At 46.8% G+C, this 72,089-nt stretch overlaps 1 protein-coding gene across 1 annotated transcript; it reads left to right on the plus strand.

Moving 5' to 3' along the window:
• The first annotated feature begins 25,101 nt into the window (after positions 1-25,101).
• On the plus strand, positions 25,102-45,098 carry EREG (epiregulin). The gene is made up of 5 exons (XM_053361849.1): positions 25,102-25,386; positions 39,033-39,119; positions 39,841-39,964; positions 40,725-40,874; positions 44,618-45,098. The coding sequence occupies exons 1-5, from the start codon at positions 25,335-25,337 to the stop codon at positions 44,709-44,711; spliced, it is 507 nt and encodes a 168-aa protein (XP_053217824.1). The 5' UTR covers positions 25,102-25,334; the 3' UTR covers positions 44,712-45,098.
• The last annotated feature ends 26,991 nt before the right edge of the window (positions 45,099-72,089 follow it).

The raw sequence follows: 72,089 nt of genomic DNA on the forward strand, positions 1-72,089 counted from the left end.
CTAAAGGTCTCAAATGCCTTGAACTTTTAGTGCCTTGCCAAAGATTACAGAATCAACCTTTTGGGGGGAGAGAAGAGTAGATGGAAGCCTTTTAAAAAATCACCACCATCATCTTGAGCATCATCCTTATGTGAGACACTGTATGGTTATGATTATTGTACCTTTTGTTGCTGTTGTTTAGTCGTTTAGTCGTGTCCGACTCTTCGTGACCCCCTGGACCAGAGCACGCCAGGCACTCCTGTCTTCCACTGCATCCCGCAGTTTGGTCAAACTCATGCTGGTAGCTTCAAGAACACTGTCCAATCATCTTGTCCTCTGCCATACCCTTCTCCTTGTGCCCTCCATCTTTCCCAACACCAGGGAAAGTCTTCTCTTCTCGTGAGGTGGCCAAAGTATTGGAGCCTCAGCTTCAGGATCTGTCCTTCCAGTGAGCAGCCAGGGCTGATTTCCTTCAGAATGAAGAGGTTTGATCTTCTTGCAGTCCATGGGACTCTCAAGAGTCTCCTCCAGCACCATAACTCAAAAGCATCAATTCTTCGGCGATCAGCCTTCTTTATGGTCCAGCTCTCACTTCCATACATCACTACTGGGAAAACCATAGCTTTAGTTTTGGTAAAACCTGGAGTACAGGTAGGTTTCCTTCTGCTTCTGCATCTATTGCCTACACCAATGTGGGGTTTTTGATTCCTGGCCCAGGGCTCTTTAAATCCAGAGAAAACTCTCCCTATTCTTTTCATTAATTTTATTTCAATCCAGTATTCCATAATCCAGTATCAGACCTTATTATGCCAATTCTTTGATATCCTTGGGGTTCCTTCCAATTCTACAATTTGATGATTCTCTGACTCTCTCTTTTGATTTGGCACGCTCCCTCTGTTTTTGTTTGATTAAACTGGAATGCCAAGATTAAGGGGCTTAATGAAACATGAGCTGGGCTCTTCAGGGTTGAGGTGAGTGATGCCTTCCTCTGTTATCTGGTGATTACCCAAGTATGTGTAAAAACAAACCCAAGGATGGAGATTTACCTCTCCGAATGTCCTGGGAGATCATGAGACAAAGCAGATCACTTGTAATTAATGCTTAGTTACAAGTTAAGCTAGTATTGATCCAGATGAAATGTTGGGGTGTTTTAAACTAAAGTATAAAGTACATCTATACTTAAAAAAAAATCTTTTATATTTTATTGCTTCAAGATTATACAAGGTGTGACCGGAAAGTTCAGTGAATGGTCACAGAAATTGGACAGCGAGAAATATTCGAACATACATACCTTGCAGGCCTTCAAAGTAGGCCCCTCTGACACAATGCACCGTTGACAACTTTCGTAGAACTGTTGGAAACTTCTGGAGAAGTCCTCTTTTCGTACTGCTTTCGGTTCCCTCGTCACAGCAGCTTGGACGTGTGAAATGTTGGGAAATCTGTGCTCTTTCAGGGCACATTTCAGTTTTGGGGAAAAAAAGAAATCTGGTGGGGCCAGATCAGGAGAATATGGAGTGTGGGAAAACTCAGGAACCTCAGGAACGATTTCACGTGGAATATGCAATTCTTCCGCCATCATTCGGACAGACGGACGCTGATCCTGCATCAATAATTCACAAACTCTGTTGGCATTTGCCGCTGTTCTACTTGTCGCCAGTCTGCCAGACTGAGGGTCATCTTCGGTGGTTTGCCGCCCTTCACAGAAACGCTTAAACCACTCGTACACTGTCTTTTGAGTTACAGTTTCATCTCCGTACACAATTGTGAGAATTTCGTGGGTTTCCGATGCCGATTGTATGTTTGAATATTTCTCACTGACTAATTTCTGTGACCATTCACCGAACTTTCCGGTCACACCTCGTACAAACACCATACAGTGATACCTCAGGTTACATACGCTTCAGGTTACATACGCTTCAGGTTACAGACTCCACTAACCCAGAAATAGTGCTTCAGGTTAAGAACTTTGCTTCAGGATGAGAACAGAAATCGTGCAGCAGCAGCAGAAGGCCCCATTAGCCAAAGTGGTGCTTCAGGTTAAGAACAGTTTCAGGTTAAGAACGGACCTCCGGAACGAATTAAGTACTTAACCCGAGGTACCACTGTACCTGGGGACGCGGGTGGCACCGTGGGTAAAAGCCTCAGCGCCTAGGGCTTGCCGATCGAAAGGTCGGCGGTTCGAATCCCCGCGGCGGGGTGCGCTCCCGTTGTTCGGTCCCAGCGCCTGCCAACCTAGCAGTTCGAAAGCACTCCTGGGTGCAAGTAGATAAATAGGGACCGCTTACTAGCGGGAAGGTAAACGGCGTTTCCGTGTGCAGCTCTGGCTCGCCAGAGCAGCGATGTCACGCTGGCCACGTGACCTGGAAGTGTCTCCGGACAGCGCTGGCCCCTGGCCTCTTGAGTGAGATGGGCGCACAACCCTAGAGTCTGTCAAGACTGGCCCGTACGGGAAGGGGTACCTTTACCTTTTACCACTGTACCTGAATGAAGCTCGTGGGCCACAGATCTGCCCCAGAGCATTCAGAACCCCTTGGAATCCATAGGTCTCCAAGATGGACCATCTGAATGAAGGGGAGAACTGTTACCATCAATACAAATTTGACCAGTTCATTGGAGGCATTTAAGCAGAGGTTTTAGTTGAAATTCACGTACTGTAGGGGGTTGGACAAGATTACCCTCAGGGTCCCTCCCAGTTCTACAATTCTAGGATGCTATGAGTGGTATAGAGGGATGCGGGTGGCGCTGTGGGTTAAACCATGGAGCCTAGGACTTGCCGATGGTTGGTGGTTCGAATCCCCGCATCTGGGTGAGCTCCCGTTGCTCGGTCCCTGCTCCTGCCAACCTAGCAGTTCAAAAGCACGTCAAAGTCCAAGTAGATAAATAGGTACCGCTCTGGCGGGAAGGTAAACGGCATTTCCGTGTGCTGCTCTGCTTCACCAGAAGTGGCTTAGTACGCTGGCCACATGACCCGGAAGCTGTACGCCGGTTCCCTCGGCCAATAAAGCGAGATGAGCACCACAACCCCAGAGTCGGTCACAACTGGACCTAATGGTCGGGGGTCCCTTTACCTTTACCTTATGAGTGGTATAACAACAACAACAACAACAACAACAACAACGTCAACTTGAATGGAACATGTCAGCTAAGGGTTTTTAAGGGGGGTGCTTGGCAGGAATTCTCTGTCCCTCCAGCTTCCTATGACTGGTACAAATGATCAGTCCAGGGCCATTTTTTTCCAGTCAGAACTCCCCAGAACTCAGTTATGTCACCTCTCAGGTGAGCACCATTGCCATTGTAAGAGAACAAGGGAGGTGTTCATGGTGAGTTCTGGCGCCTCTTTTTCTAGAAAAACAGAACTGCCAGTAACGATCTGCTTGGGCAGCTCATTACAAGGGAGTTTTGCCATTGATCGCTTGTGCCTTAGGATCCGCTGTGATGGATTATTCATTAACAGAGAACTATAAAATACAGGCATTTGTCTTCATCAGTCCGGGTGCCAGCTGGGACAAGAGGGAAGCGCCACATAGACCGCCCATGTGTCTTATTTCGTCACAAAACGGGGAGCGGGGCCTCAACTCACAAAGCCTCTCCTCTTCCCCGAGGCGAGGTGTTGTGAGCAGGAATCACTTCCAGTGCTTGCGTGTGTGTGTGTGTGTGTGTGTGTGTGTGTGTGTGTGTGTGACCGGGCCTCTGAGTCACTGGAGTCCTGTGCCGGCATCACTCACCCTAGCCAGCCAATCCAGCTGGCTGGGGGGAGGGGCATGGCATAGCTGTTTAAAAATGGCTTCCTTGGATCACCCGTCCTCCCTCCCTCTAGGTTTTGCTTCTACACCTGACCTTGCTATGGACTTTGGTTGGTCGCCTTGGTTGTCCAAGGGGCCTGGTAGGAACTTTTTCCATTTGGCAGATTGGCACCAGCCACTTGGTTTTTCACCTAGGTAAAGGGACCCCTGACCCTTAGGTCCAGTCGTGACCAACTCTGGGGTTGCGGCGTTCATCTCACTTTATTGGCCAAGGGAGCCGGCGTACAGCTTCTGTGTCATGTGGCCAGCATGACTAAGCCGCTTGTGGCGAACCAGAGCAGCGCATGGAAATGCCGTTTACCTTCCCGCCAGAGCGGTACCTATTTATCTACTTGCACTTTGAAGTGCTTTTGAACTGCTAGGTTGGCAGGAGCAGGGACCAAGCAACAGGAGCTCACCCCGTCACAGGGATTTGAACCGCCGACCTTCTGATCGGCAAGCGCTAGGCTCTGTGGGTTAACCCATAGCACCACGCGCGTTGGTTTTCCACTTACCTCGTAGCAAATCGTCACAACTTTGTAAGGTTTGGCGGTTAGGCATTGGAAAATGTGTTGTGTGTTGGACAACACCTACCCCTCCCCTTGAAGGGTATTCTGTTAAAGGAATCCGGCGGTCGTGGTTCCTGTCTGATGCCCAGCTGGTGACTAGGGCCCTGGCACGAGGGGAAAGCTTCCAGTTGATTTGCATCAATAAGCTCCCCCTACAGGTTGTTAACCCTTGTGTGACTCCCTGCAGAGCGGGCAGGAGTCAAGTATAGTCTGTTCAGATCCAATGCCTAAGCCAATACCACTCACATTCTGTAACCAATAAAGTTGTGGCCTTTTTTTGCCTATTAACCTAAAATGCTTGTGTCCATGTGTCTTATTTCATCACAAAGAGGGGAGCGGGGCCTCGACTCACAACAGAGAACTATAAAATACAGGCATTTGATTGGTCTGGGTGCCAGTTGGGTCACAAGGGAAGCCCCACATAGACTGCTTTGCAGTAATATAGTCTTGAAGCAACCAATGCATGATTTGCTGTGGCCAAGCAATTCCGAGCCAGGAATTCTTGTAGCTGTTGTACCTGTGGCAGCTGGGAAAAGGTGCTGCAAGCCACGGAAGCCACCTGGGTTTCCGTTGACCAAGTTGGATCCAGCAGCACCCCCAGACTGCCAGGCTGCTATTTCAGAGGAAGTGCAACTGACCAATTTCTCAGGCATGAGCCAGTGTGGTGTAGTGGTTAAGAGTGGTGGACTCGTTATCTGGTGAACCGGGTTCGCTTCCCCGCTCCTCCACATGCAGCTGCTGGGTGACCTTGGGCCAGTCACACTTCTTTGAAGTCTCTCAGCCCCACTCACCTCACAGAGTGTTTGTTGTGGGGAAGGAAGGGAAAGGAGAATGTTAGCTGCTTTGAGACTCCTTAGGGTAGTGATAAAGCGGGATATCAAATCCAAACTCTTCTTCTTCTCTCTTCACCCCCTGCACCTCCATCTTGGCAGGATTCAAGCTCAGCTTAGTTTTCCTCCTCCATCTCACCACTGCATCCAGGCTCTGGCCCATGAACTGCATGGCCTCTCTCAATTCAGATGGCACTTTGCTCCAAAACTCCTAATGACTACTCCCAGCAGTTTCATATAGATATTAAATTGCCCTGGAGATAAGATAATGCCCTGTGGTGAGATGGTGATAATGGTTTTCAGTACACCACAATATGAAAAAATATTCCAATTAATTGTTCCAGTCATGTTAGCTTCAAATGGATACCAGTCTGTAATCAAAGTAAATCAATATTACCAGGCAGCAATCCAATGTTTCCCTAGCAATCATAAACAATAGCAAAGTCTATGAGATAAATTAGTTACAAGGTAAGAGGTCGGTGGCAGTATTTGGGTGAAACCTGCTGCAAGTGTGAAAAATCCCCTCAGGAACAATAGCAGCAATCATTTCATATTTCTCTCTTTTCTTTTACACGATGGGATACCTGACAAAATGTAGGAACCCCTTGCAATTAAGGTAAAGGACCCCTGGACGGTTAAGTCCAGTCAAAGGCGACTATGGGGTTGTGGCGCTCATCTCGCTTTCAGGCCAAGGGAGCCGGCGTTTGTCCACAGACAGTTTTCTAGGTCATGTGGCCAGCAGGACTAAACCACTTTTGGCACAACGGGACACCATAATGGAAACCAGAGCGCATGGAAACGGCGTTTTCCTTCCCGCCACAGTGGTGCCTATTTATCTACTTGCACTAGTGTGCTTTTGAACTGCTAGGTTGGCAGGAGCAGGAACAGAGCAATGGGAGCTCACCCTGTCACGGGGATTCGAACTGCCAACCTTCTGATTGTCAAGCCCAAGAGGCTCAGTGGTTTAGACCACAGCGCTACCTACATCCTTGCAATTAGCAGGGCAGAGAATTGTGGCGGAATTTCCCCTTTAATGGAAGCAAAGCAAGAATCTGCTCCAACACAGCCCAGAAATGACCCCAGTGTTGTTAAAATGTGGGGACATGGGGCTGGGAGAGAATCTCTATGAGAAATGTATGGGCTATTTAATATCCTGCAAACATGAACTGACAAGTGTCCCTGCCTGCAGGCACCCGAACCCATCAGCTACAGTGATGATGTTTATCCAGGCAACATCCTCGGTGAATAATGCGCAGTTTTGTTATGACTGGAGCATGTAGAAACACACACCGCATATGGCCCACCACTGGGCCTCTTGACCTTCCTCAAAATGCAGAGGCGCAAAATGAATCACCAGCTAGTAAACTCCGCTTGGCCATCCTGCGTCAGATTGTTTAGCACGCAGAGTTGCTAGGGCTGCAGCCCGCTCCAAAGCAGGCTTGCTCAGGAAGAAAGTCCCGCTGGGTGCTAGTAAGTGAACAGAGAATTGCAGCCCCGATTAACTGGCATAGATTTTGCTGACCTAAGTGGCTGCATTGCTCAACCCTAGAGATGCATCACAGCATCCTCCATGACAACAGCAGGGAATACACAGCCTTTCAGATGCCTGGGATAGCTCAACAGGCAGAACTTGTGGTTCTTAATTTCAGAGTCATGGATTTGAGTCCCACACTGGGCAAAGGGTTTGTGCATTGCAGAGGGAGGTCACAAACCCATTTATGGTTTCCCCAGAGGCTTGCCACATTGCGAAGAAGGCATTTCGACGAGCCACCACTGAGGGCTGCGGCGAAAAGTGCCCCTTCAGCTGTTCCATTATTGTTTTGTAAGGAACAGTAGCAACGTCTTCAGGCGCAAGGAGAGCCCGGGCGATTTTGAACGTCTCCTCTCTGCAGAAGCTGAAGAATATCGCCCTCTTCTTGGCGTCTTCTTTGTTGGTGACCCCTTTGGCTTCTAGGAGGAAGGTGAAATGGGAGGCGTACGCTTCCTAGTCTCCTGATGCTGGGTTGAACGATGAGAAGCTGCTGTCGGTTGCCATTCTCAGTTTCTTGGTCCCGGAGCTGAAGCCTGGATACACCGTGCGAGGCAGCGGTGCGGCAGGTGGCAGTGCTGCGGTGCTGTGTGTAGTGGTCAGCTCAGCAGGATCCCATCCTCGTCACCAGTGAAATATACTCGGAATTGAGAGTGGATTTCATGCTCTTTATTCAGCTCATATTGGTGAGGAGGAATGGAAGTTCCCCCAGAATGTCTGCCTTATATACATTATTTACACAACGGGCCCCACGTGATTGGCTAATTCCGGGATTCTCCTGTAGGCCAATCAGGTTGCGGATTCCCTTCCACCTGGAGCTGGATTGGGTGGCTCCTGTGGACCAATCAGACTGCTGCCTTTTGGATCCTATTCAACTCAGTACATAACAACTAGGAATCCCTTCCAACTTTACAGTTCTGTTTCTGGACCACCGCTCCCATCATCCCTAACCATTGGCCGCTCTGGCTGGGGCCAATGGGCAATGGAATCTAACAAAATCTGGATGATCCAAGCTCCTTCATCCTTGCTCTATGGCCAAATGAGAAATCCTCCACTCATAGTCCAAAGTGTAACAGTCTAGTTCAGGGGTCTGCAACCCGCGGCTCCGGAGCCGCATGTGGCTCTTTTACACCTTTGCCGCGGCTCCGGGGCAGATACTAGTGAGGGGAGGAGGCGCATTGTGCGCCCCGACACTCCCCACTGTGGCGGGCGCTGTACTGGCTGTGACGTCGCATGGGGGCGGTGCGTGCATTAGTTACGCACCGTCCCGACGTCACCTTCCCGCCCGCTGTCAAATCGGACATTAAGGTAAGAAACAATATATGCAGTGTTATATTTGTTTTAAATGTCGCAATGGTTTTGCGGCTCCCTTTTTTTTCTCTTCGGAAACGGGTCCAAGTGGCTCTTTTTGTCTTAAAGGTTGCAGACTACTGGTCTAGTTGAATGGTCTGGTTTTTGGTTGTCACACACACACACACACACACACACACACACACACACACACACTGTTCATCCTTCTGTGGGTAGGATGGTTATTTCTACGTCGGGTTTTGTTTTGTGCATGAATATTTTTGTACGTTCGGTCCTACCAATGGTTTTGAACACTGCTAAGAGGTTCAGCAGTCACAAAATTAAAAGATGCCTGCTTCTTGGGAGAAAAGCAATGACAAACCTAGACAGCATCTTAAAAAGCAGAGACATCACCTTGCCGACAAAGGTCCGTATGGTTAAAGCTATGGTTTTCCCAGTAGTGATGTATGGAAGTGAGAGCTGGACCATCAAGAAGGCTGATCGCCGAAGAATTGATGCTTTTGAATTATGGTGCTGGAGGAGACTCTTGAGAGTCCCATGGACTGCAAGAAGATCAAACGTATCCATTCTTAAGGAAATCAGCCCTGAGTGTTCACTGGAAGGACAGATCGTGAAGTTGGGGCTCCAATACTTTGGCCACCTCATGAGAAGAGAAGACTCCCTGGAAAAGACCCTGATGTTGGGAAAGATGGAGGGCACAAGGAGAAGGGGACGGCAGAGGATGAGATGGTTGGACAGTGTTCTTGAAGCTACCAGCATGAGTTTGACTAAACTGCGGGAGGCAGTGGAAGGCAGGAGTGCCTGGTGTGCTCTGGTCCACGGGGTCACGAAGAGTCGGACATGACTAAACAACAACAACAAGAGGTTCACAAGAGTTAAGAGGGTTGATGCCCCCTGTCCTTCTTCCAAGACATCCACCAAGACAACCAAGAGATCTTCAGTACCAAATCTGAGTTGGGAATCCAACTAGGCAGAGGTGTACCTAGGCTTGGTTAAGTTGGCCCCCGCCAAGGGCTTGGGGGGGCACAAACATGTGCTCCCTGGGCTCCTTCTCCACTGCTCTGGGCAGCTGGGTGAGGTGCACAGGCTCCTATGGATGCCTCGGTGGAGCTCCTTGCCAAGGGCGAAAGGGAGCCTAAGTACATCTCTAGATCGAGATCAGCATCATCCAAAATTCCTCACCCCAAAAGGGAATATTTGCAACGGGCCAATAGCAGGAGCAATAGTCCATGTCTAGGGAAGGCTCCTACCTTAGGAGTGATTTCTCAAGACTGCTTCCTTCCAGGTGACTGAGATCTCTCTTCCCAATGAGACCACACTCATCCTCTGAACTTCTTGTTTCTCTCCTTGGGCACCTGGTGCAGTTGCATCAGGGTATCCCTGAGTGGCAGTCTTCTCAGGACCAAGACTAGGACCAGTTATAAAGCAAAGTTGTGGAACTGGGCTGAACTTCCAGAGGATGGTCATCATCCCCTCCCATGTCCTTTTGTCTCCTTGATTTCTTTAACGGCTAATTCGAGTATTAGGTTTGCCTGTGTATTTCATAGAATCATAGAATTGGAAGGAAGCCCAGAGGACCTCGCCCCTACAGTGTAAAAACCAGCTCCACCATCAATAGCCCCCACCAACTGAATGCATCGAATTGATGCATTCAAGGTGTAAGATGCAAGGAAATGTTATCTACAGCAGCTTCCATGATCTATGGTGTTCGGAATCCCTGTGATGGTGTGAGCTCCCATTGCTCTGTTCCAGCTCCTGCCAACCTAGCATTTCGAAAGCACACCAGTGCAAGTAGATAAATAGGTACCAGTGTGGCGGGAAGGTAAACAGTGTTTCTGTGCGCTCTGGTTTCCATCACGGTGTCCCGTTGCGCCAGAAGTGGTTTAGTCATGCTGGCCACATGACCCGAAAAGCTGTCTGTGGACAAACGCCGGCTCCCTTGGCCTGAAAGCAAGAAGAGCGGATAGTCGCCTTTGACTGGACTTAACCGTCCAGGGGTCTTTTACCTTTTTTACCTTTAGCATACCATCTCCAGAACTGAAGGTAGACTCCTGAACTTGGGATTTCTCTCTCAACAAATGCAAGAATCACACCTATAGGCCAGCCTTTGCCAACATTACATTTGCTTGTGGTGAGTTTTGTGTATATATTGCAAGCCACGAGGAAGGAAGTATACGCAACAAATCATGAAGCAAGGAGGCTTCCTACACCGGTTCTCAAGAAATTAATTCTGTAGTTTGGGCCCCGCTGACGCGATGCTCTCCAGACATTGCCAGACTACAATTCACATAATCCCTGACCATTGGCTGCACTGTCTGGGTCCGATGAGAGTTGTAGTCAACCAAAATCTGGAGGATGCCATGTTGACCATCGTTGCTATAGTCATCTGTCAGCGCTGCCCAAGGTCCCAGCTCACACAGGACCAACGCTGCTTCGTTCTTTAGTATAAAAGTCTTTATTGAAGTTCAGTTTCACTTCCACACGCGCAGCGTGCAATGCTACGTCTTTAGCCTTAGACTGCCGAAGCTCCATCTGAATCTCCTCCCCCCTGACACCAGTTTAAGATTCTAGCCTTACTCCACCTCTTCCTCTGTTCCTTCCTTCTCTGGGTCCGCCTGCTAGTCGGGGTCTCACCCTTCCTAGACTCCTCTGACGCTGAGTCCCCTGACTCTTCCCCCTCCCTCCTTCGGGCTTTTGGACCTGGCTCCCAATCCGGGTTTTCTGCTGTCCCGCGCTCCTGCACATTTGAACTTGGCGCGCGCGCGCAGCCTCCCACTTTCCTTCTGACCGTTACACTTGTGTCACTGCTCCCTCCTTCGGGGAGGCTAGCTGGACCTGACCTTCCCTCCGTTCCCCCACTTCCCGATGGGGGCGTGGTTACCCCTGACTCATCTTCTCTCCCCGCTGGAGGAGAGGCTGGTCCTGACTCATGTGACTCTTCCCCCCCACTGCGCTCTGGTGGGGGAGCTGGTCCTGATCCTCCGCTGCTCCCTTGGGAGTCCCCGCTGGTCCCTTGTTTCTGGAGCGTCCCCCCTGGGACCCCCCTCGCCCTTACCATAGGCGCCCCCTTCTGGGAATCTTCTGATTCGCTGGAGAAGCTCATGGAATCTCTCGGGTCACTGTCATATTCCCCTACGCTCCCCTCGGATTCCTCTCCTCCGCTCTCTATTTGCTCTCTCCCCTGTGCTTCTGCTCCTGAGCCTCTGACACCATCCATTCCTGTTCAGGAGAGAGGAGAGCATTCTGTGCGCGTGCTGAATAAAGCCCTGTTCCCTCAGATGAACCTACCTGGGTACTGAGAACTTTGTTGGAGGCCCTCCTTTCAGTCCTGCCACCCTCCCAGTCATGCTTGTTTGGGGATACAGGACAGGGCCTTCTCAGTGGCTTTTCCCAAACTCTGGAGCTCCCTCCCTAGAGTAGCGAGACTGGCTGCTTCCTTCTGCAGACAGGTAAAGACCTTCCTGTTCCAACAGGTTTCTGGGAACTGACTGCTTTTATTGAAAAGGCTGCTGCCTTGCTGCTGCTGCTATTGTAATTATCTATATGTTTTAACAGACACACACAAATGTATCTATCATCCATCTATCTATCATCTATCTATCTATCTATCTATCTATCTATCATCTATCTATCTATCATCTATCTATCTATCTATCATCTATCTATCTCATCATCTATCATCTATATCTATTTATCATCTATCTATCTATATATTGTGTGTATGTGTGTGTGTGAGTATGTGTATTTACTCTTCATATACCAGTATTTATATATACATTTCACTGATTTTACAGTCATTTTGACATTTTAAAACTTGACCTCCTTCCCCCTCTTTCTGCGGTTCCTTAAATTTACTTTTAATATCTTCTGCATATCCAAATTAACTTAACTTACTCATTTATTTATCTTCTTTAAATATATACAGTACTCTTACGTAGCTGGAGGTTATTACAATAATCCTGCCAGTGTTTTAATCTGTTTACAATTTGTCTGTAAATGTTCAATAAACCATTTCCGTTCTTTTATAAAAAGTTTGTTATCTTGATTTCTTACTCTTCAGGTAAGTTTCTGCATACATTTCTGCATACAGTATTCCATAAGTTTTTGTATTCATTCTTCCTTTGCTGGGACTTCTTCTTCGCTCCATTTTTGGGCGAGTAACATTCTTGCCGCTGTAGTCACATACATGAATACATTTCTGTACAATTTAGGTAGTTCTATCCCTATAATTCCCAAGAGAAAGCCTTCTGGATTTTTTTACAACCATTATTTTAAACATCCTTTTCATTTCATTATATATCATTTTTCTAATTATTGTTTTTTTCTATGTTCTTAGCTGTGGTTGTTTTTATCTGTAAGCCACTTTGAGTCCCTGTCAGAAAAAAAGGCAGTGTATGTATGTATGTATGTATGTATGTATGTATGTATATACAGTGGTACCTTGGTTCTCAAACGTACAGTGGTACCTTGGGTTACATACGCTTCAGGTTACATATGCTTCAGGTTACACACTCCTCTAACCCAGAAATAGTGCTTCAGGTTAAGAACTTTGCTTCAGGATGTGAACAGAAATCGGGCTCCGGCGGCGCGGCAGCAGCAGGAGGCCCCATTAGCTAAAGTGGTGCTTCAGGTTAAGAACAGTTTCAGGTTAAGTACAGACCTCCGGAACGAATTAAGTACTTAACCCGAGGTACCACTGTAATCCATTCAGGATGTCTGTTCAACTTCCGAAATGTTTGAAAACCAAGGTGCAGCTTCTGATTGGCGCAGGCACACCGGAAACAGTAGCTAACAACCGCATCAGACATTCGGCTTCTGAAAAACATTCAAAAACCGGAACACTTCCTTCCGGGTTTTTGGTGTCTGGGAGCCGAACTGTTCGAGTACCAAGGCATTCGAGAACCAAGGTTCCACTGAATGTATGTATGTATGTAGGGCCGGATTTAAGTTTGATGAGGCCCTAAGCTCCTGAAGGTAATGGGGCCCTTTATATGTCCAGCTGCCCTTTGTCAAAAACAAATTGTTGGTACATGACACCAGTCAAGCTTGCAAAAATCTATCATTTGCCCGATAATAAATGTTGGAAATGTAAAGAGACCGAAGGTACATTCTTTCCCCTTTTGGTGGACATGCCCAAGGATTAAGACTTTCTGGGAGATGATCTACAATGAAATGAAAAAGGTATTTAAATATACCTTTCTGAAGAAACCAGAGGCCTTTCTCCTGGGCATGGTCGGCCAATTGGTGCCAAAGAAGGACAGAACTTTCTTTATGTATGCCACAACAGCAGCAAGAATACTTATTGCAAAGTATTGGAAGACACAAGATCTACCCACCCGGGAAGAATGGCAGATGAAGGTGATGGACTACATGGAACTGGCGGAAATGACTGGCAGAATCTGAGACCAGGGAGAAGAGTTGGTGGAGGAAGATTGGAAGAAATTTAAAGTCTATTTACAGAAACATTGTAAAATTAATGAATGTTAGAAGGATGTTGGAATGATGTTATGTGGTTCTAGCAGAAATGTTATAAAGGATTAGGAAAAAATTGACTGTTAATTGGTGAAAGGAGGGAAAGTAAAGTTACATTATATTAAGATAAATTACAGGACAAAAACTTGAAAAGATGGAAAGGATTTGCTGAAACAGATAATTGAGCTAGAATACAAAAAAGGGAGGTGTGAGGAGGTCAAGGAAATAAGCTAATGCAAGTTAAGTTATGGGAAGATTCGCTGTATTTTTTTGTTGTCTTTTTTTTAATGGATGCTATTTTTCTGTTTTTTTCTTTCTTTTTCTTTTGTATCTTATCCTTTTTTCTTTACCTATTGTGATGTGTTGTATTGTTTTTTGCTTAAAATGATGTTTTTTTACTTTTACTTTTTGTACCCCTTAAAACTTTAATAAATATTATTTTTAAAAAAAACAAAAACAAATTGTTGCTGTTTTTTGTGTTGAATATATGCTATAGGGTAATTTATGGACCTAGCAGGTATCTAAAGCCATTTGCACATAGCAAAATATGTATTTTATCAAAGTAATTGTTGAACTGAAATACAATAAAGTAGAAGTATGGTATATTAATGTTGTTGTTGTTGTGGTTGTGGTTGTGGTTGTTTAGTCGTTCAGTCGTATCCGACTCTTCGTGACCCCATGGACCAGAGCACGCCAGGCACTCCTGTCTTCCACTGTCTCCCGCAGCTTGGTCAAACTCATGCTGGTAGCTTCAAGAACTGTCCAACCATCTCGTCCTCTGTCATCCCCTTCTCCTTGTGCCCTCCATCTTTCCCAACATCAGGGTCTTTTCCAGGGAGTCTTCTCTTCTCATGAGGTGGCCAAAGTATTGGAGCCTCAGCTTCTATTTAATAGTGACATACAATTAAGAAGAAGTATATTTGGGAGGGAGGCCAAGAGAGTAGGGCCCTAAGCTATAGCTTGTTTAGCTTATACGTAAATCCGGCACTGTACATACATACATACATACATACATACATACATACATACATACAGTGGTACCTCTGGTTATGTACTTAATTCGTTCCAGAGGTCTGTTCTTAACCTGAAACTGTTTTTAACCTGAAGCACCACTTTAGCTAATGGGGCCTCGCGCTGCTGCCGCACGATTTCTGTTCTCATCCTGAAGCAAAATTCTTAACCTGAGGTACTATTTTTGGGTTAGCGGAGTCTGTAACCTGAAGCATATGTAACCCGAGGTACCACTGTACGTACGTACATACATACATACATACATACATACATACATACCTAGGTGAAGGTAAAGGGACCCCTGACCATTAGATCCAGTCATGACTGACTCTGGGGTTGCGGCACTCATCTCGCTTTATTGGCCGAGGGAGCCGGCGTACAGCTTCCGCGTCATGTGGCCAGCATGACTAAGCCTCTTCTGGCGAACCAGAGCAGCGCACGGAAACGACATTTACCTTCCCGCCAGAGCGATACCTATTTATCTACTTGCACTTTGACGTGCTTTCGAACTGCTAGGTTGGCAGGAGCTGGGACCGAGCAACAGGAGCTCACCCTGTCGCGGGGATTCAAACCGCCAACCTTCTGATCGGCAAGTCCTAGGCTCTGTGGTTTAACCCACAGCGCCACCCGCATCCCACATACATACATACAGTACATACATACAACAAGTCCTCTCTCAGGGTCCAAGAAATACTCCTGTCTCAACCAAGCTACGGTTTGAGCACCTCTGCATTTCTGGAATGCATTTCCTCCCATTCTGTTGATGCTGCTTAGATAAGAACGGTAGGCCTGTCCTTCTGACCTCAGCACAATGCCTGCCGTGAGATACGACCCATTTGGCAACAAACTTGGCATTCCTTTCCGTACATGCAAGGTATTTCGCAGAAGGGTCTTGGCAAGGTACCCGTTTTAATGCCACCTTCTACGCCCGGCTCCACGATAGGCCCTTTCAACTGGGACAGGTGCTCGTGCCATTCATTTCACAGCGGGTAAATTTAGCACAAATAAAAAGGGAGCCCTTTGCCCAGCCTGCAGTCACCCATCGAGATCTGCGGTTGACGGAACAGCCCAAAGGCTGTGACCAAATTCCTTCCAACGGATGGCTGGTTTTGTGACTGAGACCAATGTTTGAAATTACTCTTGCCAGAAACTCCAGGCTTTGGGCAGCAGACCAGCCACTACTAAGGGCAGCCGAGCCGCACACAGTCTAGCGAGAAATCTGGCTTCACTGATTTCCAAGGACAAGATGGAAGGATTGCAGCTCCTGAGTAGTATTATTATTGATAGTAATTGCATTATTTAAACCCCACCCATCTGGCTGGCTTCCCCAGCCACTCTGGGCAGCTTCCAACACATATAGAAACAGTGCTTTTTTTCTTAAAAAAATGTTTAGGGGTACAGTGGTACCTCAGGTTAAGTACTTAATTCTTTCCGGAGGTCCGTACTTAACCTGAAACTGTTCTTAACCTGAAGCACCACTTTAGCTAATGGGGCCTCCTGCTGCCGCCGCACCGCCAGAGCCCGATTTCTGTTCTCACCCTGAAGCAAAGTTCTTAACCTGAAGCACTATTTCTGGGTTGGCGGAGTCTGTAACCTGAAGCGTATGTAACCTGAAGCGTCTGTAACCCGAGGTACCACTGTACTCTCATTTTCCCACTGATATTGAAATACTGCCCCTCAATGAGGCCAAACTTAGATTCACTAAATGTTTAGGGCAGCGATTCTCAACCTGTGGGTCCCCAGATGTTGTTGGACTACAACTCCCATCACCCCTAGCTAGCAAGGCCAGAGCTCAGGGATGATGGGAGTTGTAGTCCAACAACATATGGGGACCCACAGGTTGAGAACCGCTGGTTTAGGGGTATGCATACCCCTGTGTCCACCCAGAAAAAAAGCCCTGTATAGAAACATAATCAAACATTTAAAACTTCCCTGAACAGGACTGTCTTCAGATATCTTCTAAAAGTCAGATAGTTGTTTATCTCTTTGACATCTGATGGGGGGGCGTTCCACAGGGCGGGTGCCACTACCGAGAAGGCCCTTTGCCTGGTTCCCTGTTACCTCACTTCTCGCAGTGAGGGAAGCACCAGAAGGCCCTTGGCGCTGGACCTCAAGGCTGAACGATGGGGGTGGAGATGCTCCTTCAGGCCGTTTCGGGATTTAAAGGTCAGCCCCAACACTTTGAGTTGTGGCTCGGAAACGTACTGGGCTGCAGCGTAGATCTTTCAGCACCGGTGAGATATGGTGTTTAATACTCACAGTCATGCTGTGTGCCTCTGGCAAAGCTTGAACTTTAGAGCTTTTCTTCTAGAAAGCAAATGCAATTGATGAGCTACAAGCTCTTGGAAAGGGTCAAAGGGCAGTCTCCTGGAAGAGGAGGTAGTCAAGATCTCCTGCTCCTGAAATAGAAGACCAACCAGCAGTGAATGGAATATTCCATGACTGCCTTGTTTCCACTTTACACTACCTGCGAAGCGTCCAGGAAAGGCTCAAAGCTATATGGACCATTCGTTGCCTTGACCCAGAAGCACGGCTTTTTTAAAGGCACATGACAAAGAGACAGAAACTGCACTGCCCTTTTTTATTTCATTTTTTAAATTAATTTTCACAAAAATATAAACAAACAAACAAACAAACATAAATCATAATCTTATTAAAAATTACACTTATTAACATTGTTAAGTGACTTCCTCGCTTCCCCTTGGTTGAATTTCAATGCATATCCTTTTAACGGTTTTCCAAATCACAGTTGTTATAAAATTTAACTTGAACATTAACATCCTTAAATCTTTTCATTTTGGAATTAAACATATTAATTCATCACTTAACTGATATATAATCCTTAGCCAATTAAGTATCTGCAAGCTGTTTCCAATTAATTTAACTTAACATGTCTAACTAAGTAGTCATTAAATTTTTTCCATTCTTCCTGATACTCCTCCTCCTTCTAGTCGCGAATTCTTCCGGTTAGGTCGGCTAGCTCCAAAAAATCCATTATCTTCATCTGCCATTCTTCCACCGTTGGTAATTCTTGCGTTTTCCACTTTTTAGCTAGTAAAATTTGAGCAGCAGTTGTGGCATACAAAAATAATTTAACATCTTTCTTGAGCAATTCCAAACCTGTTATTCCAAGAAGAAATAATAATTTGGAATAGAAATGATATGCAGTTGAAAAGGAAATTTAAGGAACTGGGGGGGGGGTGAGGAGGGAAGTCACGGGATTCGGAGAACCCAATTTTATGGATTTGATACTGTGTGTGTGTGTGTGTGGTATTGTTGTTGTTGTTGTGTTTGTTGTTTGTTTTTGTTATCTTTGTTGAAAATGTAATAACAATATTATTACAATAAATAAATAAAGGGATGCCCACCACAGTTCAATCTCCAAAACTATATAGCCTGTGCAGATTATGCCACCGTTTCTGTGTTTTCCCTTTTTGAAAACTTGCTCCTGCAACTGATTCCAGAACTGCAGTCTGGCCAGAGCAAGGAGATCTTAGAAATCTTAAGGTGCACAGCGTTTGGAACTACAATTCCCAGGATTCCCTGGGAAGAGGGAATAACTGTGTTCAACCCATCTGCATTTATGGTGTGTAGAAGGTGATCACTGCAGATGGTGACAGCAGTCACGAAATTAAAAGACGCCTGCTTCTTGGGAGAAAAGCAATGACAAACCTAGACAGCATCTTAAAAAGCAGAGACATCACCTTGCCAACAAAGGCCCATATAGTTAAAGCTATGGTTTTCCCAGTAGTGATGTATGGAAGTGAGAGCTGGACCATAAAGAAGGCTGATTGCCGAAGAATTGATGCCTTTGAATTATGGTGCTGGAGGAGACTCTTGAGAGTCCCATGGACTGCAAGAAGATCAAACCTATCCATTCTGAAGGAAATCAGCCCTGAGTGCTCACTGGAAGGACAGATCGTGAAGCTGAGGCTCCAATACTTTGGCCACCACATGAGAAGAGAAGACTCCCTGGAAAAGACCCTGATGCTGGGAAAGATGGAGGGCACAAGGCGAAGGGGACGACAGAGGACGAGATGCTTGGACAGTGTTCTCGAAGCTACCAGCATGAGTTTGACCAAACTGCAGGAGGCAGTGGAAGACAGGAGTGCCTGGCGTGCTCTGGTCCAGGGGGTCACGAAGAGTCGGACACGACTAAACAACAAGAAGATGATATCCCCTTTATTTTGAGAGCTTCCCTTTCTCCGAGAGCCTCTTTCCATTGTGATAGTTGTATAAAACCACCGACCCAAAACCCTTTGCATAACCAGGAAGTTTCCAAGCGGGACCTTACCTAGCTGGACACTCAGCCTGGTCAGACTTTCCTGGATCTCAGCAAACCACGGGGGGGAATTGTCTTCAAGCTTGCTCTGTTTTTGCAGGAAGTATTATTAGGAATAAGGGACGCAGGTGGCGCTGTGGGTTAAACCACAGAGCCTAGGACTTGCCGATCAGAAGGCTGGCGGTTCAAATCCCCGCAACGGGGTGAGCTCCCATTGCTCGGTCCCTGCTCCTGCCAACCTAGTAGTTCAAAAGCACCTCAAAGTGCAAGTAGATAAATAGGTACCGCTCCGGCGGAAAGGTAAACGGCGTTTCTGTGTGCTGCTCTGGTTCGCCAGAAGCGGCTTCGTCATGCTGGCCACATGACCCGGAAGCTGTATGCCGGCTCCCTCGGCCAATAAAGCGAGATGAGCGCCGCAACCCCAGAGTCGGCCACGACTGGACCTAATGGTCAGGGGTCCCTTTACCTTTACCTATTACTAGGAATAACTGGAAAATCAATAGATAAATAAACATGGGCATCACATCACTCAAAGCACCAGCACCAAATAGAGTGTTCCATGATTATAACTTCCATGATTTTATTTTACTTTAATTTGGGGGTGGGGGGGGACAAAGATGAGAGTTGGGAAATTCCTCTGCACCAGATCTATATTGCCTCCTCAAAAGTGGAAAGAATACAGAACGATACAGATGCCTGCATGTTTTTTCCTGCTGCAGAGCTTTATAGCTTTTCTTTTCTCTTTTTCAACTGGGGCAGGAGGCACAGAGGGAAGGGTTTTAATATCCTCACCCAAGCGCTGATGTGGCCCCAACCTCTGAGCTCCCCTCCCTGCGATTCATTGATCCAGTGACAGATCCATTACATCTTTTGGTGGCCTTAGACTCAGCAGCGGTCAGCAAACTTTTGCTGCAGGGGGCCGGTCCACTGTCCCTCAGACCTTGTCGGGGGCAGGACTATATTTTGGAAAAATAATGCACAAATTCCTATGCCCCACAAATAACCCAGAGATGCATTTTAAATAAAAGCACACATCCTACTCATGTAAAAACACCAGGCAGGCCCCACAAATAACCCAGAGATGCAGTTTAAATAAAAGGGCACATTCTACTCATGTAAAAACATGCTGATTCCCGGACCGTCCGCGGACTCGATTTGGAAGGCGATTGGGCCGGATTCGGCCCCCGGGCATTAGTTTGCCTAGCCATACCTTAGAGACTTGAATATATGCATATTTACTCAGAAGTAAACCCTGCTCTGATTTGCTGGGCTTATCCTCAATTGATCTACATCCCGAGGCTGTCATTTTATGCAGACTTTGAGGATTAATTCCCATTGAATACAGGGGTACTGAGAGATGGTGTACTATAGCTGATAAAGGCTGCTGTGAATTCGGAAACCCAGAGCAGGAATCTCACTCCTACCATGAACTCACTAGGGGGGTCTTAAGCAAGCAAGTCTGTCTTGGCCTCAGTCATCCCATCTGCAAAATAGGGATAATGATTCTGATCCCTCCTTAGATGTAAGGATGAAATCAAGGCAGTAGAGGTGAAGCTCTTTGAATGCTATTTCACAAATGCTAAATGCTTAAGACTGAGCTGTGTACAATTAATTTTCAGACAGCCTTTCACAACTCTGAGCACGTACATTTGACTTTTATCGTTGGGCCCTTTGCCCTGTGAAAGACTGTTTGGTGGAGATGATTTTCTCCTCCAAATATTGGTTAGTTAATAGAAACTTGCTTAGATTCCTTCATAAATGAGTGCAATTCACTTGCCACTGGCAAATGGCTGCAGTCTTACTGCAACAGCACTGCATTTAGTGTATTGTTATAATGCCAAATTAAATGGTAGATTAATCCCCTGTAACAAGACATTTATATCTTGTGTTTTGTTTGGCTTTTAAATGAGCCTGAATCCACTATCAGGTTTTCCTTGTTTTCAGAAGCCCGGTCTTGCTTTGCAAGTCCCTACTGACCATGGTGACACTTAAAGGTAAAGGTAAAGGGACCCCTGACCATTAGATCCAGTCGTGGCCGACTCTGGGGTTGCGGCGCTCATCTCGCTTATTGGCCGAGGGAGCCGGCATACAGCTTCCGGATCATGTGGCCAGCATGACTAAGCCGCTTCTGGCGAACCAGAGCAGCGCACGGAAACGCCGTTTACCTTCCCGCCGGAGCAGTACCTATTTATCTACCTGCACTTTGACGTGCTTTCAAACTGCTAGGTTGGTAGGAGCAGGGACCAAGCAACAGGAGCTCACCCTGTCACGGGGATTCGAACTGCCGACCTTCTGATCAGCAATCCTAGGCTCTGTGGTTTAACCCACAGCGCCACCCGCGTCTCCATGGAGACACTTACTTCTGAGCAAATGTGCACAAACAATTGACGCTTGGTTTTCCTCAGCCTGCAAATTAATTTTTAGGTAAAGGTACCCCTGCCCGTACGGGCCAGTCTTGACAGACTCTGGGGTTGTGCGCCCATCTCACTCAAGAGGCCGGGGGTCAGCGCTGTCCGGAAACACTTCTGGGTCACGTGGCCAGCGTGACAAAGCTGCATCTGGCGAGCCAGCGCAGCACATGGAAACGCCGTTTACCTTCCCGCCAGTAAGCGGTCCCTATTTATCTACTTGCACCCGGGGGTGCTTTCGAACTGCTAGGTTGGCAGGCGCTGGGACCGAGAAACGGGAGCATACCCCGCCGCGGGGATTCGAACCGCCGACCTTTCGATCGGCAAGCCCTAGGCACTGAGGCTTTTACCCACAGCGCCACCCGCGTCCCAAATTAATTTTTACCACTCTGCAAATTATATGAAAGAAGCCATGCGGCTTTGATCCCCCCCCCCCCCGCTTTCTGTATTGCATTAACAACAGCCAGAGGCTGTTGTGGCCACGCTTGTGAAAACGTTTCATCATTTCTGGATATACAGAGGTTCCTGGCCGTCTTATTTATTTACATGTATTTGTACCTGGGGGCACTCCCATGGCTGGTGAAACACCACGCAAGAAAGGGAGAGGTAGTAATCAGGGGTTAAACTCCTATCATGTGCTGTGTTCAGGAGCTGTGATTCCTCAGTTTGGGTGTGTGTGTGAAATGCACACTTCATATGCTCAGAGACATTGCTTTACATTGATCTTTCCCATCTGTCAAGGTTGAATGTTGACAATTGAAGCAGGCAATTGGGGCCAAACGAAATCTCAAGCTTCTTCATGTTATACTGCCCCTCATTTGAGGATCGCAAGATGCTTTACCGTATAAAACCACAAAAAATACATAACTTACTAAGAAAAAGAAAAACAACACCCCATCCCACCCGCACAGTTTATGAGTTCATAGATTGTTTAATAAGCCAAAGGCCTGGGAAAAGAGGAACATTTTCGCCTCGCACTTAAAGATATGTAACGAAGGCCACAGGCTAGCCTCCCGGAGGAGAGCATTCCACAAGCAGGGAGCCACCACAGAAAAGGCCCTGTCTCTTGTTGCCACCCTCTGGACCTCTCATGGAGGAGGGTTATGAACAAGGGCCTCAGGTGGTGATTGCAGGGTCCAGGCCAGTTCATATGCAAAAAGGCAATCCTTGAGGTATTGTGGTCCTGAGCTGTTTGAGGCTTTACAGGTGAAAACCAGCACTTTGAATTTGGCCTGGAAACGAATTAGCAGCCAGTGCCCCCCTAAGCCATGGGTAAGCAAACTAAAGCCCGGGGGCCAGATCCGGCCCAATCGCCACCACAGTCTTGCCCACGGACGGTCTGGGAATCAGCGTGTTTTTACATGAGTAGAATGTGTCCTTTTATTTAAAATGCACCTCTGGGTTATTTGTAGGGCCTGGCTGGTGTTTTTACATGAGCGGAATGTGTGCTTTTATTTAAAATGCATCTCTGGGTTATTTGTGGGGTATAGGAATTAGTTCATTTTTTCCCTTCAAAATATAATCCGGCCCCCCACAAGGTCTGAGGAACAATGGACTGGCCCCCTGCTGAAAAAGTTTGCTGGCCCCTGCCCTAAACCAATAAAAATCACTAAAAATATTAATTAACTAAGGATCTTCCCCCACCCCCATAAAGGCTGCCCCTTGTTAACATAAATCCTGGCTACGCCCATGGCAAGTGGTATTAAGTAAGAAAGAAAAAACTGGTGCCTTCTTGCCACTCAGATTATTGCTAGGTCCCTCAACTTCTAAGAAGGGTAGTTCTGCATGCTCTTGCATACAAAAGATGAACAGGTTAAATCTATGATGATACACTGGGCAAGGGATTTGGGGCATAATATTCAGATTTCAGATTGGGAAAGGTTATGGAAGACGGATTTGAAATTCAAGGCATGTTGTACGCTGAAAGAAAATTATATGAAAATGATGTACCAGTGGTATTTAACTCCTAGTAAATTAGGAAAAAGGGACACAGGTGGCGCTGTGGGTTAATCCACAGAGCCTAGGACTTTGCTGATCAGAAGGTTGGCGGTTCGAATCCCTGCAACAGGGTGAGCTACCGTTGCTCCATCCCTGCTCCTGCCAACCTAGCAGTTCGAAAGCACGTCAAAGTGCAAATAGATAAATAGGTACCGCTCCAGCGGGAAGGTAAACGGCGTTTCCCTGCGCTGCTCTGGTTCGCCAGAAGCGGCTTGGTCATGCTGTCCACATGACCCGGAAGCTGTACGCCGGCTCCCTCGGCCAATAAAGCAAGATGAGCGCCGCAACCCCAGAGTCGGCCACGACTGGACCTAATGGTCAGGGGTCCCTTTACCTTTAAATTAGCAAAAATGTATAAAACAAGTACAAATACCTGCTGGAAATGTAAAGGAAAAGAAGGTACCTTTATCATATGTGGTGGTCAGGTAAGGTAATAAAGGCTTTCTTGGAAATGATATATAATGAACTGGGGGGAAATGTTTAAAATATGTTTAAAAATTAAAAAATGTTTTAAAATGTTTGTACCCCCACTCATCTTTTCCCCCCACCTCTTTCTCCCTTTTCTTCCCAATGTCTCAACAAATGAAACTGACTTGTAAAAATGTTACATGGGGGGGGGGGATACGAGAGAAAGACATTGCACACTTTTGTAAATCAAGAAAATCTTTAATAAAAAATAAAACAAATAAAAATAACTTTTGTGAAAAAAACCCACCAGAAGCCTTTCTATTGGGTATTATAGGTACCGACATCCCAAAGGAACAGAAAAGACTCTTCATGTATGTGACAACAGCAGCAAGGATGCTAGTAGCCCAGAGATGGAAAGAATAAAAAGTTCCTACCAGAGAGGAAAGGCAAACTAAGCTGTTAGACCATGCTGAAATGGCAAAACTGGCTGGAAAACTCAGAGACCAAGAGGACAAGAAATTCAAGAAAGAATGGGAAAAGTTTATAATTTATTCAGAAGACCACTGTAAGCAGATGAGAACATTAGCAGGTTTTTAATCTCACTTGCAATGTAACAAATACTATGGGCAATATGGAGAGACATAAAATATAGATTACGAAATAATATGCAGTTGGAAATGTTGACAACAGGACCCATGGGAAGAAGTCCCGAGATTCAGAGCATAGCTGTCAACTTTTCCCTTTTCTTGCGAGGAATCCTATTCGGAGGCAGCCCTGTTTGGGGCAGCCCTGTTTAGGGAAGCTTTTAATGTTTAATAGGTAATAATAATAATAATAATAATTTATACCCTGCCCATCTGACTGAGTTTCCCCAGCCACTCTGGGCAGCTCCCAATCAAGTGTTAAAAACAATACAGCATTAAATATTAAAAACTTCCCTGAACAGGGCTGCCTTCAGATGTCTTTTGAAGATAGGATAGCTGCTTATTTCATTGACATCTGATGGGAGGGCGTTCCACAGGGCGGGCGCCACTACCGAGAAGGCCCTTTGTCTGGTTCCCTGTAACCTCACTTCTCGCAATGAGGGAACCGCCAGAAGGCCCTCAGCGCTGGATTTTAGTGTTTTGTTGTATTTTATTGCATTTTAGTGTTTTGTTGTAAGCCACTCAGAGTTATTAATATTATTATTATTATTATTGGGAAAAGTTGACAGCTATAATTCAGAGTAATCTCTCTACATGGATATATTTGGTAGGGTTATTAATTCATATTAATTCAAAGTCAAATTTCTGAGGGGGAAAAAAAGAAGGATATTTCTGCAGAACGGGAGCGACTTCCGTCCAGCAAGATGTCCTGCGTCTGTATAAGAAGGTTTTTGCTTCCTTCTCGCGGCTCCCCGCGCGCCTAAGAACCTCCCTCTGGAAGCAAACGCGCCCTGCGCCGCGCGTAATTCTCTGTCCGCTGCGCCCTGGCAGGTGGCGAGAAAGACGCGGCAGGCAGGTAGGCGACGGAGGCACCCCCCACCTCCGGCCTCCGATTTCATCACCGGGGAAATTTCAGAGGCAATGAGCCTGGGGCCAGCTTCCGCTGTGCGTCCGCACCCACTGGGGAAAGGTATAAAAACCCGAGGGAACGCCTGCCGGGAGGAAAGGAGGCGAGGTCTCTCTTCGGACGGTCGCAGCAGCTCCGCGCCACCCAGCCGCCCGCGCATCCTTCACCTTCCGACGGCAACCCGCTACGCACAGGCTCCGGCAGAATGGCAAGCAGCTGCAGCTCCCAAACCGTCGAAGGCGCCCTTCTGCTTTTGGGTAAGTCTGTGCGCTCCCGACCTGCTTTGGCTCCAAAGCTGCGCCGTCCAGCAGAGAGAGAGGGAGAATGCGGGGTGGCGGCTCCTTCCTTCCAAAAGGGACGCGCCGTCGGAGGAGATCTGGCTCTGCCGTCGGGTTTTCTCCCAGTTTCCCCGACGGGCTCGGCGTGGAAAGGGAGCTCAGCCGGAGAGCTGCGCGTCTCTGCTGGCTTTCTCGACGGCTTGCAGGAGGAAGCCCTCGCTTTTCCGCGTCGGGGTTTGACAGCTGGGGTGGGGTGAGGGCTGTCATTTCTCAGGTGAAGCTTCCCGTCTCTCATCGCGGCGAAAGAGCGCAGTGGAGGGCGGGCGGGATGGGAGTTGGGGAGAGAGAAAGACGTTTTTGCTGATGAATTTCTACCTGAAGTCCTTTTTCCATGGCTCACAAGTCCCGACAAAAGAAAATTGGCAAGCTGTGTTGCTTCTTGGACCGGAATTATTGGGGTGTGCGTCTGACAGGTTGCATATCTTACAAATCCAAGAGTGACTGGCTAAAGGAAAATGCAGATTCTTCTCAATGGAAATCTGTCTGGCGGCTGTGAAAGCAGGATGAGCCCCCGGCCTGATCCTGCAGGGCTCATGTTTTAATTCTGTAGCAGGTAGCATGGGAAACTCACAGCTTGGCATGGGAGCCAAGTCCTGGGGGCCAAGGTCCCTTCACACACACCCCTAAAAAATTTGAGGGAGTCCCTGCCCTTCCCCCCAGTTGATGGGCATTGCCATTCAAATGGTGCGTGTGTGTGTGCTGTGTCTTGCGATCAATTATGTGGGGCGGAGCTTACCTGGGCGCCTTGAATATTTTATTCAAGTTGGTATCGCTGCAGCTCCAACAGAACGATTGCAATCCGGTGCAAGTCCCATGGGAATAAAGGGTCGGGTGGATGAGGACACAGTAGAATCTGACAGGTCAAAATTACAAGACAGAATTAATGCGGCCCTCAGCACCTTTCTATTTGGCCCTTGAAACTCTCCCCAGGTCACACACACACCCCTCACTGGCCTCAACTTCACACCTTCAAACATTTTTGCCTGACTGGAACATGTCCTTTTTGGTGGTGCCTCTAGCTCATCCGGAGAACAGAGAGGATTGTGTGTGTGTCGAAGTTTGCCTACAATTCCCAAGGGGAAACTTACCGTGATTGCTCAACTCGCTTTTGCCCGCCACTGGCGAGTGGCCCTCGGGAGATTGTTCTGAAGCCATTGTGGCCCCCCAGACAGAAAAAGGTCTCCCCCCGCTTGTGATTTATCACGATGACTGTTGTGTTATGGCACAGCGACGTTCTCCTGCAGCTGCTCTTAGTTTCTATGGGGGGCTTTGAGGGGACCATTTTCAAAGGCAGCCCCACATACAATGCGTAGCAGTAATCCAACCTGGAGACGGCAGGTTGTGTCAGCCGCAGCTCCAAGTGGAAATTTGCTTGGGCCGAAGAGCACCCACTAGCTGCAAACCTCATCCTTGAGACGTGACACCATCCAAGGTGGGGCGAACACGGCTTAACTGGACAAACAACCTGCTCGCTAACAGTACTAAAGACTGTTAAGAGAAATCCCTAACCCTCTAAACATGCTTACTCCAAAATCCCACTGTGTTCAACAAGACTAATCTCCCAAAGTGTGGACAGGGATTTCAGCCTGTTGCTAGAATATTCCCAGTGGGTCTGCCCCAGAAGTGAGGAAGAGGTAGCTGATTTAAAGAGGACAGCGGGAACAGAACCTTGCTGCCAGGCCGCCCAGGAGAAAGAAATCCAGGTTGCCAGATGATCAGGGGTCAAGTCACTTGATCCTTACAGTTGGACAAAGGTGATATTCCTGTTCCAACAAATGTTCTTTGCTGCACGGGTTCTACTCTAAATATCTGACTTGCTGAGATCACACCGATTTCATAGGCTCGATCATTTTGGTCCAAAGGTAGAAGACCTTTGGCTGCTTTTTCACAATTGCTGTGGTGTTAATCTTTGACAGCGGCGTTAATCTTTGTGAGCAGAAAGACACAGGTTAGCATGTTTAATTGGTTAGATTTAGTTACAGGTAGGTAGCCGTGTTGGTCTGCCTTAGTTGAAACAAAATAAAATAAAATAATTCCTTCCAGTAGCACCTTAGAGACCAACTAAGTTAGTTATTGGTATGAGCTTTCGTGTGCATGCACACTTTAGGGAAATAGGAGTTTATAGAGCGTTAAAACATACTTTGAAAGCCACGCATTTGCAAAAAGAAGAAGAGAAAACCCAAAAGTTCATTTGACAACAACGTTTGGTCGGTTTGGTTTTTATTATGTATTTTGGTTTGTGTTTTTCCCTTGTATTTTTTATGCTGTGAACAGCCTGAGATCTTTGGGTGAAGGGCTGCAAATGATTTAATAGATAAAATAAGAAATAAAACAAAAACTGACTCCACAGATGTAGGGGGGAAAGGCTAAATAACTATGCGAAAGAAAATCAAACTCAAGTACTAATATGCATACACACAGACAACTCCTGTTTTAGGGGCGAGCGAGATGCGCACACATGCGCACAGTGAACGCAGAACCTGGAAGTGACACGGAAACAACATAAAGATGTCACTGAAACATCACTACAAGGGCAGAATGATGGCTGGGGATGGACAGAGGTGTCTGCAGGCTTTTTCAATGGGTTTCTGATTTCACACAAGCATGCAATGACCCGGATCGCAACCCCCGCACAAGGGCAGAGTTGCCTGTATATATGACCCAGTCTTAAATTACACCCAGCAAGTTGTGAGGCTGAACTGACTCCCAAACTTTATTATTCCGGTAATAAATAAAGCAAAGGGGGAGGGCAAAGGGTTTGGAGTCTGCCTCATATATCTGAATTCTGCAATGCAATTCACGTTCTCTGAAAGTTTGGTGTTCTGCTCTTGGGGAAGTTTGATGGAGTGTAGAAGATCGAATTCTCTCTCGGCTGAACGTTCACGCATTCCAATTCCCAGATCTGTCTATACTTGCAGGAGCCACTGTATGGCCTACCTGTTTGGCGAAGCACTGATGCACGTGAATTCCTACTTAATACATGCGATTCCTTGGTCAGTGCCCATTTATTCCAAAGGGGTGTGTGCAAGAGAACTTTCTGCCGGATCGTGCCCATAGTCGTTAGCTCTGATTAGCAATGTGCCTGTACTTATGAGGGATGGTGCCAGCAGGAAGGTGGGACTTATCTGTAGTAAGGACTCATGTGAGATGCAGAAACTGCCTGTGCCCTTGGTTTCCAAACAGGTACACCTGCCTTAGTGGGATTTCTCTAAGCGGCGACCAGTAAGGCACATTGTGACCTGCTTATGGTGCAAGGCGGGTTTTCCATCACCGTGGCAAATGGCACTGATTCTCCCTCGCTCCCCTTTTCTCCATAGGGGTGAATGTCAACCATTACAGTGGTACCTCGGGTTAAGTACCGTATTTTTTGCTCTAGAAGAGTTACTTTTTTCCTCCTGAAAAGTAAGGGGAAATGTGTGTGCGTCTTATGGAGCGAATGCAGGCTGCGCAGCTATCCCAGAAGCCAGAACAGCAAGAGGGATTGCTGCTTTCACTGCGCAGCGATCCCTCTTGCTGTTCTGGCTTCTGAGATTCAGAATATTTTTTTCTTGTTTTCCTCCTCCAAAAACTAGGTGCGTCTTGTGGTCTGGTGCGTCTTATAGAGCGAAAAATACGGTACTTAATTCGTTCTGGAGGTCCATTCTTAACCTGAAACTGTTCTTAACCTGAAGCACCACTTTAGCTAATGGGGCCTCCTTCTGCTGCCGCGCCACTGGAGCACGGTTCCTGTTCTCATCCTGAAGCAAAGTTCTTAACCCAAGGTAATATTTCAGGGTTAGCAGAGTCTGTAACCTGAAGCATATGTAACCCGAGGTACCACTGTATCTCATATGGGAGAAAAGGAAGCGATGCGCTCAGGGTTCCCATCGCGGCGTGGTTCAAACCTGCCTGCTCCCTGCCCTTTTAATGTCCATCGATAACCAAGCCAGCCTCAGGAAGACCAAAATGTTAATAAGGAATGGGGGAAATTTATAACTTACCTTAAAGACCATTGTAAACAGTGAAAACCGTGAGTAGGATTGGAATATCGCTTTAAGGGTGAATTCTGGGTGCAAGGGAGATGTAAAAGATTTGGACTATCATAAAAGATGCAGAAGGAAATGATACATAACAGGACCCACAAAAGGGAGGATGGAAGTCCAGGAGATTCCTTGGAACCTTGTTTTAATGATTTATGTTTGACATCTCTCTGTAAAATTGCAATTTGAAAAACCCAATAAAGACATGAAAAATATATAAATAACCGAGCCAGCCTCTCCTTGAATAGCCAGCTCTTGGCCGTGCTAGAATGCTGCGAACAAGCCGTGGCATGAAGGTGTTTCTGACATTTGCCGGGAGCACCTGCAAAGCTAACAGATTTATCATGCCCTGGGATTGCGCGGTCCGTCACTAGAGAAGCTCAGAGCCAATTTTGCAACCTGGCTGCAGTTCGGTGTCACCTCAGCTGGGGAAGTTGCGGTTCTGCTGGATGTTGTGGTGATGTGTCAGGAACAGAAATTTCATAGGTAGGGCTACACCTCTTCCCTCTTTGGTTTTTTTTTTGTTGTCGTTTTGTTTTTGGCAGGGGATTTGTTAATTGAGTTGTTTGGTGGCTCAGGTGTTGCCCAGAGTTGCACTGCCAGCCACCCTCTGCCTAGTGATTCTGAGCTTTTCTCAAGGAAACTCAGCCACTCGGTTGCGCCTCCTAATTACAGGGCAGGTGTTTCTTCATCTGCCAAGTCCATTTCAACAGGAGCTACTCAGTTTCTGTTTTTTTTTTCTTTCCTTTTTTTGTTTTTTTAAATGCCTGGCCAGTTAATTCTCTCTCTCTCTTTTTTTAAGGTAGTTTTTTAAAAATACATTTTTATTGATTTTAACATACAAATTATAAAACATACCACACAAATTATTACAAATACAATCTTATTGGACTTCCAACAGCACCTCTGATGATCTTCCATCTTAAAACCTTCTTATGCATTACTTAATTTTGTATTGCCTTTACCTTTCTTAACCTATCCTCTCCCCTTCTTCATTTTTACAATACTTCCCATAATACTCCTCACAGAACTTCTTGCAAACCTACAAATGTCGTCTGATCATCACAAATACTTTTCATATAGCTTGTAAATTTACTCCAGTCTTCGGTAAATTTCTGGTCACATCGGTTTCGGATCCTTCCTGTTAATTTGTCTAATTCTGCATAGTCCATTAACTTCATCCTCCATTCTTCAGTCGTCGGCAACTCTTCTTGCTTCCATTTTTGGGCCATTAATATTCTAGCTGCTGTTACTGCATATAAAAAAAGCTTACATTCTTTTCTATTTATATCACTTCCTACCATTCCCAATAGAAATGCTTCTGGCTTCTTTGTATATCTCAACATTTTTTTCAACTCATTATATATCATCTCCCAGAAGCTTTTTACCATTTTACATTCCCACCACATATGAGCCTGGCCAGTTAATTCTCAGCCGCCTTGCGTTTCAGCCATTGATCAGCAAATCTCTGAGCCGACACATGAAATATATACAGGAAGGAGGGAAATACAAGGGTGTCCCCACTCAGCCATGAAACTTCCCAGGTGACCTCTCTGGGCCAGTCAAGGCCTCTCAGCCTAACCTACCTCACAGGGTTGTTGTGAAGAGAAAATGGGGAGATGGAGAACCAAATATGCCATCTCGAGGTCCTTGAAGGAAAGCCAGAATATAAATAAGTACCGTATTTTTTTGCTCTATAAGACTCACTTTTTCCCTCCTAAAAAGTAAAGGGGAAATGTGTGTGCGTCTTATGGAGCAAATGCAGGCTGCGCAGCTATCCCAGAAGCCAGAACAGCAAGAGGGATTGCTGCTTTCACTATGCAGCGATCCCTCTTGATGTTCTGGCTTCTGAGATTCAGAATATTTTTTTTCTTGTTTTCCTCCTCCAAAAATTAGGTGTGTCTTATGGTTTGGTGCGTCTTATAGAGCGAAAAATACGGTAAATAAATAACATGTGGGCTGCCACGCTTGGTGTATCATTCTCCTCATGCAATAAGCTCTCTTGGCAAAGAGTGGGTGAGCTTTTGGCCTATTAAATCCTATTTCCTGGCTTCTGTTGCCAAACAACTTCAGCTGCCATGCTTTTTCTTAGCCCATTCAGAAGCTTCAGCCAAGGAGAGGGACGCGGGGACCGCCAACCTTTGCAAACTAGAGAAACTCTCTAACACACCCCACAATCACGCACCACAGTCTATTCGATTGGTTATGAGAGAATGCTTCCTTCAAGCCTAAAACCTAAAGAAGTGGTGGGGATGTGGATCCAGTGGAAGTCCTCCGTGGGCACCTGTGCGCCCATGGGCATCACATTGGCCAACCCTGCACCAATTCTTTGCAAGTGTAAACATGACGGCGTGGGTTGTTGGGAGCAGAATGAAAGAAGGAGCAATGCACCCGCTTACGTTCTTTTCTAAGGCTATGTACACATTTGTGGGTTGAAATGTGGCAAGGTCCGTTTCCCCTGCTGTGCATCTTCACACCACAGAAGGCCACAGGTGTCTTCGCCCAATGCACGTTCCCCTGCGTCAAACTCAAATTCAACAAGGCTGCCATGCATGCAATGGCTCTCTGAAATGGCCACACCTCAGCTTCCATTTTTGAATTGGATGGAAGTTGGTTTCGGCACGGATATGCAATGAACAGCAGTATTTCTCAAGAAGTTATAGGCTACCTAAGGCTCATGGCTAATGTCCTGCATGCTCAGCCTCAAGCGCCGTCTCCGTTGTTTGAAGAACGTCCTCTTTCAACAAGCCTTTTGGGTAGATAATCTTTCCCAGTCTGCACCCCTATTGGAACTGTTTTTCAGGTGTTTTTTTACTGTTTTATTGCTTCCTGAACTGGATGGCTTTAGGAAGAGGGGAAGGATGTGGATGGAACAAATAAATAAATGGAATGATTATGTGATGGCAGCTACAGTTCGACAGCCACTTGCCCCAGAGTAGTTTTACCGACTTGGTTCAAATGTGTTTGAGTAAAATTTGCATCACAAATATTGCTTGTGTGCATGTGTGTGCGCACATACACAGACACACACACAAACATGACTAAATGGTAACAAGCAGTGCTTTTTTCTGGGGGTACACATACCCCTAAGCATTTTGTGAATCTTTGTGCTTTTGTCCACTTACTGCATTTATTTCCCCCCATTTGAACCATAAAATGGTGATTTTCTTGAGTCAAAATGGGAGGGGTGGTGAGTGCCCCCTTAGGGACTTCCCCCCAAAACGGTTTTATTTTTATTTTTCTGCAAGCTTTGGGGTTCCTCAAAGCATGCGAAGTCTTCCCTTATGCTTCTATCTGACTCTATTTGTCTACAGTTCCATTGGCACTCAATACATGAAACTCTACAATTCACCCATCCCCAGTGGTAGGTAATCAGACTTGGTCATCGCAACTTGTACACAGCCAAAAGGTTTTCTTACAATCAAGCAGTATATAAATGTTGTTAAAATGAAACCGGTCACGGATCCAACCCATTATGGGCTTCTGTGGTCACAATTACTACTTGAAAACGTACCTGGTGCTTAGTCACAAGGGAACACTCTCACGCTGTCCAAAGAAAGTTGTGTATGGGAGGCTGTTAGCATAAGAGTCTCTGTTCTTTCATTAGCCTTGTGACACACTGCAGCCTTGTTTGCTATGTGAGCTGGTGTGTTGCCCGCAAACACCCCAACTTCTCAACGCACAAAAGCGATTGGAGAGCCGTCGTCTTCATGCAACTTCACTGAGGGAAGGAAAAGTCATTCGTTGAGATTAAAACCTGACCCAGGTCCCTCAGAAGGAGGAACTTTTTGTGGCAAGCTAAGGAGAGAAATCTGGTTGAGAAGGAGCTCTCAAAAGCTATAATAATAATAATAATAATAATAATAATAATAATAATAACAACAACAACAACAACAACAACAACAACAACAACAACAACAACAATTTATTTATTTATTTATTTATTTATTTATTTATTATTTATACCCCACCCATCTGGCTGTGCTTCCTCAGCCACTCTGGACGGCTTCCAGCAAAATATTAAAATACCGTAATACATCTAAAAGCTTCCCTAAACAGGGCTGCTTTCAGATGTCTTCTAAAAGTCTGGTAGTTGTTTTTCTCTTTGACATCTGGTGGGAGGGTGTTCCACAGGGCGGGCGCCACTACCGAGAAGGCCCTCTGCCTGGTTCCCTGAAACTTGACTTCTCGCAGGGAGGAAAGCGCCAGAAGGCCCTCGGCGCTGGACCTCAGTGTCCGGGTAGAACGATGGGGGTGGAGACGCTCCTTCAGGTGTAAAGGAATAAAAAATGAAGAGATGAGGGCTGAACGAAAGAGAAAGCAATGGGGTAAGATGCAACAGACGAAGAGAAAGGGTCCCAAGAAAAAACTTGGGGGGACTATGAACAAAGGCAACAGAGTGACATTGCACGCCAGGTCTAGATATTGTGAAAGCTCCAGTTTATTTAGGACAGGGGGAGGGAACCAATGTTGCTGGACCCGCATGATCCCTGACTATTGGGGACGCTGGCTAGGGCTGATGGGAATTCAAGAGTCCAACAACAAATGGAGAGCCATATGTTTCCCCATCTCTGATTTAAGAGTAGCGTAGAGAGGTGATTGCTGTCATCTAGCGATCCTGAAGAGAGCAGGCAGTGCGATGGGATGAGGCCCAATTTCACACCATAGCTGTCAACCGTCCCTTATTTGGCGGGAAAGTCCCTTATCCCAGCGCTGTCCCGCTGCTGTCCCTTAAATTTCCCAGGTATCAAAGGAAGCAGTTCCTCTCCCTCCCTCCCTGCCGGCCAGGGAGGAGGGAGGCTCCAACTGTGTTGCTTGGCTGTGTTGCTCACCCAATAAGGAGTCTAAGAACGACTGGGGGGTGGAGCTTGCATGCCTTGTGCTGATCAAATCGGCCGCGTTGCCTGGGGACTCGCCTTTGCTCAGCGCTTCCCAGCGGAGAGGTGACAGTGGTTTTCCTTGCTGCATCCCCTTTGCCGGGTTGCTGCACTGTGGGAACCACCGCTTGAGGCTTCGTTTGGCTGCTGGTTGACTAAAATTTTGGCTGCTGATCCCTTATTTTCAAATCTGTAAGTTGACAGCTATGTCTCACACTGGTTTGAACTAAGCCAGCCAGCACATTGGCCCTTTTCGTGCAACCTCTGTCCAAAGACTTGGCTTTGAGTGTCACCGGATCTTGAGAAGAGTGGAAAATCCATCCCTATTGAGGTGCATATTTTCCCTTCATCGAGCCACCTGTGAGGAACCGGGCTTGCATTCTGGGGCAGGCGGCTTGCAACGCAGAGCAATGCTAACTTTCCTGTAAAGCAGGAATGTGCATTGCGCACTAACATTCCACCAGCCCGGCAATGACAATAACCATAGCATTCCAGTAAGGCAATATGAAATAGGCAGCATCTCGCCTGTGAAGGAGAAGATAACAGTATTTGTTTAATGACCCAGGCAGCCGTATTAATGCAAACATGGCCCCACCTTCTTCGGTTCTTGGGCTAATCTGTTTGAGAGGCACTCAAAGAGCATGTGAAACTCCCCAATGGGTAATTGATTAAAGGAACAGCTTGTCTGCTCTGCAATGAATATAACTTTATCCGTACAGGGGAAGGAGTTGGCAATTAGGAAGATGGCTCTGTTATGGAGGGTACGGCGAAGTCTTAGAGTTGGGCGTTTTTATTTACTGCTTGCTTGCTTGGTTGCAATTGCCCAAGGAAGGAACTTGTCGTTCGAGCAGGATGAGCTTCAGTTTCTGTGGCCACATTTGCACCATGCTGTGCGTTTAAAGCACTATGACACCACTTTAGGCTATCATGGCTTCCCCCCAAAGAATTCTGGGAGTTCTAGTTTGTCAAGGATGCTGAGAATTGTTAGGAGGCCCCTATTCCCCTCTGAAAACTACAATTCCCAGAGTTCCCTATGGAGAGGAATTGATTGTTAAACGACTCTGAGAATTGTAGCAATGTGAGGGGAATAGGAACCCTAGAAATTTAAGCTCTTAAATGTATGAACGTGTGACTCTTTGGCCTGGTTTCTCTCAGAAGCATTATTAGGCCTCAATTCTTTCTTTCTTTCTTTCTTTCTTTCTTTCTTTCTTTCTTTCTTTCTTTTCTCTGAGGTACTACAAGGTGTGGTATAGGTGATACGCCAGCCACCTACCCTGAGGCAAATTAAGAAAATGTACAGTTTTATCCTATACATTAGAAGAGCTCCGAGGCAGATGAAGGCCTTAGAACAAATTTAAGCCCTGACGGCAAGAACCAGAATTTGTTTTCCCACCTCTGAAAATCAGCCTATGTTTTTTTTTAAATATATATATAAATTATTGTTTATTACAAGTATTTATCATATTTGTTAATTGCATTTCTCACAGAGTAACCCAACTCTCGAGTGGAGAGGAAAAGGTCTATATTTAACATTATTTATTAATTTATTATTTGGAAATTAGCATATGCAAATCTGCCCCAGGGGCCTGTCTTCCACATACGGTACCTATCAGTGCCCTGGATTTCCCCTCTACCCTAAAACGTTTCCACCAGCACATCTGTCTGCAACAGCAGCGTCCCTGAACGTCCCTTATGTCCCCTAAGGATTACTCCATGCAGCGCTCGCTTGTAACCCTGTAATGAATTGCCTCCCACACAAGCCACTGTTGGTATTGTCTGGTGTCTGTATCTCATTCAATTGCAGGGTGGCGGCTCGCATTGAGTCAGCAAAAAAGCATTCCAGCTGCTGAGTCACTGTTTCCAGCGATTACACGGATTCCCTCGGAAGATCCCTGTCCATTTAACAGCTGCCTCTGCTTCGCTTTTCAGCCTCCGTGTAATCTCCCTGCTACGTCTTGCATGGTTTTTGAACCATGCCAGCATTGACTCACAGTTTAAAATAATAATTACTGTGCAGCTCATATAATCTTTAAGAATGCAAACAAAACTTTTCTTTCATAAAAGTAAACTGGCAGGTCTTCTTTCACATGGCTAAAGTATCCTGTAGGACATCTATCTATCATCTATCTATCTATCTATCTATCTATCTATCTATCATCTATCTATCTATCTATCTATCTATCATCTATCTATCTATCTATCTATCTATCTATCTATCATCTATCTATCTATCTATCTATCTATCATCTATCTATCTATCTATCTATCTATCTATCTATCTATCATCTATCTATCTATCATCTATTTAGGTCCCTAGGTCCCTCGTACCTACGGGACCGCCTTGCGGTATGCCCCACGGAGAGCCTCAAGGTCCATAAATAGCAACACCCTAGTGGTCCCGGGCCCTAAGGAAGTTAGATTAGCTTCAACCAGAGCCAGGGCCTTCTCAACACTGGCTCCAGCCTGGTGGAACGCTCTGCCTCATGAGACCAGGGCCCTGCAGGATCTGATTTCTTTCCACAGGGCCTGTAAGACAGAGTTGTTCCACCTGGCCTTAGGCTTGGAGCCAATTTGATTCCCTCCCCCTCTTTCTTTTTCCTTTCTCCTCCTGTGATGAGGCTGCATTTTAATATTTTAATGTTTCAATATTTTAATGTTGCATTTTAAACTTTTTAAGTTGTATTCATTCAATTTGTTTTTATTATTGCTTGTTAGCCGCCCTGAGCCCGGCCTTGGCTGGGGAGGGCAGGGTATAAATAAAAATTATTATCTGTATCTATATCATCTATCCATCTATCCATCCATCCACCATCTATATCTATCTATCTATCTATCTATCTATCTATCTATCATCTATCTATCTATCATCTATCTATCATCTATCTATCTATCATCTATCATCTATCTATCTATCATCTATCTATCATCTATCTATCTATCATCTATCATCTATCTATCTATCATCTATCTATCTATCTATCTATCTATCTATCTATCTATCCATCCATCCATCCGGTTATCAGTATGAATTATGTGAAAAACAAGAAGTGTATTCCGAACCTAGGAATGATGGTGATCAAAAATATTCTGCTACACAAAGTCCCATTATATATAATCAGCATTAACGATGATACATGTCTAGTATGTTTTTCAATGGTGGGTCCCACTTTACGTGACAGGGATGCCCAAGAAACTGTGCACATGTGCAGCAAACAAGTATGAAATGGAAATACATGTTTGCAAACTGCTGGGGAGGTGTAACGGACACACGCCAGGTAATCCTGATGGCAGGGTGATAGCTCGGTAGTAGCACTTGCACCTTCCACACAGAAGGTCCCAGGCATCCTCGGGTTGGAAATGGTCCCCTGCCCATAGCTGTCAACCGTCCGTTATTTGGTGGGAAAGTCCCTTATCCCAGCGCCATTTCCCGCTGCTGTCCCGGATTGATGATGTCCCTTAAATTTCCCAGGTATCAAACGAAGCAGCTCCTCTCCCTCCCTCCCTGCCATCCAGGGAGGAGGGAGGCTCCAACTGTGTTGCTTGGCTGCGTTGCTCACCCAATAAGGAGTCTAAGAACGACTGGGGGGTGGAGCTTGCATGCCTTGTGCCGATCAAATCGGCCGTGTTGCCTGGGGACTCGCCTTTGCTCAGCACTTCCCAGCAGAGAGGTGACGGTGGTTTTCCTTGCTGCATCCCCTTTGCCGGGTTGCTGCGCTGTGGGAACCACCTCTTAAGGCTTTCTTTGTCTGCTGGTTGACTGAAATCCCTTATTTTGGCTGCTGATCCCTTATTTTCGAGGCTGCTGGTCCCTTATTTTCAAATCTGTAATTTGACAGCTATGCCCCTGCCTAAAACGTTGGAGAGATGTTGTCAGTCAGTAGGGACGATAATGAACTAGATCAGGCATGTCCAAAGTCCATTTCGGGGGGCCTAATCTGGCCTGCCAGTCGGTTTAATCCGGCGCCTCTGTCAGTTTATTTCCTGGGGTAAAATCCTAAAAAAAAACCTCAACAACTTCAACCCCCAAAAAAAGTTAACAAATTTGGTCGGCCCTCACGGCCCTTCTTCACTTCATCAACTGTGGCCCCCTTTGGAAAAAGTTTGGACACCACTGAGCTAGATGGACCAATAGCTTTCTGGGTTCCTGAGTGCTGACTCAAAAAAGATGGAGCCGGCCCTACCATTAGGTTGAAACAGTCGCCTCAGGCAGCTGATTGGGCAGCAAATAGCTACATTTGAATTTAGTTTTACGGTATTTTTACTCTCATCTTGAAGCGCTTGTGGCATTTTAACTGGGCCAGCCTTGGGTATTTTGCACCGTGGGTGGTGGAGAGCATTTGCCGTGCTGCCTCGGGCAGCAAAATGTTTTCAGCTGGACTCGGAACGGGCTGGGGGATCTTTGTTTTGCACTTTCACTACATGCACGCCCTGCAAGCAACACAAGGAGTGAATCGGCTCTCAGTCAGGGTTGGGTGTAGCGGTGGCATTTTAAAGGCAGGTTGAAGGAAGATCTAGCTATGCCACCTTTTTCGGCTGAAGCCGGATGGCATAAGCACTTGCAAGGTAAAATGATGGCTGTTGTTGTTCTTGTTTTAATGCGGGGGGGGGGGATTCAAGAAACCCCTCTCCTAGTGTCTTTGTTTCAACCCGACACATTCTTTCTCTTCAGGCTTCCACCTATTTCAAGCCGTTCTTGGGACAACTGTGACACCGTTATGCGGGAGGAATGAAACAGGCAACTGCACGACAGTTCTGAGTGAGTTGGATTCTTTGACACTTAATGAAATATCAAACTTTTTCAGAATGCCTGCAGGCTTCTGTCTCCACTGGGTTGGCTAAAATGAATGTTTGGAATAGGGACGTCCTATTCCGTACCTTCCAACATTTTCCTGATGGAAATAGGAACGTCCTAGGGAAAGCGAGGGACGCGGGTGGCGCTGTGGTCTAATCCACAGAGCCTAGGGCTTGCCGATCAGAAGGTCGGCGGTTCGAATCCCCGCGACGGGGTGAGCTCTCGTTGCTCGGTCCCAGCTCCTGCCAACCTAGCAGTTTGAAAGCACATCAAAGTGCAAGTAGATAAATAGGTACCGCTCTGGTGGGAAGGTAAACGGTGTTTCTGTGCGCTGCTCTGGTTCGCCAGAAGCAGCTTAGTCATGCTGGCCACATGACCTGGAAGCTGTACGCCGGCTCCCTCAGCCAATAAAGCGAGATGAGCGCCGCAACCCCAGAGTCGGCCACGACTGGACCTAATGGTCAGGGGTCCCTTTACCTTTTAAGGAAAAGCAGGATATTCTGGAATCAAGTGAGGAACCGGGATGGCTTCTGTAAATCTGGGACTGTACCTGGAAAATAGGGACACCTGGTCTTTGCAAGGCAGATGTGCTACCACTGACCCCCCTTTGTCAAATAAAATGACACCTTTCTTTCTTTCTTTCTTTCTTTCTTTCTTTCTTTCTTTCTTTCTTTCTTTCTGATAGTTCGAACAGTGCACAGTCCCCGTGTCGCTGAAGTGAAGACCACAGATTGCGGCTCTGACTTGAAAAACTACTGCATTAATGGGCACTGCAAGTACCTCGTGGCTTTGAGTACACCTTCGTGCACGTAAGTGGAATGCTGCAGGATAAGATAATAAAACAACACCTGATTTTTGCATAGCGCTTGATTCAGAGCAGGGCTGAGAAAGCTGGTACTCTCCAGGTGGTGGGACTATAATTCCCATCATCCCTGACCAACTGGCCATGCTGGGAGTTGTAGTTCTGTGGTACCTGGAAAGCACCATTGCCATTACAGTGGTACCTCAGGTTACAGACACTTCAGGTTACAGATGCTTCAGGTTACAGACTCCGCTAACCCAGAAATAGTACCTCAGGTTAAGAACTTTGCTTCAGGATGAGAACTGAAATTGCGTGGCGGCAGCGGGAGGCCCCATTAGCTAAAGTGGTACCTCAGGTTAAGAACTGACCTCCAGAATGAATTAAGTTCTTAACCCGAGGTAGCACTGTATAAGAAACCAAGGCAAGCTCCAGCGAGTTCTGGCACCTCTCTTTCTAGAAAAATATCCCTGACCACAACATCCCAGTTAGGACTACCTTGCTAAACAAAGCGCAACATGCTCTAAGGCATATCAGATTCCCTAACACTCTTTCACCCACAAACCAGCTTCAACTGGATTTGGCGCAAGCAGGTGTAAACATGCACCTGGGTGACAGTTTAAGCAACCGGAGTTCCGGTGGGGTTCAAGGAACAACCAGGGTAGCGTCTCCTGTTCTGGGGCTTCTCCAGCTTACAATCTGTGTTTGAGAACCCAAATACACAACATGTCTGATATGATTTCTCTCCTTCTCTTCTCTGCACCCCACAGCTGTGAAGATGGTTATTATGGCGACCGGTGTGGCCATTCCACTTTGACAAGCCAGCAGCCCCTGAGCAATGAATACCTGGCGCTCACTATTCTCCTGGTTCTGTTTTTCGTCATCACCGCTGCAGTTGTTATCTACTACTTCTACAGATGGTAAGCCTCCCTCTGCTTCGCCGGCTCTGTTTTTCTCGGTTGAAGGCATTCCGGAGCTGTGAGTACAAAAGTACTCGGAGCTAGGCTGTGTTGCAATTGCTGGGCCTTTGGGACATTTCGCAGGAGATCTTTCGAGGATACAATTGCGGTTGTACTTCCCATCATTCCTGACCATTGGCTGTGCTGGGGAGAGGCTGCCAAGACTTGTGGTTCACACTACAGTGGCACCTCAGTTTCGAACGTAATCTGTTCCGGAAGAACATTCGACTTCCGAAACATTCGAAAACCGAGGCACAAAGGGCGGTCTGCAAATAGAGGAAATTGTGAGAAACAACAGATACACGCAGCGGAAGCCGTTTGACTTCTGAGGCGCGTTTGAAAACGGAAGCATTTACTTCCGGGTTTCTGGCGTTCGAAAACCGAAACCTTCAGCAACAGAGACGTCCGAAAACCCGAGGTACCACTGTATCAGGGGAACACTACATTGGTAAACACCTAATAATAATAATGATAATAATAACTTATTATTTATACCCCGCCCATCTGGCTGGGTTTCCCCAGCCACTCTGGGCGGCTTCCAACACAATATTAATATACAGTAATGCATCAAACATTAAAAGCTTCCCTAAACAGGGCTGCCTTCAGATATCTTCTAAAAGTCTGGTAGTTGTTTTTGACATCTGGTAGGAGGGCATTCCACAGGGCGGGCGCCACTACCGAGAAGGCCCTCTGCCTGGTTCCCTGTAACTTGGCTTCTCGCAGTGAGGGAACCGCCAGAAGGCCCTCGGCACTGGACCTCAGTGTCCAGGCAGAACGATGGGGGCGGAGATGCTCCTTCAGGTATACTGGACCAAGGCCGTTTAGGACTTTAAAGGTCAGCACCAACACTTTGAATTGTATATCTTTAGCGTGAAGGCAGCAAACATGTATATTGTAATAGGCACACTTGTTAGGAGGGGCAGATGAGGCTGGGAAGGCAGCCCAACTAGGAGAAGGAAAAATCTGATCTTAAACCTCCACTGCCTTGTGGGATATCTTCGGGAAAAGAAAAGGCTCAAGAGTAAACCCTAAACAATTCCGGAGTGGAGTCTCTAAAACACTTGGATGGTGTCTTGTATGCCTCCTTCCAGCAACTCCTGCAGCCAAGCTGGTGCCAAATGTATTGCTCTGCTTTCCTTTGGAGCACATCGGTGAGGCTGAGAGGGGAAGTCTTGTTGTCTGGGCAGCCTAGGACCTCTAGACACGCTGTCCAGGCTTACACATTGTGGAGATCACTTTGCTGCTGCCAACACAGCCGTTTGACTTCAGCCCCGGAGCCACCGTCTCTCAAGACAGACGGATGCCGACAACACTTGTTTGGGAGCCGGGAGTTACAGTAGCTTTGTGTGGAGTGTACAAATCATGGCAAACCTGGGTTTGTTGCTCTGTAATATGTGCCGTTACCCTTAGTCAGTGTGGTGTAGTGGTTAAGAGCGGTGGACTTGTAATCTGGTGAACCGGGTTCGCTTCCCCGTTCCTCCACATGCAGATGCTGGGTGCTCTTGGGCTAGTCACACTTCTCTGAAGTCTCTCAGCCTCACTCAGCTCACAGAGTGTTTGTTGTGGGGGAGGAAGAGAAAGGAGAATGTTAGCCGCTTTGAGACTCCTTAAAAAAAGGTAAAGGGATCCCTGACCATTAGGTCCAGTCGTGACCAACTCTGGGGTTGCGGCGCTCATCTCGCTTTATTGGCCGAGGGAGTCGGTGTACAGTTTCCGGGTCATGTGGCCGGCATGACTAAGCCGCTTCTGGCGAACCAGAGCAGCGCACGGAAACGCCGTTTACCTTCCCGCCGGAGCGGTACCTATTTATCTACTTGCACTTTGACGTGCTTTCGAACTGCTAGGTTGGCAGGAGCAGGGACCGAGAAATGGGAGCTCACCCTCTTGCGGGGATTCGAACCTTTGACCTTCTAATCGGCAAGCTCTAGGCTCTGTGGTTTAACCCACAGCGCCATATAAAGCGGGTTATCAAATCCAAATTCTTCTTCTTCTTAGTGGGAAAACAACCAATAGGCATGTGCCCATCTCTGCACTTTTGAAACATAAGCAGCTGAGCACTTGAACTGATGTTTTCGTCTCAGTCCTGACAGTCAGTCCTCCCTCTTTAACAGCAGCGCAACCTGCAGAAACTAAGGAGGCGAAACCTTTCCTGTTATGTAGATAAGATTATGGGGGAAAGTTCAGCTGCTCAGTCTCTGCATGTCAAGAGGCCCTTAAAGGCACTGGAGCAAAGTCAGTTTAAATAACAAGGGGGGGCGGGGGACCAATTACAAGTTGGCACTTCTATACCTAAAGTTTCAACAGCACTCGGCCGTAGTAAAAATTCCCCTGAGGATGTTTATGACATTTCCTCCATTTAAATTCCCCACCCGATTTTGGGAGTCCAAATGATTTTATCTCACAAGCTGAATGGTGCTCTTAGGTTTGTGGCTGCCCATTACTTAATAGATGACTTCTGGATTTTTTGTGTGTGTGGTGCGGGCTGCTGGTTTCCGGCACCTGTCTATTTTTGAAAGGTGCCATTAAGAAGAACATGCATATATATATATATATATATATATATATATATAAACATTGCACCCAAGGAAATCTTGCACACTAGCAATGCACCTTCATAACCATAAGCAGAAGTGGGGAGCACTGGCAGAGGAAGGGGGTGCCGTAAGTGCGGCCCACCCCAGGTGTCATCCCTGAGGAGAGGTGACATCGCTGCCCCCCTGGGACGCTCTTCCTGCTCCCATGGGTGGCTAGCCCCGCCCCCAGGTGCGCCACTCTGCCTTGGGTTGTTGTTTAGTCGTTTAGTCGTGTCCGACTCTTCGTGACCCCCTGGACCAGAGCACGCCAGGCACTCCTGTCTTCCACTGCCTCCCGCAGCTTGGTCAAACTCATGCTGGTAGCTTCGAGAACACTGTCCAACCATCTCGTGTACTGTCGTCCCCTTCTCCTTGTGCCCTCCATCTTTCCCAACATTAGGGTCTTTTCCAGGGAGTCTTCTCTTCTCATGAGGTGGCCAAAGTATTGGAGTCTCAGCTTCAGGATCTGTCCTTCTAGTGAGCACTCAGGGCTGATTTCCTTCAGAATGGATAGGTTTGATCTTCTTGCAGTCCATGGGACTCTCAAGAGTCTCCTCCAGCACCATAATTCAAAAGCATCGATTCTTCGGCAATCAGCTTTCTTTATGGTCCAGCTCTCACTTCCATACATCACTAATGGGAAATCTGCCTCGGGGGGAGGGCACTAATCTACACTTACTGCCACTTTCGCTCAGGAAAACCCTCTGTTTTCTGCTGGATCAGAACAAAGTCAATCAGTTTTTCGGAGCGTTGACGTTTGTTCCAATTCAGCGGTAAGCAAGGGGTTTTCCCTGGGGAAAGCAGTGAGGCAAACAACTCTCAACCCCATGCCTCAGAAACATGAGACAAACAGAAAACCTCTCCGACCCTTCCTTTCTACGCACAGAACAAGCAGAAGTGTGGACAAGCCCATGTTTGTATGTATCTGTGTTAAAAATAGCAGCAGATATTGCGTGCTCCAGTGTCTCCAAATTAAGTCAGAAGGCCAGTGGACTGGGACACTGGGCAGATCCACATTGAAGGAAGATGCTTTGGAAGAACAATAATTTCAGTGGACTTCATGGTGGAGCTGGTTGCCTGTAGTGTATTTTGACTTTCTAAAAATGCTCTTTTCCCTGTTAATCTCCGCAGGTACCAGAACAAAAGCAGGAGACTTGCTGCAAGCAGTAACTATAAAGAAGTTTCTACAGAGACCGAAAAAGACAATAAGCTGCTTCATGTCTGAATCCGGGGAATCCCAAAAGGCATTTATTTAATATTATTATTAAATATTTTATTAATAATATTTATGTTCCAAAGCAAAATTTCAAAATGATGCGGATCAAAATACACATGCAGGTCAAAAACTCCGTTTTTTTTATATATATGAATAATGTTTTTATTGGTATTGTATTTTTTTATCTTATTTCTGTGCAATGTTTGATAATGTAACGCGATGATGTCTTGCGTTCCTTTGTGTGTAAATACTTATATATAATATATAAAAGAATGTAATCTTCTCACTGCTTGTATGTGGCCCACTTTGGAAAGGCATAATTTTTTTCATGTCTATCCTGTTCGCTTGAAGAAACTCTACACTCGTTTGAGGATTAAATCTTTCCATTCATTCTAACTGACTCGTGCCGTGATTCTTAAACTCTGGTTCAGGGAACTCTGGGTTTCCTTGAAAGCAGGTCAGGTTTTCTCAGCCAATAATGGCAGAGAAGTTTCCATGGAAGACATCTTGCTCCCTACGGCCAAGTTTCCTCTTCAATGCACAACTGCAAGAAGGAGGAGAAAGACCCAGAGCTCGATGTTAGAGCATGCGTTTGAATTCCCAGGCTCATGATGCTCGCAGCCTGGTGGGGGGCCAGTCAGGAATAAGACTCAGGACATTGGCATAGGGTTGAGATAGGCCACAACTTACCGTATATTGCTTACAGATGTATGTAGGCTTTGGCCAAGGCCCTGGGTATGTCTGACAGCTGGTTGATAAGGTGGTTGAGAGCCAGTGTGGTATAGTGGTTAAGAGCGGTAGTCTTGTAATCTGGGGAACCGGGTTCGCTTCCCCGCTCCTCCACATGCAGCTGCTGGGTGACCTTGGGCTAGTCACACTTCTCTGAAGTCTCTCAGCTTCACTCACCTCACAGAGTGTTTGTTGTGGGGGAGGAAGGGAAAGGAGAATGTTAGCCGCTTTGAGACTCCTTAAAAGATAAAGGGACCCCTGACCGTTAGGTCCAGTCGTGGCCGACTCTGGGGTTGCGGCGCTCATCTCGCTTTATTGGCCGAGGGAGCTGGCGTACAGCTTCTGGGTCATGTGGCCAGCATGACTAAGCTGCTTCTGATGAACCAGAGAAGCACACAGAAACGCCGTTTACCTTTCCGCTGGAGCGGTACCTATTTATCTACTTGCACTTTGACGTGCTTTTGAACTGCTAGGTTGGCAGGAGCAGGGACCGAGCAACGGGAGCTGACCCCATTGCAGGGATTTGAACCTCTGACCTTCTGATCGGCAAGTCCTAGGCTCTGTGGTTTAACCCACAGCTCTACCCGCGTCCCCATAGCTTGTTTAGCTTATACATAAATCCAAGACTGGGTCACATGAAGGCTCAGTCTTGGAATGCAACTCATAGACTTTGCTCTCTGGGTAGGGCTGTCATAGCAGGCTTCTAGTGCGAATTCTGTGCAATACCTTATCTATCCTGCACCTGCTAGTAAATAGAGGAAAGGGCACAGTTTGCAATTGTTCTCATGCATTCCAAGAGAGACCATCTATGGTATATGGGTGGAAGGCCAATGCAAGTCAGATCTTGAACTCAGTTATTCAGGGATTCGAACTACCAACCTTCTGATCGGCAAGTCCTAGGCTCTGTGACCCACAGGGCCACCCGCGTCCCGTCTTGAGACTCCTTAGGGTAGTGATAAAGCCGGATATCAAATCCAAAGTAGGGTGCGGGGAGGGGGGTCGACTCAGACATGCACCAGGTTTACAATCCCACCAGGGGCGCAACTGGGAAGTTTGTTATGACCCATCAGCTGCCATGTGGACACACAGACAGAAACACCCCTTTCTGGACCGCTTTAATGGGGTACCCAGTCAGCTCAGGATCCCACCCAATGCCTTGCCTGCCAAAAGCTGTGACAATTGCTACGAGGTAGGCGAAAACTTGCAGACCAGTCAGTTTTTCCTGCAGGAAAAGAAATCCTTCCCGGCCCCGAATACAGCTATCAAATACAGTGGTACCTCAGGTTACATACGCTTCAGGTTACATACGCTTCAGGTTACAGACTCCGCTAACCCAGAAATAGTACCTCAGGTTAAGAACTTTGCTTCAGGATGAGAACAGAAATCACACAGTGGCGGCACGGCAGCAGCAGGAGGCCCCATTAGCTAACGTGGTACCTCAGGTTAAGAACAGTTTCAGGTTAAGAACTGACCTCCGGAACGAATTAAGTTCTTAACCCAAGGTACCACTGTACCTTAGCACTCTGAATCTGAAGGAAGTAGAAGGGAGATGGCATTGCACAAGTATTCTGGGCGGCAGTTCCCAGGAATAATCATCACCATAATGAATAAAAATATGCATCGGATTGATTTGTCACCTGTTACAAAAAGGCTTGCAGCACAAAAATGCAGAAGGCCAGTACCAAAAATCTGCCATTCAACAATACTAGGTTTGTAGGTACGGTACCAGGGACATGGGTAGTGCTGTGGGTTAAACCACAGAGCCTAGGACTTGCCGATCAGAAGGTCGGTGGTTCGAATCCTGCGATGGGGTGAGCTCCCATTGCTCGGTCCCTGTTCCTGCCAACCTAGCAGTTCAAAGGCACATCAAAGTGCAAGTAGATGAATAGGAACCGCTCCATCGGGAAAGTAAACGGTGTTTCCGTGCACTGCTCTGGTTCGCCAGAAGCGGCTTAGTCATGCTGCCCACATACCCGGAAGCTGTACGCCAGCTCCCTCGGCCAATAAAGCGAGATGAGCGCCGCAACCCCAGAGTCGGCCACGACTGGACCTAATGGTCAGGGGTCCCTTTACCTTGACTAGGTACGGTGCCAGGCAAACCACACTATGAGAAGATTCCACAGACCCTCCAAGTCCCCCTCGGGTGGGGCAGGGGACACGGAGAAGGGCCTCAGAAGGTCTAAGGGTCCAGGTAGGTTCATATGGGAAGGGGAATCTCAGAAGACCTTTGGACATCAGAGAGCGATGGAGTTGGAGGTGTGAAAGTGGAGATGTACCGGGATATGGTGATGGAGATGTTGGAGCATCCAAGCAGAAGGACCAGAGGGAGGAAGTTCTGGGGCAAAGAGGTTGCCCTGCGTGTGCATATTGCTGGTGCTGAAAGTCATGGGAATTGAAGAGGCTCCATGGGGAGAGTGGGGAGTGATGATACAGTAGTATGTTTCCTCCCTAAGGAAACATTAAAACAGTGACTGGGTGGGTAGGGAGAGAACCAAATTATGGAGGCCCGGGCATTAAGGGAGTCAGACAAGAGAGACTGTTCCCAACATCCGGCCCCTTATATTCTTATACGTGACATGGCCTGCAATCCTTTGCCCTGTGCATCTGAGATAAGCCCCATTGAACTGAATCAGGCATAAATCTGCAAATCCTAAACCCACTTAACCTGGGAATAAGCAGCTCTTCACTCAATAGGACTGAGCAGGCAGGGTTGCGTGGCGAGTTCCCGCCTCACACCAGTAGAAATAAAGAAACGAGATACCATAATTAAGGTTAATGGGCTAAAATTGGTTATAGGTGATGAGCAGTATTGGCTTAGGCATTGGTCCTAATCAACTATCCGGCTTCAGACTGTCTGCCTGAGAGGCCGGGAAGGGTTAACACGAGCAGGGGGAGCCCTGCTGATGCACATCAACTAGGCACTCCCCTGGGGGTCACCACTCGGGGGCATGCCTTGGGCCCTGGCCTCCATAGGCTTCGGACGGGGCCACGCCCCCCGGAGTCCTTTACTGGACTACCCTTCGCAACTGGGGGAGGTGATGGCACTCCCCTCCCCATTCATCTACATAACAGTACCCCGACCAATGCCTAACCGCCAAACCGTGGAAGTTGTGACGATTTGCTACAAGGTAGGCAAAAAAACCCAATGGCTGGTGCCAATTTGCCAAGTGGAAAAATTCCTACCAGGCCCCTTAACGGCGACCAACCGAAGTCCATAGCAAGGTCAAAGGAGGAACCTTAAAGGGTGGGTGGGTGGGAAATTCCCCAGCTCATTGGCAGCAAAGAGGAAGCTCCTCTGCCGCGCTTGCCTTAAATGCGGCAAGCCACACCCCCTGAGCCAGCCGATTGGCTGGCCGGGGATGACGCGGCAGAGGATTCCCCTGTTCGCGCGGGGCTGGGAGCTAGCCTCCGCGTGAGTGTTAAGGGCGGGAAGCCCGCAACACCACCTCCTCCCGAGGTCGGAAGTGGCTTTAGGCTCACACTCTTATTTCTGTTCTGAACAGGCATGTAAAGGATTGTGTCGAGTGATTTCCTGCCAGAGGAATGCATACAGCTCATAGCTAAGTACTTATCGTCAAAGGTAACACTTGGTCGCTTCTGCAGTTCTGGAGACCTACGCGCACCAATCTAGCATCTAGGCAGCTAGTCCCAGGTCTGAGCTCTATGGAGCAGCTGCAGCAACAAGAGACCACTCCCCCTCCACTAGTTTATGTAGCTTCCGCTACCGGACTGCGTGCATGCAGTTGGAAACTATGCCTATGTGTCGACGTCCTCTGCTCCTCCCTTTTCACTCCCCTCCTGGTACCTTGAGACACTGGTGCAGGAGAGGGTGGGGAAGCACCTGGCCCTTCCCTTGCCTGACCTGCCTTTTCCTCCTCTTCTTCTGACCTGCTCTGTGCTCCACCCTCCAGCTCTGCAGCTTCCCTTGCCTCAAACTCTTGTCTCCTGGCCAAATAGCCCCCCCCCCACAAATCTCTGACCCTCTCTCCCAAGTCAAACTCCAGACCTACTTCCCCCAGCGCCCTGCCCATCTCTGGCAGATTGCGCTGACATTTAATTTGTGTTGTAGGGGAATTCCTAAGGAAATGTTATATAGAACTCCAACTTACATCTATGCAAGTTATTCTCGACAACCGATGGCTCTCAATACAGTCGTACCTTGGAAGTCGAACAGAATCCGTTCCGGAAGTCCGTTCGACTTCCAAAATGTTCGGAAACCAAAGAGTGGCTTCTGATTGGCTGCAGGAAGCTCCTGCAGCCAGTCAGAAGCCACGGAAGCCCTGACGGACGTTTGGGTTCCAAGGAACGTTTGCAAACCGGAACACTCATTTCTGGGTTTGCGGCATTCGGGAGCCAAAGTTTCTGAGTACCAAGGCATTCGGGAGCCAAGGTACGACTGTACAAACGTGTGCGAATTAAGGACAGTTCTGAGAAATGGTGCTATATCTTGGCAGCTCAAGACATTTCCCGTTATCAGATCATACCAGAAAAGAGACTGGAAAGAGAAACCAGCCCTCAGTCCTTCCACTAGAGGCTGCTGTGACATCAGAGCAAGAACAGAGAAAACGAACATGAGCTGGAGCAATCTAGCGCAGTTTGAATGAAAGAATTCAAGCGCTCGCTCGTACAGATCAAAATGCATCATCTGGTTTGCAACCTAGCCAGACAACGAATATTTCATCACGCTTCCCCCTTTGACATTCCTATTTTGTGAATCATCATATTTAGTAAGAAGAAATCTATAACCTTTGCTTTGTTTGCATTGAAACAGCATGCATATTTCAGCTCTCAAAGGAATGTATCTCGGGTACAAAATAGATGTGATGTGTGCAGGGGGGATTAAATATTTTAAAGAAAATGAATACAATAGGTTTTGTTCTGGGCAGAAACTCAAAAGGGACAAGGAACCCCCACTGGGGGAACAATTCCTAGCGCCGCAGCAAAATTCTTTCGAGCTTGCTGACATCATCAGAGCAACAGCAATATCAGGTGTTCCTAGCAAAGAATAGGATTTCCAAGGAGGCAGAGCAAACATGCCAGCGACAGTAGCAAGACCAAACAAAAATTTATTAACGGGTTTCTTTGCTGATGCAGTGCTTGCAGGAGGGAAGGAAAGGAACCACCTCTAGGATTTGTGTGGTCATTATGTGTGTCTTCAAGCTTTGTTCCAGTGTGGTTTACAGATTTCAAGAACTGGTACAAAAATCTAGTTCTGGCAAACGACAGGGCAGAAAGGAATTTGCGTTTGTTCAAGGCTTCCTTAAGTGACAGATGGTTTCTAAGCACGTTAAATTCAGAAGATTAAGTTTATTTAGATATTACTTTTTAAAAAAAAATTAAAAAGACGCCTTAACATCTTGCAAGCCTATAATCCAGGTGGCGATAAAATGGTTCTGCAGGACTAAACCTCCTTTGACTCTCTCACACATAGCGGTGTGATTTCGTTAGAGTAATTTCCCCGAAGTGGGAGAACAAACAGTACTTGCACAACTGGCCCAAATCAGTTTCTCAATGCAAAGCTGTTCTCATTTGTCCCTCAGTCAGCCTAGCAGACTGGTTTACATGGGTTGGTTCCTTGGCCTCTAGTGGCATTCAGCCAGCCTTGGAAATAATGGCCCCAAAACATTTAAAAAGATTATTTTAGCAGCCCATTTGCCCATTGTAATCATTTGTGGCCATCATTAAGGAGTTGGGTAACTTTGTAAAGGCGTTCTTCCTACTTGTCTGGAAACCAGTTCTTATAAACCAGAATAACCAGGAGAGAAGATGAACATCTGAACGACCATTTACAAGCCTGCAGTAGGCTACATTCACAAGGGTGCCAGGGAACCTGTTTAGGGGCTCCAGCTCCCACTGGCCGCAGCCAGAGGGGCTGGGAGGTGTAGCCCATCAGCTCCTGAAGGGAAGCAGGTTCTCCACCCCAGATGTAGGGTCCTGCCTTCATTTTCCATTATGGCATTTCTGACTCAGCAGGATGTGGAAGGCGGGGCGGCAAGATAGCACAGGTCTCCGGAAAGAAGAAGGGGTGGTGAAGGGGGAACCCGGGGCCATCTGCTTCCAGGCACACCTACCTTTAGCAGAAGCATTGCAGCTAGAATCATAGAGTTGGGAGGGACCCTGGCGATCATCTAGTCCAACCCCTGGCAATGCAGGAAGATGCAGCCCTTCCATAGGGGGATCGAACCTGCAACCTTGGCACTATCAGCACCATGCTCTAACCAACGGAGCTGTCCAGACTGCTGCCTAGTGGCACTGCATTTTGCCAGGAGACTCTAGGTTGGTGTTATGTACTGAGTTGAATAGGATCCAAAATGCAGCAGTCTGATTGGTCCTAGAACAATGCAGCAGTATGATTGGTCCGCAGGAGCCACCCAATCCAGCTCCAGGTGGAAGTGAATCCACAACCTGATTGGCCTACAGGAGAATCCTGGAATTAGCCAATCACGTGCAGCCCATTGTGTAAATAATGCATATAAAGCAGATATTGTGGGGAAACTTCCATTCCTCCTCACCACTATGAGCTGAATAAAGAGCATGAAATCGACTCTCGACTCCGAGTATATTTCAGTTGGCAACGCATCAGCGCAAAGGCAGACTGTCTTGCCAGAATGGTGCAGGCTCAAGTTATCTCCTGCTTGGACTACCGCAATGCGCTCTACGTGGGGCTACCTTTGAAGGTGACCCAGAAACTACAACTAATCCAGAATGCAGCAGCTAGACTGGTGACTGGGAGTGGCCGCCGGGACCATATGGGACCATATAACACCAGTCCTGAAAGACCTACATTGGCTCCCAGTACGTTTCCGAGCACAATTCAAAGTGTTGGCGGTGACCTTTGAAGCCCTAAATGGCCTCGGCCCAGTATACCTGAAGGAGCATCTCCACCCCCATCGTTCTGCCCGGACACTGAGATCCAGCACTGAGGGCCTTCTGGCGGTTCCCTCACTACGAGAAGTGAGGTGACAGGGAACCAGGCAGAGGGCCTTCTCGGTAGTGGCACCCGCCCTGTGGAACACCGTCCCATCAGATGTCAAGGAAATAAACAACTATCTGACTTTTAGAAGACATCTGAAGGCAGCCCTGTTTAGGGAAGTTTTTAATGTTTGGTGTTTTTAATATTCTGTTGGGAGCTGCTCAGAGTGGTGGGGAAACCCAGCCAGATGGGTGGGGTATAAATAATAAAGTAGTAGTATTAGTATTTGCACCTCCTTGAGGAAAAGCTGCCATGCAGAAACACCTTTCCAATCACATAGAATCACAGAATTTTGGAAGGGACCACGAGGGTCATGTAGTCCAACCCCCTACAATGCAGGAATCTTTTGCCTGACGTGGGGCTCAAACCCACGACCCTGAGATTAAGAGTCTCATGCTCTTCCGACTGAGCTATCCCAGTTGCATAAGCTGGCTTGTCTCTGCATACCGTGGATTTGCATGCTAGACAGTACACAGGGCACATTCCATGTCTCTTGGCTCCGTCTTCCCTGTGCCGATCAACATGACATCATGCCGTACGCTTCCCCCGCCCCCACTAGCCAATGATGTAAGGCAGAACTGCCTCCTCATCACTCAAGTTGGGAAAATATGTCGTTTTTGGCTTTCTCTCCCTTTCTCATTTGCCCAGTTGTCAGTTGAGTTCACCACATTTGCACATTGTGTTTATTTCCTTATTTTTAAATCCCTCGTGAAAATGCACCAGGGTTTTTGGGTGCAAATTTCACCTGTTTGTACACAAGATTGTATGCAGTTTTGCCCTAAAAGTGCAAGAGTGGTCTTTGGTAATGTCGAGCCCAGAGCAAGGAACAAATTTGGTACCCACCCTACATATTTCTTATCTTCACAATCTTTCCTTTTGGCACAGTTTACCCATATATATATATGGGGGCGTGGGTGGCGCTGTGGTCTAAACCACTGAGCCTAGGGCTGGCCGATCAGAAGGTCGGCGGTTCGAATCCCCGCGATGGGGTGAGCTCCCGTTGTTCGGTTCCAGCTCCTGCCAACCTAGCAGTTCGAAAGCATGCCAGTGCAAGTAGATAAATAGGTACCGCTCCAGTGGAAAGGTAAACGGCATTTCCATGCGCTGCTCTGGTTTCGCCAGAAGCAGCTTAGTCATGCTGGCCACATAACCCGGAAAAACTGTCTGTGGACAAACGTCAGCTCCCTCGGCCAGTAAAGCGAGATGAGCACCGCAACCCCAGAGTCGTTCACGACTGGACTTAACTGTCAGGGGTCCTTTACCTTTGCCTTTTTAACCATATATATGTGGGGCCCTTTTTAAGCCGGAACTTGCCAGAACTCAGTTCCAGCACCTCTCAGGTGGGCGCCATTGCCATTCTAAGAGAACGATGGAGATGTAAGTGGTGAATTCTCGCACCTATTTTTCTCGAAAAAGATTTCACCCCTCCCATATCCAAGAATCTCCTGATGAGTCTGCTGATTCTCCAGAGAGGAGGGGGCGGTGTTCTGCTCTCTACTTATTCTGCTCCAGCCTAACATCAATCAGTCAGTCAGTGTGTCGGGGAGAGAGAGAGACTGAGTGTTAGAGATCGTGTGTATAGATAAGGTTGCTGCTAAGAGCAGCTGCAGACACTCAGTGCAGTGCAGCATTCATTTATGCTTAGACCTATTTAGCTCTGTATATAGTTGTGTATAATAGTTGTAGATAGAATAAAGAAGATATTCTACAGAGCTGCTCTCCGAGTCGTTTATACTCTGCTAGACTCTGCTAGACTCTGCTGTGCGACGACTGTCTTCTTGTTGGAGTGTTCCTGTGCAGAAGGTGGTCTCTGGAAGTGCTATCCAGTTCGCCTGGCCCATTCGGGGCTGAAGTGTGTGAGTCCAGTTGGTGGCACTGGCTCAAGGGCAATGCTGACACTCTATACAGTGGTACCTCGGGTTAAGTACTTCATTCGTTCCGGAGGTCCGTACTTAACCTGAAACTGTTCTTAACCTGAAGCACCACTTTAGCTAATGGGGCCTCCCGCTGCCGCTGCACCGCTGCTGCACGATTTCTGTTCTCATCCTGAAGCAAAGTTCTTAACCTGAAGCACTATTTCTGGGTTAGCAGAGTCTGTAACCTGAAGCGTATGTAACCTGAGGTACCACTGTACATATATATACAGTGGTATCTCGGGTTACAAATGCTTCGGGTTACAAACGCCGCTAACCCGGAAGTAGTATCTGGGGTTGCGAACTTCGCCACAGGATGAGAATGGAAATTGTGCGACGGCGGTGTGGCAGCAGGAGGCCCCATTAGCGAAAGTGCACCTCAGGTTAAGAACGGTTTCGGGTTAAGTACGGACCTCCGGAACGTATTAAGTACTTAACCCGAGGTACCATTGTATATGATCATCATTATTTTGCGCCTCCTGGGCCCTATGTGGGGACACCACCCACGCTGCCCTAAATCTGGCGCTGATATATGCATCTTTGCAAAGCACTCCCTGCTCTAATCTGATGGAGGTTTGTGTGTTATATTCACTAATAATAAGGATGCGGGTGGCGCTGTGGGTTAAACTACAGAGCCTAGGACTTGTCGATCAGAAGGTCGGCGGTTCGAATCCCCGTGACGGGGTGAGCTCCCGTTGCTCGGTCCCTGCTCCTGCCAACCTAGCAGTTCAAAAGCATGTCAAAGTGCAAGTAAATAAATAGGTACCGCTCCGGCGGGAAGGTAAACGCCGTTTCCGTGCGCTGCTCTTGTTCGCCAGAAGCGGCTTAGTCATGCTGGCCACATGACCCGGAAGCTGTATGCCGGCTCCCTCGGCCAATAAAGCGAGATGAGCGCCGCAACCCCCGAGTCAGCCACGACTGGACCTAATGGTCAGGGGTGTCTTTACCTTTACCTTTACTTGGCTGGGGAACTGCGAAATCAGGAAAAGCTCACCTATTTTTTCAGAAAGTGTGAGTTAAGAAGTTTCTCCCCATCAAATTTCTCCCCATCCCCGCTCATCGCATATGTTAGCAGATCTTACCAGCGCCTGATCAATACATTTTGCTGCCTAAAGCAAAGACCAGATAATTCAGAGACAGAATAGAGTGGCTTTTCTCAGGGTATGAGGCTAAGAAAGATGGGAGATATCCCAAGTGGGATCTTTGTTTGTGAATTGAAGATCAAGGTAGAAGTTTGAGAGAATATAAAATGTTTATTTTATTTTTATTTTATTTTTATTTTTTTAAAAAAGGTTTTTTAAAATTTTAATTTATTTAATCGTTTTTTCAATAATAACAACAACCACAAAAAACACATACAACAAAAACCGCAATAACACTAATAATACAATTTAACATTTCAGATTTGAGTACTAGTATACTTATGACTACACCTTTTTAACAATATTTCCCCACCTCTCATCCCCCTATTTCCCACCACCGTCCGCCTTATCGCTTAAATATTCCTTCCAGAATATAAAATGTTGTGTTTTATGGGTGTGTTTCTTTTGTAGCTTCTTTGTTTCCCCCCTCCCTTTTCTTTTTTTAATTATTCTCTTTAGATATTAGCTTTGTTTGTTTTTTATTGTATTAGATGTTAGAAACCTTTAATCATAGAATCATAGAGTTGGAATAGACCACAAGGGTCATCGAGTCCAACCCCCTGCCAAGCAGGAAACACCATCAGAGCACTCCTGACATATGGTTGTCAAGCCTCTGATTAAAGACCTCCAAAGAAGGAGACTCCACCACACTCCTTGGCAGCAAATTCCACTGTCGAACAGCTCTTACTGTCAGGAAGTTCTTCCTAATGTTTAGGTGGAATCTTCTTTCTTGTAGTTTGGATCCATTGCTCCGTGTCCGCTTCTCTGGAGCAGCAGAAAACAACCTTTCTCCCTCCTCTATGTGACATCCTTTTATATATTTGAACATGGCTATCATATCACCCCTTAACCTCCTCTTCTCCAGGCTAAACATGCCCAGCTCCCTTAGCCGTTCCTCATAAGGCATCATTTCCAGGCCTTTGACCATTTTGGTTGCCCTCCTCTGGACACGTTCCAGTTTCTCAGTGTCCTTCTTGAACTGTGGTGCCCAGAACTGGAGACAGTACTCCAGGTGAGGTCTGACCAGAGCAGAATACAGTGGCACTATTACTTCCCTTGATCTAGATGCTATACTCCTATTGATGCAGTCCAGAATTGCATTGGCTTTTTTAGCTGCCGCGTCACACTGTTGGCTCATGTCAAGTTTGTGGTCAACCAAGACTCCTAGATCCTTTTCACATGTAGTGCTCTCAAGCCAGGTGTCACCCATCTTGTATTTGTGCCTCTCATTTTTTTTGCCCAAGTGCAATACTTTACATTTTTCCCTGTTAAAATTCATCTTGTTTGTTTTGGCCTAGTTCTCCAATCTGTCAAGGTCGTTTTTAATAAAACTGAGTTTAAAAAACCCAAATAATGCCTTGACCTCTTCCCTACTGGGCACAACTCGCTGCATCCTATAATATTCACACATCAGTTCCTGACTTCCTCTCAATTAATACAGGCACCCAGGGGGGTGCCTGATGTTTAATAGATGTTTAATAGATTATTGTATTTTAACATTCTGCTGGAAGCCGCCCAGAGTGGCTGGGGAAACCCAGCCAGATGTAAAAGGTAAAGGGACCCCCGACCATTAGGTCCAGTCGTGGCCGACTCTGGGGGTTGCGGCGCTCATCTCGCTTTATTGGCCGAGGGAGCCGGCGTACAGCTTCCGGGTCATGTGGCCAGCATGACTAAGCTGCTTCTGGCGAACCAGAGCAGCGCACGGAAACGCCGTTTACCTTCCCGCCGGAGCTGTACCTATTTATCTACTTGCACTTTGACGTGCTTTTGAAAAGCTAGGTGGGCAGAACCAGCCAGATGGGTGGGGTATAAATAATAAATTATTATTATTATTATTATTATTATTATTATTATTATTATTATTATTTTGGCCACTTGGCCCTTCAATGTGACAGGGCTGTTCCTCTGCATTAGGAGGAAGACCACGCAAAGCGATAAAGTTTGCAGTGGTGCCCTAGGAAGACAGAGTTAGTGCAAACATTGTTTTGAAACACATGCTTAGCCTCATTAGACCTAAGGATATGGAAATAATGAAACAGCGTTTAAAGAGCTTTGTCAAACACCAAGCCACACAGAGAATCAGGTCACAAAATCCTTCCCAGGTGATGCTCTGCTCTGGTACTTTAAGCCATGCACGGCCAGGAAAGCCTTGTCCTTTTTTGTCCCCGCCAGAGCCAGCCCAAGGACACAGGCAGCCAGAGACATGACCGTAGCTTTGAGAAAGGCTTAAAGGTAAAGGTAAAGGGACCCCTGACCATTAGGTCCACTCGTGGCCGACTCTGGGGTTGCGGTGCTCATCTCACTTTACTGGCCGAGGGAGCCGGCGTACAGCTTCCGGGTCATGTGACCAGCATGACTAAGCCGCTTCTGGCGAACCAGAGCAGCGCACAGAAACACCGTTTACCTTCCCGCCGGAGCGATACCTATTTATGTACTTGCACTTTGATGTGCTTTCGAACTGCTAGGTTGGCAGGAGCAGGGACCGAGCAACGGGAGCTCACCCCGTTGCGGGGATTCAAACCGCCAACCTTCTGATCGGCAAGTCCTAGGCTCTGTGGTTTAACCCACAGCGCCACCCGCGTCCCTTGAGAAAGGCTTACAAAGCAGCAAAAAGATCTAAGAGGTGCGCCACTGCAGGTAGCCCTCACGCTGGGCATAGCCAGGTGTAATCTGAGTTTTGGAGGGCTGGCCCAAGACATTTGCTGCTTGCATTGCACCCAAGGCCGGCCAAGTTATTTTGGCACAGAGGCAGAACATCCCACAAACACCTCTCCCCATCTGTGGTAGCAAAAATGGAGACTGACAGCGGCAACAGCGAAGGGGGCAAATCTCACCAACATGGACATCATTGAGCATAATTTAGCTCACCTGGGAGCCTCAAGCTGCTATCCCCATGCTAGCATAAGTCTCTTGAAACCTGCCCTGCACTAACATTATATCACATTGACTGATTCACCTCTAAGGCTGCAGTCAAAACTGCCACCTCTCCATTTGCGTGAGAGCAAGCCCCATTGAATTCAATCAGACATACAGTGGTACCTCGGGTTACAAACGCTTCAGGTTACAGATGCTTCAGGTTACAGACTCTGCTAACCCAGAAGTAGTACCTCGGGTTTAGAACTTTACCTCAGGATGAGAACAGAAATCGCACGACGACGGCAGCGGGACGCCCCATTAGCTAAAGTGGTACCTCAGGTTAAGAACGGTTTCAGGTTAAGAATGGCCCTCAGAACGAATTAAGTTCTTAACCCGAGGTACCACTGTATTTAGGGTTGTGCTGTAAGCCACATGATCTCGCCACAAATGGATGCTGAGTTCCCAAACTGGGTTCTGCTTACATGCCATCTCTGATTTCAGAAAGTCTGAAACCTTCTTCCAACTTTCTAGGGGGGGGACACATAGGGAGCGAGGCAGGTAAAGGTCACCTTGGAGCCTGTTCCAGATGGACTGTCTCCCTTCCTGTTTACTTTGCTTATAATGTTTAGGTAAAGGGACCCCTGACTATTAGGTCCAGTCGTGGCCGACTGGGGTTGTGGCACTCATCTCGCTTTACTGGCCGAGGGAGCCGGCGTACAGCTTCTGGGTCATGTGGCCAGCAGGACTATGCCGCTTCTGGCGAACCACAGCAGCGCATGGAAACGGCATTTACCTTCCCGCCGGAGTGGTACCTATTTATCTACTTGTACTTTGACGTGCTTTCGAACTGCTAGGTTGGCAGGAGCAGGGACCGAGCAACGGGAGCTCACCCCGTCGCGGGGATTCGAACCGCCAAAATGCTTTTTTTCTAAGGTTACCTGTAAGCTGCCTTGGAAGAATTGGAAGGATATAAATAACAGTTGCCAATCGATCCACCATTCAATAAACTCGCCTCCATTTGGTGCAGATCCAGTCTTTCAAGGCAGGTTTGGGGAACCGTTGGCTCGCCAGATATTGCTGTAGTACTACATTTCCCATCAGCCCCAGCAAGCATGGCCACTCACCAGGAATGATGGGAGTTGTAGTTCAGCAACATCTGGAAGGGCCCCACCCTCCCCAAGCCACAGACATTTCTGAAACATTTTACTCCTCTGCTACCGTCTATCGCACTGTTATATAAATGCTCGAGTTTCACACAGCTCAGCAGATCTGAAGCGCATGCAACGGCGTGGTTCTGGATTATGGTTTTGGTGCCCAGAAAAAGACATCAACAGCCGTTCTCCAAATGCCAGCAGAAAGCCTTGGATGAAAATGACAGATTAAATTATCATCAGGAAGGAGTGGGAGATGACTGGCACACAATTTCATGATTAATATCTTAGGAATGGCAGGTTAGCGCAGAGGTAGCTGCAAAGTTAACCCTTTGGAAGCTTATCCGGTAATGCTTTACAAAATGTGGAAAACTCATTTCTTGGAAGGTAGGAGGCCCTTTTCTGAACTAAAGAAGAGAAATGTCTGATTTTCAGGACCGAACATTATTTCGGTGCAGCTTCTGTGTGTATACCAGGGCTATGAATTCCTGCTGTTTTGCACAGAAGCTATTGTGGCGACAGAATAAAATTATAACCCGATCAATGGCAGCAAAGAAAAGATAGACACTTAGACCTAGTTCTCACAAATAGCAGGCAAGGTGCCTAAACAGATGCACAAACTCAAAATTACTGTTTTGTCCTGTTGGGGAAAGACAAAATAGTTGCAATGGCGTTGACATTTTAAGTCTCCCCGCCCCCATAAATTGAGGCAGGGAATTGTGAATTTTTCATAAAGATTATATTTCTGTGTTTCCTTGGGGGTTTATCCTTTCCACCCAGTGGTTGCCATGCAAGCACCCAGGGGTCACACGCAGGGCCGGATTTAGGTTTGGTGAAGGTAATGGGGCCCTTTATATGTCCAGCTGCCCTTTGTCAACAACAAATTGTCTCTGCTTTTTGTGTTGAATATATGCTGTGTGGTAATTTACAGACCAAATAGGTCCATACACAACACTAAACACTGTTGCTGTATGTAGGTTTTATTTTATTTGCTTTTTATCTTATATTTTGGAAATGTACATCCAGGTGTTTTTTCCCTTTGAATTTTTTGGGGGCCCCCAAACGAGTGGGGCCCTAAGCTATATATAGCTTGTTTAGCTCACAGTGGAACCTCGGGTTGTGGACATAATCCGTGACGGAGGCACGTCCGCAACCCGCAGCGTTCGCATCCTGAAGTGCCGTGTCTGTGCTGATTTGGTATTCTGCGCATGCGCAAGCCGCGATTTAGCACTTCTGCACATGTGCGAGCAGTGAAACCCGGAAGTAACTTGTTCCAGTACTTCCAGGTTTCCCGCAGTCCGCAACCCGAAAACATGTAACCTGAAGCGTCCGTAACATGAGGTGTGACTGTATATGTAAATCCAGGACTGGGTCACATGAAGGCTCAGTCTTGGAATGCAACTCATAGACTTTGCTCTCTGGGTAGGGCTGTCATAGCAGGCTTCTAGTGCGAATTCTGTGCAATACCTTATCTATCCTGCACCTGCTAGAAAATAGAGGAAAGGGCACAGTTTGCAATTGTTCTCATGCATTCCAAGAGAGACCATCTACAGTATATGGGTGGAAGGCGAATGCAGGTCAGATCTTGAACTCAGTTATGCAGCTGAGTCAATACAGGAAATTGCACCCCCGCCCCCCGAAAGCAGCCTTGATGCTGAACAAATTTTAAAAGGTTTCTATTTTAGGTATACCTGCCCAACAGCAGAACTTAAACTCAACCAGCTTTCAGTTTGACGATTCAATTTAGCCAGTTTTTTTAAAAAAAATCTAATCGAATGCTTTCATTTTATCCTAAAATGTCAAAACTGGTTTCATTCCAGTCAGCTTGTTTGAGTTTTCATTAAAAAAATACGAGCCGACACACAGGCTTTAAACAAACAAACAGAAACTGACTTTTTTTTTAAAAAAAAGATGCACATGCTTTAACAAAGCCAAGCTACATTTAGCTGGAGAAAAAGAATGAAACGAAAGGAACATGCTGGGTGTGTGAAAAATTACTGGATTGATTTTCCAGCAATTAGGAAATAATTTTCCAAAAATGTTTTATTAAAAGGGGGGCATCAATATACAGTGGTACCTCGGATTACATATGCTTCAGGTTACATACGCTTCAGGTTACAGACTCCGCTAACCCAGAAATAGTGCTTCAGGTTAAGAACTTTGCTTCAGGATGAGAACAGAAATCGTGCTCCAGCTGCAGGAGGCCCCATTAGCTAAAGTGGTACCTCAAGTTAAGAACAGTTTCAGGTTAAGTACAGATCTCCGGAACGAATTAAGTACTTAACCCGAGGTACCACTGTAATTTCATCTGTATTTGGAAGACATCAATTAATATGCAACAGTCTGATTTTCTCATCCACTGCAATGGCATGGTTACCAAATTTCTATATTAATCCTCAATATTTGTCCTGTTCAGAACCAGTCCCTGCAGTTGCACCCTTCAGCAGAGAGCAGGATTGATCCCCGGGAGCTAACATGTCTACCCCTAGGGTGCTTCCAGGTGTTGTGAGTTACCAATCAGCCTCACCTGTGCGGCTGTGCCTTGCCTCTTCAGAATAAACTTAGGAAAGTCCCAGTCCTGCGAAGCCCTACCGGTCACAGGGCCTGGCTCCTGCACGCACTCCTGACAAGTTGGTTCAGTTGCTGGACCGAGAATGTCCCATTCCTGGAACTCTGGAGAGCTGATGTGAGTCATTGTAGTCAACGCCAATCTAGACGCCTGATCTTCATTAATAAGCTTCCTATGTTCCAATGGCTAGCAAAAGGGCTGGGGACCAAGATATTTCCTGGAAAGGAGAGTCTGTTCATTAGCTGGAGACATTGATTACTCTTTATTGAATGTCTGTGTGTCCCTGGTTGTTACATTCCTTGAGGAAGTATGACAGTTGGTTCAAATACTTGCTGCACTCAGGTCTGCTGGGCTTCCAGGATAATGAATCTCACTCTGTGTTCTTGCCTTTACAGTGGTACCTCAGGTTACATGCGCTTCAGGTTACATACGCCTCAGGTTACAGACTCCGCTAACCCAGAAATAGTACCTCGGGTTTGCTTCAGGATGAGAACAGAAATCGTGCTCCGGCAGCGCAGCAGCAGCAGGAGGTCCCATTAGCTAAAGTGGTGCTTCAGGTTAAGAACAGTTTCAGGTTAAGTATGGACCTCCGGAACAAATTAAGTACTTAACCTGAGGTACCACTGTATCTGCACAGACAAGCATGTTTAAGGAGAGTCCTACTGTTCCACAGCTCAGTAAATAGTGTTGACAGTGGCTTGCTTCAGATAGGTTTGTGTCTAGACCCAGTGGACTCATTGAGCTACTAGATTTCTAGTTACTCTGGTTACTCATTGGTTCCCAGTACGTTTCCGAGCACAATTCAAAGTGTTGGCGGTGACCTTTAAAGCCGTAAACGGCCTCAGTCCAGTATACCTGAAGGAGCATCTCCACCCCCATCGTTCTGCCCAGACACTGAGATCCAGCTCCGAGGGCCTTCTGGCGGTTCCCTCTCTGCGAGAAGTGAGGTTACAGGGAACCAGACAGAGGGCCTTCTTGGTAGTGGCACCTGCCCTGTGGAATGCCCTCCCATCAGATGTCAAGGCAATAAACAACTATTTTACTTTTAAAAGACAACTGAAGGTGGCCCTGTTTAGGGAAGTTTTTAAAGTCTGATGTTGTATTGTTTTTAATATTCGGCTGGAAGCCACTCAGAGTGGTTGGGGAAACCCAGCCAGATGGGCAGGGTATAAATAAATTATTATTATTATTAGTAGTAGTAGTAGTAGTAGTATACCCATGTGCCAGGGCCTTGTGTGGCACCCCAGAGATATCACAGCCCTCCATAGCCTTTAGTCTCTGGCTTTTAGATGTTTTAACTAATGGAGCCCTCCCTTATTTAACCAGGTGTTTCAATAGTTTTGATAGCTAGGTCTGGAACTACATGCAACTTGCCTGAAATGCGGCTTCGGATGGCTGGCTAAACCAGGTGAGAGTAGCCGATAACTGAACAAAATGTTTAAAAGTACATTTCCACACAAAAAAAACCAGAGTCCTTCTTGTTGGGGATAATTCAGAGGGAAATTCCCAGGTGTCAAAAAAGACTATTTAGGTATGCTATTTAGGTATGCTAGGCGACCCGTGTTTTGTTAGCCCGAAAATGGAAAACGAGCGAGGTCTCAACCAAAGAACAATGGCAACTTAAATTGATGGAATACATGCAGCTTGCAGACTTATAGAATAAGAGAACAACAAGAATGCATGTTTAAAGGAGACTGGAAAATGTATATGGGTGAAAATTGTGTTCATTTAAAAGCGCTGGTAGCATTAAGATAAATTCAACAGTGTCAATAAGTTTGATGGATGTAAGAATGGATTCCTGAATGGTTTAGTTTAGACATGTCCAAAGTCTGTTTCGGGGCCTAATCTGGCCTGCCAGTGGGTTTAATCCGGTCAACAATCTTAAAAAATGGTCAGCAACTCTGGTCGGCCCTCATGCATGTTCGCTTCATCAAATCTGGCCCTCTTTGAAAAAAGCTTAGGCACCCCTGGTTTAGTTCATGTAAAATATGCAGGGATGTGTGGTATTCAAAATGAACTGCAGAAGGAGAAGAAGAGAAGTTGTTGTAAAAAAGAGGTTGTTTAAATGAATATTTTGAAATGTAATTTGGAAAATTTAATACAAATTACAGTGGTACACCTCTGGAAGAACATTGTTTTTCGATACAGATGGATACCAATAACAAGAACATACATATCTACACACACATAGCAAAATCTTCAGTGAATGAGACCATCTGCTTAACAAACAAGACAAATTGTTGTGTTTCCAATTTTATTTCGTACTATATCAGCACTGAGTGACCTTAGGCGAGCCAATTTCTCTCTCTTTCTCTCTCTCCCTCCCTCTCAGTCTCGGCGCCCCAGCCCCAATCTGTAATACGGACATACAGTGGTACCTCGGGTTAAGAACTTAATTTGTTCTAGAGGTGTGTTCTTAACCTGAAGCACCACTTTAGCTAATGGGGCCTCCTGCTGCCACCATGCCGCCGCACAATTTCTGTTCTCATCCTGAAGCAAAGTTCTTAACCTGAGGTACTATTTCTGGGTTAGTAGAGTCTGTAACCTGAAGCATCTGTAACCTGAAGCGTATGTAACCCGAGGTACCACTGTAATAATATTTGCCTCGCTTTATCAGTACTGCTAAATAGACTAGCTTTAGAAGTTAGGAGAAGCACAACATAGTATTCACCATCAATATTATGAGCGTGTATAGCATAGTGCCTAAAACTTAGCACAGTGACAATTTGCACGCTGCTAAGAATTGTAACCACAAGAAGTATAGGAAGTGGGGCTTCCACAATCGAGTGTTCACGATGAAGGATGCGTTTCAGGTTCAGGAAGTCATGACCTCCCCAGTCTGAAATTCTGTGCAGGTGAAAACCAGGAGCACAAGCTGCTTTTCCCTAAGTTGTAATGAAAGCACTGGAAAATGAAGTGAAAGTTTCAGAGACACCCAGACAAGCTGTAACTCTGAGTCACCCATTCTAGCTGGTTTCTTCTGTGTCATGTGCCCGTAACTGCAATAGAGAGGAAGGATAACTCATGCTTGAATACCCAGGTCAGTGGTGTGGTGTGTGGCAGACACACCCTCAGGAACACCAGCTTTCATTTCTACGGCTAGAGTAATTTATCCGTATGCCCTTGTTTCACCTCCTTTCAGCTCGTACATTTTTTGCATTCCAAGAGGAAACTGAGTGATTAACAAGATTTTAATTTTCGATGCAGAACATTAGAAAGCTTTGACAGCAAAGCTATACCAGCCTTAAAACACTAATATCATAGCACAGATTATCTATAAAAACAGAAAAATGAAATGTATTTTTTTTACAATCTTTTTTAATCAGTTTTACATCATATATTTGAATTTAAACATTAATCATAATCATCAATATTTAGGTTTTCCTGAATCCTTAGACTCCCCCCTCCATGGTTTCCATTATCAAACTTTTTCTACCGCATCATATATTTTCTCTATTTTCTTAAAATAATCCATTTTTACCTTAGTTTTTATTACAAGCATTATTCAAATCCTGCCAAAGTTTTTAGTTGTTTACAGTGTTCTCTTAAGTAAATTGTAATTTTATCCATACCTTATTAAAGTTTCTATCTTCCTGGTTTCTAATTTCCCCAGTCATTTTTGCCATTTTGGCGTAGTCCGTCATCTTCATCAAGCATTTGTCTCTGGTTGGGACTTTATCTTCTTCCCATCTCTGGGCCAGTGGTATCCACGCTGCTGACACCGCATACATAAATAATCATTTCTGCTCCTGAAAAATGAAAGAGGAGAGTGCAAAATATGGTCTGAAGCTCAAAATCAAAAAAACGAAGATCATGGCCACTGGGCCCATCACCTCCTGGCAAATAGAAGGGGAAGAAATGGAGGCAGTGAGAGATTTTACTTTCTTGGGCTCTATGATCACTGCAGATGGTGACAGCAGTCACGAAATTAAAAGACATCTGCTTCTTGGGAGAAAAGCAATGACAAACCTAGACAGCATCTTAAAAAGCAGAGAAATCACCTTGCCAACAAAGGTCCGTATAGTTAAAGCTATGGTTTTCCCAGCAGTGATGTATGGAAGTGAGAGCTGGACCATAAAGAAGGCTGATCGCCAAAGAATGGATGCTTTTGAATTATGGTGCTGGAGGAGACTCTTGAGAGTCCCATGGACTGCAAGAAGATCAAACCTCTCCATTCTGAAGGAAATCAGCCCTGAGTGCTCACTGGAAGGACAGATCCTGAAGCTGAGGCTCCAATACTTTGGCCACCTCATGAGAAGAGAAGACTCCCTGGAAAAGACCCTGATGTTGGGAAAGATGGAGGGCACAAGGAGAAGGGGACGACAGAGGATGAGATGGTTGGACAGTGTTCTCGAAGCTACCAGCATGAGTTTGACTAAACTGTGGGAGGCAGTGGAAGACAGGAGTGTGCCTGGCATGCTCTGGTCCATGGGGTCACGAAGAGTTGGACACGACTAAACGACTAAACAACAACAACAAATCCTGAGCACCCGTAGCTAACACAAACCTCACCGATTCCATTCCCCCATCCTTAAAAATTAGCTGTATTTTCGACTATTGTTTTCATGTCTCCAGCCATCATGTCTGTCATCCCTTGCTGTCCACTGGTCTGAGTTCACCTGAGCATCTTTCATCCATTCTTCCTGTTGCCTCTTGTGACGTCTCTGTAAGCTGCGACAATCAGTTTGCCTGACTTGCTACTCTCTGTTGCAAAAGTCTTCTCATACATCTTTGTGCTTGCTTCGTGCTTCTGCATTTCATCCGGATTTGTGGCACTAAGGTTGCCAAGACTGCTTTAATGCACCTTAACTGCACAAGCCTAAAGTTATGGTGTCCACCTGGATCCCTCCTGCAAAATAGCGACAGTCTGGAGGTGCTGTGGTTGGTTCAGCTGCAACCTAATCCAAGCAGGTTTGTGAATCCAAGCCCTTGCCTGCACATTGCACTAAGCAGCCTCGTTTTTATGACCAACCTTATTCTTGTGAATAATTTGTTCTAAGCTGCTTTTAAAATTGTGTTTTAAATTGTTGCAGCCTGCCTTGGGGTCCTTATAGTGAAGGGTGGGCAAAGAATTGAAATGACAATAATAAATGCCTAGTAAAGGTAAAGGGACCCCTTACCATTAGGTCCAGTCGTGGCCAACTCTGGGGTTGCGGCGCTCATCTCGCTTTACCAGTGTACAGCTTCCGGGTCATGTGGCCAGCATGACTAAGCCGCTTCTGGCGAACCAGAGCAGCACAAGGAAACGCCGATTACCTTCCCGCCGGAGTGGTACCTATTTATCTACTTGCACTTTGACGTGCTTTCGAACTGCTAGGTTGGCAGGAGCAGGGACCGAACAACGGAAGCTCAACCCGTCACAGGGATTCGAACCGCCAACCTTCTGATCGACAAGCCCTAGGCTCTGTGGTTTAATCCACAGCACCACCCGCGTCCCATAATAAATGCCTAGGTTATGTAAAAATACAAATCTTTATTTTACATCTAAACCGGAGCCTGCATTCCATCTCCATTTCCCTCCTGGAGTAGATGAGCAAGGTGACATCCCTGTTGCACACACTCTAGGGCCATAATCTTCGAATTCTCTCCTCTGTTGATGGTATACTTCCATGTATGGGAGCTTGTGTGAACAAGGATGTAGGTTAACAATGTGGAATGGTGCTATTGCTAAAGATGAGCTTTGGGCCATTTCCCCTCACTTGAGAGCAAGTTACTCTATGCCATGGGTAGGCAAACTAAGGCCTGGGGGCTGGATCTGGCCCAATCACCTTCTAAATCTGGCCCATGGACGGTCTGGGAATCAGCCTGTTTTTACATGAGTAGAATGCGTGCTTTTATTTAAAATGCATCTCTGGGTTATTTGTGGGACATAGGAATTCGTTCATTTTCCCCAAAAAAATATAATCCGGCCCCCCACAAGGTCTGAGGGACAGTGGACAGGCCCCCTGCTCTATGCTTTATGGTGATGGTCAATAATCAGCAGCTTCTACTGTTCAATTTCTGAAGGGGAATAAGGCAGGGAGTCACTTCCCAGCCAAAGGAATGCACATGGCAGAGAGTTAATGCTTTATTGTCGAAGATAATGCTTACAATTGCTTCTCCACACCAATCTAACAGCTAGGCAGCTGTTCCCAGCTCCGTACTCTATGGAGTAGTTGAAGCAATAGGAGACACTCCCCTTCCACCAGTTTATGTACCTTCTTCTGCCGGGCTGCGTGCATGCAGCCAAAGACTAGGTTAAAGGTAAAGGACCCCTGGACGGTTAAGTCCAGTCAAAGGTGACTATGGGGTGCAGCGCTCATCTCGCTTTCAGGCCAAGGGAGCCGGCGTTTGTCCACAGGCAGCTTTCCGGGTCATGTGGCCAGCAGGACTAAACCTCTTCTGGTGCAACGGGACACCGTGATGGAAACCAGAGCGCATGGAAACGCTGTTTACCTTCCCGCCAGAGTGGTACCTATTTATCTACTTGCACTTTGACGTGCTTTCGAACTGCTAGGTTGGCAGGAGCTAGGACGGAGCAACAGGAGCTCACCCCATCGCAGGGATTCGAACCGCCGACCTTCCGATCGGCAAGTCCAAGGGGCTCAGTGGTTTAGACCACAGTGCCACCCGTGTCTTGCCTCCATGGCAACGTCCTTTGCTCCTCCCTTTTCACTCCCCTCCTGGTACTGCAAGATAGTGATGCAGGAGAGAGTGGAAACCCCTGGCCCTTCCCCTGCCTGACCTGCCTCTTCCTCCTCTTCTTCCAACCCATCCTGTGCTCCACCCTACAGCTCAGAAGCTTACCTTGCCTCTGATTCTTGCCTCCTGGCTGGCATAGGTCCCCACAAACCACTGCCCCCTATCCCGAGTCATGTTGCAGCGTGCTGCCAGTCCCTGACACAAACCATCCTTGTTGTTTGCCCTGGCAACTGCCTTTGACGATAGCGCCTGGAAATAACGCTGACATCAAAGGATTCCATGCTGGAGCTACTAAAATGAAGTAAACTACATGTTTACTTTACATAATGTGGTGCTTTATGTCACTTACCCAAGCATGAACCTTTGAGAGCTAATGTGTGCACTGAAAAGTTTTGAATCCACCTTGAGGCCACAAATCTAAAATCACGCACATTACTAATGCAACCCCTTTAGCTGTGAAAAAAAATATTTCAGGACATATTTTCTCCTATCTGGCCAACCAACCAACTCCTTAAGTTGTACACAATTTTCACAGACACTGGTTAATTGGTTACATGGGAGATTTCCTTGAACCTTCCTATGGATAATCAAGCCTTTGGTATCATCATTCTTTTTTGTGAGCTTAATATGTATTGTTAGATTTTTCAGGTTTCTAGCACATTCATAAACAAATGTAAGTTTTGCTTTACATAATATTTATGATTGTGGTTATGCTGCACTGTGCTAGTGGCCATATAACTGTTTTATTTTATGTTTTCTTCCTTTCAGTAAAAGGAGCATTCTCTTTCAAAGAGAATGTTTCATTTTGAAGCTTTCCATCCTTCTCGCGTAAAGTCTTGCAACTTTTTTCGCCCTTCCTCCTCGCCTTCATCCTCAGCCCAGACACTTCAAGTGCTTGGGTCGTGTAAAACGTAGTAATTTCTAATGTGGTAAAGTGATTTTTTTAGCTGGGAGGAGGGGTGCCAATATAGCTCCTTGCCAAGGGTGCAAGGGGCCCTGGGTACGCCTCTGTCTTCACACAGGGTAATAAACCCAGTATCTTCCTGAGAAAAGCATTCTGAACTCTTTCCCCTGAACTCTGAAATCCAAATGGGAATGGCATGAGTAAGTTGGGCCAAGGAAATCTTCAGTGCTCAAGTTGCCCAGCACCAAGTATCTTTAACTGGTTGCTTAGGCCTTGGTGTTACTCCTACCTGAGCTTGGTATAAACCCAACTTACCTTGTTTAATCTTACCTAGAGCGGTGGTGTTGGGACGCGTGTGGCGCTTTGGGTTAAACCACCGAGCCTAGGACTTGCCAATCAGAAGGTCAGCGGTTCGAATCCCCGTGACGGGGTGAGCTCCCATTGCTCGGTCCCTGCTCCTGCCAACCTAGCAGTTCAAAAGCATGTCAAAGTGCAAGTAGATAAATAGGTACCGCTCCGGCGGGAAGGTAAACGGCGTTTCCGTGTGCTGCTCTGGTTTCGCCAGAAGCGGCTTAGTCATGCTGGCCACATGACCCGGAAAAACTGTCTGCGGAGAAACGCCGGCTCCCTCAGCCTGTAAAGCGAGATGAGCGCCGCAACCCCAGAGTCGTTTGCGACTGGACTTAACTGTCAGGGGTCCCTTTACCTTTACCTTGTCCAAAGACAAATAATAATATTAAACAAAAATAAAACCTAACAGCCTTGAACTTCGCCATCGACATTGCACACTGAGCAGACACACAGGTCACCTGCTCACTATAGTAAGATGTGATATCGGCAAGGCAGCTACGGCAATGGCTCGCCTCTCCAAAAGGAAATGGGAGATGCTAACAACCATTGGTTTTCCACTGGCTATGGTTTTCCCAGTAGTGATGTATGGAAGTGAGAGCTGGACCATAAAGAAGGCTGATCACCGAATAATTGATGCTTTTGAATTATGGTGCTGGAGGAGACTCTTGAGAGTCCCATGGACTGCAAGAAGATCAAACTGATCCATTCTTGAGGAAATCAGCCCTGAGTGCTCACTGGAAGGACAGATCCTGAAGCCGAGGCTCCAAGACTTTGGCCACCTCATGAGAAGAGAAGACTCCCTGGAAAAGACCCCGATGTTGGGAAAGATGGAGGGCACAAGGAGAAGGGGACGACAGAGGACGAGACGGTTGGACAGTGTTCTCGAAGCTACTAACATGTGTTTGACCAAACTGCGGGAGGCAGTGGAAGACAGGAGTGCCTGACGTGCTCTGGTCCATGGGGTCACGAAGAGTCGGACACGACTAAACGACTAAACAACAACAACAAACAACCATTACCAAGACGAAGGTCTACCAGGCTTGCGTGTCGAGGATGCTGCCTTATGGTAGCAAGTCATGGGCAATTTACACCCACCAGGAGCAACGCCATATGTGCTGTGTCAGAAAGATTTTGGGCATCACATGGCAGGACACAATTCCAAAGACGTGCTCTCCCAAGCCTACATTCTCTGCATTCTTGCACTCCTGTCTCAGTGACGGTCTACGCTTCCTTGGTCATCTCCACAGAATGGAAGGTGGCCGGATCCCCAACGGAGCTGGCATCAGGCACCAGGCCAGTTGGCAGACCAACTCCGCGTTGCAAAGATGCCTGCAGATGTGACATGAAGGCTGGCAACATTAACCACGCCCTGTGGAACTCCCTAGCAGATGACCACAGTGCCTGGAGACTGTCAGGTTATGTGTCCACAGTAGTGACCAGAGGAGGAATGGCCACTGGGAGAAAAACAGAGAGAAGGAACACCAGCCAGCACACCTGCAGCAGCACAACTGGATGCCCCACCTGCAATAAAACATATCTCTCCCGTATTGGTCTCTACAGCCACAGCAGGCGCTGTAACTCTCCAGTGGTCTGACGTCATCTCCAATGGCGCACTCTTCCATTGCCTCTCAAGACAGACAGACGCCAACAACCAGGGGCGGACTTGGGTCTTTCAAATTTCAGTGGCACCCCATGCGAGGCCAAAATTTTCCAAAATTTGCCACCTTCTGTCCTGCCTGTGCACTACGTTATAGTTGCAACACCGCCTCTGCCAACAACAGAATATATTTTCTGTTATTATTATTATTTTTCAAAACTAGCGATGGTACCTAATATTTCCGTATGCCACTTTGAGACTTCGAAATATTGAACAGTTTGGGAATGGATGTCATTTTGGGGAAGCGCTGGGAGATTCTCACTTTTTTTCTTTGGCAATGTGTAAGCGGCCCACCTGGCGCATTATTTGAGTGTGGCTTACAGACCCTCAGAAGCTGCCTCGACATGCCCCCAAAGTCTTCGGAAGGACTGAGGAGAAGCTGAGCAGGTGTATAACACTTTCGGTGGCGCTTGGGCCTGAGCGCAACATGGAGTTTCTGAATGCCCGAGCAGGCGCGCAGG

Source organism: Podarcis raffonei, chromosome 13, assembly GCF_027172205.1.
Source record: "Podarcis raffonei isolate rPodRaf1 chromosome 13, rPodRaf1.pri, whole genome shotgun sequence".
In the NCBI taxonomy this organism is placed as follows: Eukaryota; Metazoa; Chordata; class Lepidosauria; order Squamata; family Lacertidae; genus Podarcis; species Podarcis raffonei.

What these genes read in the sequence shown, in the direction of transcription:
- EREG (XM_053361849.1), top strand. Translation starts at nt 25,335, where the DNA reads ATGGCAAGCAGCTGCAGCTCCCAAACCGTCGAAGGCGCCCTTCTGCTT. An exon ending in TTGAGTACACCTTCGTGCAC is followed by an intron (nt 39,965 to 40,724) that starts GTAAGTGGAATG and finishes TGCACCCCACAG; the next exon opens with CTGTGAAGATGGTTATTATG. An exon ending in ATCTACTACTTCTACAGATG is followed by an intron (nt 40,875 to 44,617) that starts GTAAGCCTCCCT and finishes TAATCTCCGCAG; the next exon opens with GTACCAGAACAAAAGCAGGA.